At 34.6% G+C, this 72,089-nt stretch overlaps 2 protein-coding genes and 1 pseudogene across 6 annotated transcripts; all 3 read right to left on the bottom strand.

The window, feature by feature from the left end:
- Positions 1-43,939: 43,939 nt before the first annotated feature.
- On the bottom strand, positions 43,940-51,944 carry LOC105173324 (uncharacterized). The gene is made up of 3 exons (XM_011095024.1): positions 51,909-51,944; positions 44,412-44,609; positions 43,940-44,323 (listed from the first exon to the last, which is right to left on the bottom strand). The coding sequence occupies exons 1-3, from the start codon at positions 51,942-51,944 to the stop codon at positions 43,940-43,942; spliced, it is 618 nt and encodes a 205-aa protein (XP_011093326.1).
- Positions 51,945-59,525: 7,581 nt separating this feature from the next.
- Positions 59,526-61,402, bottom strand: LOC105173290 (uncharacterized; annotated as a pseudogene). The gene is made up of 3 exons (XR_848719.3): positions 60,621-61,402; positions 60,278-60,502; positions 59,526-60,166 (listed from the first exon to the last, which is right to left on the bottom strand). The product of XR_848719.3 is annotated as an uncharacterized LOC105173290 (transcript).
- Positions 61,403-63,862: 2,460 nt separating this feature from the next.
- LOC105173289 (dnaJ protein homolog) lies at positions 63,863-67,941 on the bottom strand. 4 transcript variants are annotated; one of them, XM_011094983.3, is made up of 8 exons: positions 67,782-67,941; positions 66,552-66,744; positions 66,240-66,414; positions 66,020-66,158; positions 65,288-65,421; positions 65,036-65,178; positions 64,451-64,649; positions 63,863-64,351 (listed from the first exon to the last, which is right to left on the bottom strand). In XM_011094983.3, exons 2-8 carry the CDS (start codon positions 66,699-66,701, stop codon positions 64,026-64,028), a joined length of 1,266 nt encoding a protein of 421 aa, XP_011093285.1. In that variant the 5' UTR covers positions 66,702-66,744; positions 67,782-67,941; the 3' UTR covers positions 63,863-64,025. The 4 variants fall into 4 exon arrangements, with proteins under 4 accessions (XP_011093285.1, XP_020553700.1, XP_011093286.1 ...); XM_020698041.2 differs by having other exon boundaries at positions 66,552-66,739; positions 67,782-67,930; XM_011094984.3 differs by lacking the exon at positions 67,782-67,941 and adding an exon at positions 67,617-67,764.
- Positions 67,942-72,089: the final 4,148 nt, after the last annotated feature.

Below are 72,089 nucleotides of genomic sequence, written 5' to 3'. Positions count from 1 at the left end.
ATATATGCTAATATATTTCACAAAGTAATTAAATTATGTTAAAAGATATATGTAAATATGTGTTATTATATAATGAATATAATAATATAGAAAAAATATGTTATATAACTTATAAATTTTTATTCAATTACGTTTCCACGTAATAAAAATATATCATATCCTTACTCAAAAATATTATATTAATTATATAAATTTGCATATTTTACAGTACATATATGTATTGATAATTTATCTTTAAAAAAATTAATGTATAGAACAACACAAGCAAAATTTATGTAAATTTTTACCAGTTCTGTAAAAAATAAAAAAATTATAAATTTATGGAGTTTATATAGATTCTATACTCAGTATAAAAATCATAAATTTTTTATAGTGTTTATTTTAAATAAAAATTTATAATAATTCATATTATAATTAGGAGAATGATTGTAATAGAGATATTTTAGTGTTGTAAATGATATGCACATTTTCATTATAAAAAAATGAGTTGTATATCATGAGGAGCTATTTTGTTATATTTTATAATTCACAGATGTAAATACATTTTATGCATAATTTGGGCCTGCAAAGTGTATTTAACCCTAAAAAATTGCAATCTACCTATCTGTGTTATGGACTACAGGCAAACAATCCCTTTAATAAAAATAAAATAGCAATTCATTCTCTTGGATTTTTGAAAATATAGCAATTTATCTCTCTATATTTTTAAAATTGAGCAATTTACTTCCTTAGACAGGGAGGTAAACTGCTTCATTTTTTCAAATACAAAACGATACATTTTTATTTATTTTTATAAGGGGATAGTTTGATCATTTTCGATATCACATAGAGATAAAATGCATTAAACCCCTCTTAACACTAAAAAGAAGACATTATTCCAATAACTATATGACGAAATAAACATCTATCATTCACTTGATGCCTTAAACCTTAATATAAAACTAGCTATATATGGAACACAATTCAATGCGTGTGCATAATTTATTTTTTATTATCTTTAGTGCAAAAAATAATTTGCCCTCATCTAAATAATGATTGTTTTTCCATTTCATCATCTAAATTTTTTAAATCAATTAAACTCGTGTAGGTGGTAATTTAATTACATCTGCCATATAAATTGGTAACTTGTAAAACTAGTATAATTAGAATGATAAATTAAAACAATATATATATATATATATATAAATTTAGATGTCTAATTACAAAAATAACACTGTAGTTCAGATGGCAAAATAATTTTATCCTTATTTTTATTTAATTTATATATAAGATAAAATAATAATAGATCATAATTCATATCAATGATGTCACTCCTTTTATAAATTGATGGTATGATTTAAATTTTTATAAAATATAAATCAAAAAGTAGTTATAATTGGACAGTTTTATAAAGAAAAACGAAAGTAAAGATAATTTTCATAAAATAAAATAAGGTTAGAAAATGTATATATATATGATACTTAAAACTATGGGTTGTATAGACGTGTCATTAATTATCATTAGTGATAATTTTATGTCCAATTTTCTTCCCTAGTAATTATATTCTGACAAGATCATTGTCGATTAATGTATATTTATTTTGAAGTAAGAACCTTGAATTATTATTAATTCAAATAAATATATTACAATCATTTTGAATATCAATATCTAACAAAAATCATTCACCAATCATACCCTGGTCAATAACATCAAATAAACCAAATTTAATCAACACCTTCTACTACGATAGATAATACCTACTATGCAGTGGAAGCAATACTTACTATGCATTAAAAACAACATTCCACGTATATGACAGAGTTCGAATTCATAACCTTTAATGTTATGGATCAACCTTACGAATTGAACAAGACTTCATCGACACTTTATGTATATTTTGAATTGTTGAACAAGACTTCATCGACACTTTATGTATATTTCAAATAACAATTTTATTGTTATGATTAGTCAGACAAAACTTGCTAAGTTAAAATGTATATTATTAATAAAAACTAAAATTTTTTATTAATTAGTTGTTGGTGACAATCCAATACCGTAAACAAAAGGAAGTAGCTCTCAAATTAAATGTGATTTAATTCTATAGAACAAATATTTTTTTGTTTTTTCATTCGTTCTTTCCCCCCTAAGCTGTCATTTCAATTAATATTTCTAAGATAATAATATATAAATCATGAAATTTACTTTTTCTTGTATGTAAAAGCATGGATTTTCCTCAAATGAAAATTAAAAAAAAAAAAAGAAAAAGACTAATTAGAACTAGAAAAAAATATATTTTTAATGCTCAACTCTAGGGTGATTTGTAAGATGAGAATCAAATTTTTGAATGGCTAATTTTAATTCCTTTATCACTATTTTCTTTTTTAACCAAAAACCACCCATGAAAGGTAGGGGAATTTTTTCTAAGTAGTGCAACTTCAGTTGTTGATCCGATAGATTTCGGACGGAAAAAGTTTGTGTTAAATTTTGACTATTTTGTTGGAAGAATATAGGGTAAATTATATTTAAATTTTTAAAATTTGATATAATTATAATAATCTTCTGATTACAAAAAAATTATAGATATTCTCATCAAATGAACAATAATTATGTAGCCTTTAGACAGTGAAGTAAACATTACTACTTTATACCCTTAGTGAAATGTTTTAGTAAATAATTGAAAAATACAAAAAAAATTGAAGATGGGTAAAATATAAATAATCTATAGGGTATATTAGTCAATAAAAATATTTTTAAAAAATTTATTAAATATATATGATTAAAATTATAATTTATGATCTAAGAGGCATTTTGGTTACCAGTTCACTACAAAAATTAGATGCAAACCTAACACAGGGTAACTGAATGGGCTCGTTGCTAGAGAATGTTAATCATCAGGTATTTTTAGTTTTTGAAACAACGAAAATATATTTATAGCTATGCCAAATTTCAGAGAAGGTGATTGTTATTTATCCAAAAAGTATGAAAACTTAGTGCAGTGCATTAGACTGTTGACTTTCTTTCAGTTGAAATTTATACTTTAAACTAGTAAGTATGTGCCATCCTATATTTATGTGCATAATTTTTAAAAATAAATAAAAATTATAAATTGTATTATTAGTTTTTATAGTTTAAAAAGTACCTAAAATATATATTAAGATAATAAATTAATATAAATATTTTGATTTATAAAACAAATTGACAAACAAAAGATAATAAATAATGTTGAAAAACAAAAAATGCATGAAAGAAAATAACCACTGAAAGGTAGTTGGCCAAAATGCAATATTTGTATTAAAATAAGGGTAAATTACAACGGGTCCTTTGAGATTTTTCATAATTATAATTACTCCTTATTGTTTGAAAAATTACAAGTACCACTAGAACTAATGGCCATACAATAAATACCTTCTACAATAAGCTATCATAAGATAGTATTTGTGAGATGACTATTAATTTTAAGAAAATATTTATAATTTTTTTGTTGGGTATTCGGTCGGGTTAGTGAACCTGTGACCCAATATGCATTCATATTTGAGATAGGTTTGAGTCTCCCAAATATATATTCGGATAAGGACTTTTATGTGATAAACCTATCTAGAATAAAGTTTGTAGTCTTTCAATTATGTATTGGGTTATGGACTCTTTTTAGGGAAAGGGTTATGTATAGTTATAAATAAGGTATATGGTCGTGATCAAGTTACAACACAGAAATACAAATAAGTTGATCACAATACTCTCTTCAAGCCTCTCTCTCTTTTTCTCTCTACGCTCTTCTTTGGAGGATCACCATAGGCCCCTTGGATTTGAGATGTGTAAATAAGTGGATTACACTAGTAGTAATCTACCAAGGCGAGTAAGGGTATGATCGTGGTTTGCACAAGTCTTGGAGCAAGATCCAACGTGGGAGAGATCATGAAGATGTTTGTGGGAGATCTTGGACGCATTCATCGGTTGATCTAACATCAACGAGGAAGATGATGTGTTCATGATCTAGTCAAGGTATAGGCTTGCACACGAGGCTGATCCGTAGCAGGGATTGACATGCTTCCACTATTAAAGGTTAATTCGATTCACAATTATGTGCCTTTATGACTAATATCTATGTGCATATAATCCTTATATTTTATGTGAAATTTATTTATGAGATAATTACATGAATTATCTATTGTTATTTTTAAACAGTGGTATCGGAGCCGTTGTAGCTTAGTCTCACTAGAATTGCCTGATTGATCACGGAACTTTTTATGCTAGAATTTTTTTGGCAAAATTCATTTTAAATATGAAAGCATGGAATTTTTCATTGATTTTTTTCACCATATGTAGATCTTACTATGTAGATCATGTGGTTAAAATTTGGTGAAAATCAGATGAGTGGTTTGTGAGTAATATCAAACCCTAATTTTTAATTTGCTTTCTTTGACCAAAAAATTGGACCTAATTCTGTGATTTTTATCAAAGTATTTTGTGCTATGTTGTAGAGCATGAAAAGAGGTTTGAAACGATACATGAATCATTGAAAATGAGTTTAAAATGAATGATATATGAATTTTTTACATGAAAACACACATTCGCTGGAATTTGACCGATGAAGTTGTCGGAAAAGGTCGCCGGAGCCAGCTATTGAGTCAGCACCAATCAAGCGCCGTTGAGTGCAGGTCCGCGCCAACATGCATGCTGACTGCGCACAGTCACGTGGGGCCAAGTTGACGCCCAGCCATGATCCAACTAAGGCTGTGCTGATCGAGGGTTGACTGTGTTGACCGCAAAAATATGTACTTTTATTAATTATTATATCAATTTATGCCATTTTGATTTCTATTGCAATATTTTGTGATTGCAATTTATGCCAATAAGATTATATTGTGATTGCAAAATTTGTGGTTGTAATTGCTAAACATGATTTATTTATTATTGCAATATTTGTAATTGCAATTTATGCCTTTATTTTTTATTGCAATATTTTGTTATTGTAATTTATGTCAAATGTGATTATTTTCATTGTCATATTTTTATGATTGTAATTTATGCTAGCATATTTTTTTATGTTACACAAATTTACTAATAAATGCTCTCATTACATTAAAGTATGTCCATTTTATTGCAATATTTTTGGTGGCAAATACTGCTCTCATTACTTTTATGCATGCATTGATAATTGCATAATCATATATGTTTATTACAATCTTTTTTGAGAATATGTGCAATATGTTTTTGTGATATGAATATATAGACATTGACATTTCAGTGCTCATGTACTATATGAGTATTTTATTATCATAGAGATAATTTGTGATAATAGTGGTAATTAAAGTGGTATTCTCATTATTTTGGATTGATGTAGTAGACTTTATATCAATGTAATTTACCTTTTTTTTAGAGAATGTATTTCTTACGCCAATTTTTCAGAGGTCATGTATTATTTTTTAGTGGGAATATGTTTCGCTCTTCACCATCATAGGATCAAATTATCTCAATATGATGCACCAAATGTTAGTGTAGCTCATGCAGGGCTAATTTTATTTTTATTTTATTCATATTGCGCATTGTATATATGTGTCATTTTTTTTATGGATATAGAGTTATTTTATTCATGGTCAGTTAATAATTTATTATGACTTTTACTCAGTGGGAGATGATTACTAGTCGAGCGTGAAATTTTCAATTTCATTGGGTATAAAGAAATAATAAACAATTTACTTGGATTTAGAATAAAACAAAACAGTACTAATTTTTGCACAAAATTAGAGATCTTAGATTGATTCACTATTTTATTTAAGTCAGTTAATGGGGTGGATGGATAATTGCTTAATATTGTCGCCACTTGGACGCTGACAATTGATGATGGATCAAGCAAAATTTGAGTTTTTCTTAGTTAAGTTGCAAACTAGGAAAATGTGTCTGAGACTTGTTAAGCTCTATTAATCGATATGAGCTCACTCATTCTTAAGTCGCTAATCAAGCTAACTCATGGATATCTATTTTTCAACTAAAGAAATAGCTAACTAGGTTGATTTTTATAGTTGAAACACAAAATTGATGCACATGTTGCCCATATTGAACTAACTAAAGTGTTGTTTGATTAAACAAAAAGTACTATGATAAGTGAAAACTTGATCCACAAAATGATAATCATCACTTTTGTTTAGATAAGTGACACTAACAAATGTCAAAGTGCTATGAAAAATTGATCACTTCGTTCGTAATTGAACTGGGAGGAAGTTCAAGTAACAACTCTCTTATTTGTTTTGCTAGAGTCTCCAAATCTCTCCCTAGATGGATGGTAGATGTACCAAGACCAAGCACATAATTGGAGATTGAGCAAAAAAAGGCATTATCAGTGTTTTGCACTAATAAAAATTGTGGCTTATGCTCAAGAGAAGGCATTAAGTGCCAGCCCATGCTCATTGAACAGTATGAGCTCTACTAATTAAGAGTCGTGTTAAAAGCAAGGGAGCCACTCTGAAGACTTGTGTAAAAGGCACTAGCAACCAATTATAGTCTAATTGAGTTGAAAGCACTTTTAACACAATTGTTATGTGTTTTTTGGTTTATCTAGCCTATATGCATTTTTTGACTTCTTGCATTTATATTTCTTTTTCCATTTTCATATGTGATGGCATATGGGGTTTGAGAATGACCTTATTAACTAGAACAAACCACCTGATTAACTCGTTAAAATCAACCTTTATGAGGAAGATAATGTTAGCTAGAGGAGGCCACCTGGTTCACTCGCTAAAGCTTAAGGAAGACTATGTTAGGTAGAGGAGACCACTTGTTCACTTCTTAAAATGTTATTCTCCCTTGAGATTGACCATGTTAGCTAGTGGTCACTTGGTTTACTCGCTAAAAGTCACTACAAAATTCTTTCTAGCAAAAAGAGTTTGCCAGAAAATAAAAAGGTTGTTCAAAACCTCTAAGCTTGTCCACTAATCCATGCGGACTAATGAGCATGAGGTATTGAATGATGCAATCATATTTCTCATGCTGTTGGTTAGTACAATCCCATTTCACTAGTTAAAAGGTGCTAATACTAGCAATTTTTTATAAGAGTAGAGAATTATAGGAAGTGAACATTATGGTTCTGCGTACTAACAAGAAGCAAGAGTATCATGTCTAATTATGTTAGACAAATACGGAGGAATATAGAACTGCAAATCAAATCATGATTCTAAACTTTTCGCACCTATCTGAGCTTGCAAAAGGAGAAGAATCTAACATTTCTAGACATGTCTAGAAATTATTTGGCGCAAGATGATTTTGCATTTCACTTGGGTAGATCCAACTTTTGAGTGTAGCCTACAATACGAAAAAGTGCCTCTACATAGTTTTCCAACCCTTATTAATATGATAGCAAGCATATGCCATGTACCTATGACAACTTATGGAGGAATTAGTCGCGCAATATAGATTTCTTAAGAGGAACCTTTTTGATATTTGAGGTGAATGGGAATCTTAACTGTGAGAATGAAGTTTCTAAAGGAAGGTGCTCCTTTCATGCAATGATCATATTTTATTCATCTCCAATTGCAAGAGATAATCTAAGCAACTCAAAAGTCAGTAGGAGGCTGACCAGAATAATGATTCTCAAATTTTATAAATAAGGAGAGAACATTAAAAGAAATATTTCCCATCATCTATGTGAGAGTAAATGGGTATCCTCCATACTTATTATGTGGATTTTGATGAGTCAAGTTTTGCGAATTGACTTCACTTAACGCTTAAAATGGACAATTGCTTAAAGAGAACTGATAACCCTAATGACTAAGAATGAAGCTAAGACAACAGGTTGATCTTCTATCTATGTACAAGATCATTGAAAATATGTGGTTTCGAAATGTTAAGCGAAAAGAAGATAGTTTATAAAGGTCAATTGCTGGCGAACTACTTACGCCCACTTGAGGGGTGTAGTTTTGAGACATTTTCCATGAAGGTGAGAAATTGTTTGAATTTGCCATAGCCACTATCGCCACTTTCATCTAGGTGTGCCTAGATAATGATGGTTGACATATCCAAATGAGAAGTGGACATGAGGATCAATGTGGGTCTTCTAGTTAATTCAAGTAGTGGGGCAAGCACAAGTTTGATGCTTGTAAGCTCCATTTATAACTTGAAATATTTTCCAAGTAGTATAAACCTCAATTCCATTAAGCTATCATTTTATAGGCTTAACGATAATCGAGATGATCAACGAATATGTCAAGATAGTGAGAGAATATAGCTCTCACTGCCATGTGGGCGAAAAAGTTTGATGGCTAGAAGTGATATGGAGATATCGCCAAATAGAGTGGTTGTCTCTCACATGGACATAAGGAGAAAGTATGATACATATATAGTGTTTAGGTATTGAGGTTGTATACGAGTCATACTATCCTTATTGATACTTCATAATCACATTGTTCTTAGTTAAATGAGATGCCTTGAAATTGAAACAAGAAAAAAATGCCAATGAGTACTAATTGATTAAGCATTGTAGAATATTTGATGCACATTGTGTGATGCGATTAAGTGATCAATAAGATATCTATGGATGTAATCTAGGATCAATTGAAAATCATTTGGTCATGATGCACGTGGTGATGCACATACGTGAGACGTTGTATGCTTTAGGCGCCAAATATTGTTGGAGGATCTAGTATACAGATACCCGATATTTTTGATGAGACATGCGCATAATTAAGTTGTTCTCCAACATGTTCTACAAGCAGTATGACCGCTTATTCCTTATACTTAGCCTTGGTATGTGTGAAGGCATGTATGTTAGTGGTAAAGGATCATGCAAAACTTGATTCTTGTTGCTTGTGCGAACATGCTTGGTATTGAATCATGAAATGTCACTAGGCCTTGATTGGCCCCGACACTGCGATAGCGAGTGGGATGAGACTTAAAAGATCATTTTACATAAATGAGTCATGCGATTCATTATCTTCACACTTGAGAAGTGGGGAAGGATAATAGATAATGAATAGTCGCCTTAGATAGAGGAGCTAAGGTGAGATGATATATTTGATAAATATGAAGTATATCCGCACTTCATAAAAGGCCTAATTTTGAGTTGAAAGTGCAAACTACTAGAAGGCATTAAGAGAGTGACTGTCCGGTAATGCGCAAGTTAGGTGCTTGGATAACACTTGTACGTAGGTTCATATGATGTTAAAAGTGTTGACATGCCCAAATTAAGTAGGAGCTCCATCATAATATGTCTTCATACTACATGTGCTTTGAAGACGACCTCTTATGGGAAGTTACTGAATAGTCCCAACTTCATCGCTGTGTGAGCCCATACTGTTTTTTATACCCTTTGGGACTGTGGACTATGTCATGAGGTGTAAGCTTGATGACGCTATTTTAGCATGATATCCAATGATCATGAGTGATTTGGTCTGTTGGAGCATGTCTAGGAAAGCTATCAAGACCAAGTTTATTGGTATGAGAGGCTGAGGAAGAACTAAGTGGGTAATGCACTTGCATTCAATTGTTCATAGCCAGGGCGACTGTTTTGGAATATGTCTGACCAATCATAAACATAGCTACATATTTGAGTGAGTTAAGCATGTTCTATTTATTGAGGGATCTAGAGATGCTTGATTAAGTGCAACCACATAGTTTAGGGTACACAGCTAGTTGGTGAGTTGTAGGGTTATGTTAGTTTTATGACGAGTTAATATAACTCTCCTCATTGTTCTTTATCGCTTGGTTGCAGGCCTCATTTCCTATATGAAGGGATGAAAGTGAGATTGAGAAGTTGAGATAATGAGTATCTTGGAGATTGAGTCAAATATGTATGAGTGGGAGATGTTGGATATTGGGTCGAGTTAGTAGACTCGCAACCCAATATGCATCCATATTTGAGATCAGTCTCTCAAATACATGTTCGGATAAGGACTTCTCTGGGATAAACCCTATCTAGGATAGAGTTTGTAGTCTTTCAATTATGTATTGGAATATGAAATCCTCTTAGGGAGAGGGTTATGTACACCTAATTGTGAACAAATTACAACACAGAAATACAAATAGTTGATCACAGTACTCTCTCCAACTCTCTCTCTCTCTCTCTCTCTCTCTCTATGTTTTTTCTTGAAGGATCACCATAGGCTCCTTGGATTTGAGGTGTGTAACTGAGTGGGTTACTCCAGTAGTGACCCACCAAGGCGAGTAAAGTATGATCGTATTTTGTACAATTCTTGGAGCAAGATGCAACATGGGGGAGGTTATGAAGATGTTCGTGGGAGATCTTGGAGGCATTCATCAGTTGATCTAAAATCAATGAAAAAGATGATGTGTTCGTGATTCAGTCAAGGCATAGGCTTGTAATGAGGTTGGTCGGTATTCGTGGATCAACATGCTTCCGCTACTAAAAGTTAATTCGATCCACAATTATGTGTCTATATGATTAATATCTGTATGCAAATAATTATTTAATTAAATGCTAGATTTATTTATGAGATAATTATATAAATTATTTATTGTTATTTTCCAACATTTTCAATAACAAATAAGCATTTATAATTATAATAAATTTTAAAAAAACTTCACCATAATTTGTCCTTGGAACACCGACACAAACATGGTTTTGAGTGGAATCCAACAAGAAGCTAGATGCTCCACATAAAGAATCATATTTTAACAAAGATTAGTGGAACTTTTTTCTATGAAAGTTCCTACGCCAATAGAAAAGGTGAAGTGACTGCAAACGCATGAATGTCGTGGTGTATTTTATTCACTTAATACTTTCATGCTCAAATATTCCAATTAAGACAAATTTTGATGATTTGCAATTTTTAAGATTATCATTTTGCTGTCCCTTTAAATAGTCACTTTGAATAATAATAAGTATTTTGTCGTTCCCACATGTAGTTGGGGGCCTCTTGGGAAGCTTCATTCACCACAAAAAGATTTTAAGAGGAATATGAAAGTGTTAAAATATTTTCTCTAGAAAAAAAAAAAAACAAAGAAAGAAGAAAGAAGAGGTATGTTTTTCTTTTTTAAAAAATGACAATCATATATATGTATGGTTTTTTAAAAGAAATCCTCGTTGTGGAGTTACCCAACTAAGGAGACTTAACTGCCATGATCAAAATACTTTTCAAAATTTATTGAATAAAAACAACAATAGTCGTTATACAATTGTAATTAATTAGTATGCGTCATAATATTTATTTTTAATTAAGCTGATCAACCATAATAAAAAAGTTATATTTCTTTTAGTGACATTATACCTTTTGTACTAAGCACGATTTTGTATAGGCAAAAAATGCAGGTTCCCCCATATCATATAGGGTATGCGAAAATCATTCTCCTATGCGGAAAAAAAAATAACAAATTATTTTCTTGTTATTTTCAATATAGAGCAAAAAATGCCTTATAGGGTGTTGTAATGCACACACCCTTCTTGCAGTTTTGTCTAATTTTTAAGAATAAAATATTGTTATATATATAACATATTTATATAAAAATATATTAATATCTACAAAATTACTTATAATTTAGGATAAATTATAGCTATCTCTCTTGAAATTTTGCAAAATTACAAACACCCTTTTATTGTTAGAAAAATTATAAGTACCCCATCGAATGAAAAAAAATTAGGGATAATTACATCTAACACTCTCTAACCTATGGTCTATTTACGTAAATTACTCTATCTTTTGAGAAATTACACATACACCCTCTAGAAATATTAACAACATTACACAAATTACCCTTATTTTTTGGCTGGCTACAATTGTTTGTGTAATTACACAAAAAATAACGGTGATTCATGTAAATAGATTATAGATTAGGTGGTCTAAATGTGATTATCCCAAGTAATTATGTAGTCCTAAATAGTGGATGGATATTACTACTTTATCCTTATAGAAATTTTATAAAAAATAAAAGATACATATTTAAAAACTATAAAAAAAATTGATGGTGGGTAAAATAAATAATCCATAAGAAACTATTAGTCCAAAAAATATTATAAAAAATATATAAAATTATAATTCAATAATCTAAAAGGGCATTTCAGTTAGTTTAATATAAAAATTAAATAAAAATCTAATGAATGCCAATGAGACGGGTTCATTATTACATAGATGTTACAATTAATGAAGTTTTGTAATTTTTCAAACAAACAATGAGATATTTAAATTCAAATCTCAAGGGTAGTTGTAATTACCCTTTTTAATTTAAGAAACAATTCATCCTAATCTCCACCAACCTGTCACCACCAATCCAACTCCGCCACCACCCTCCTGGCGCCTAGCTTTCCATATCTGCCGCGGCCCCTCCTCCCCCTCCCTGTAGTATTGTCATTACCCCCTCTACTTCCCTCCCACAGTTGACCTCCCCCTTCCCTCCCTTTCCTATCGACGCTGCCTCCCCCTTCCTTTCCATTCCCTTCCTGCTTGTTGGCGTCGCCTCCCTCTTTCTCCCCCGTCAATAACCCCTCACCTTCACCCTCTCGTCCCTTTCCCATCGCCTCCCCTTAGTAATTATTTATTCCGTCACATCACACTCTATATCAATGTAACATAAATAATAACGCTAATTATACTTAGACCCCCTCTAAAAATATTAAAGTATACTTTTTTCGAAGAAGTTTTGATATTACACTTACACCCCATTTTGAAAATTCTCCATTTACACTTGACCTTGTTGTATTAGGATTTTGGTAAAAAAATACGGATGTTAGCAAAAAAAAATTAATATAATTTTTTTTATTTTACCCCTCATTTAATATTTTCATGTATATTTTTGTCTTCAAAAGGGATAAATATAATATATATATATATATATGGTGAGGTTAACATCATTATACTTGTTTTCTTAAAAGTACAAATTATTAGATGAGAGCCCATAAAGCCCAAGAGGGCAAGAGACAGACAAGCATTCCCCAGAGAATAGAATAGTCAAAAGAAGTCCAACCGACTCAAGTCCGAGAGGGCCTGATCCAAGAAAGTCATACAAGCACATAAGGAAGCCTAGGGACTTGAATTCCCCCATCTAAAGTCAAAGGTCCTCTATATGGCTCTATGGGGGACCTAGGTGGCAGCCATGCAGGACCTTTAGAGATCCCCTCACAGAATTGGATAAGGACCAGTAGCCCCCTCAAGAACACGTAACGCCCCCAAAGAGAAGTATTATAAACCTTAAACATTTTGGACTCCAGATGAGAGAGGTCTCCTCAATTGCCTCCTTGAAAACCCGAGAAGGCACCTTTAGTACCAAACAGACTGTAACAGTCCTTCGAATCTGAAGGGGATCCTCCAGTTGTTCCTCAAGTCTGAGGGGGATTAGCCAATCACTAGGGACGCTGCACCAAATCTGAAGGGAATTCAATATTATCCAACAACTTTGAGGTCATACTCCCCAAATTCGGGACCTTATTCGTGACATGTCGACAAGATCAGAATGACACGATCAAGGCACATTTACATATGTTCATATGTTTTACTCTTTGAGTCTACCTACTACGGCTTTTACCTTTTTGCTACCATGTAGTTTAAAGGAGCACTGTAATTTTGATCTTAGAGCTTTGATTCCATATAAATCTCTCTATTGTACACAAAAATCTAGCAATAGCACTCTCTACTTCACTCATTTATACGTTTTTATCTTCTAGCACTTATACCACCACTTTTCACTTCGAGTGGGCTGAGCACCACATTTCTTGCTCGCATCATTTATTCCAGATGTGTGTTTTTAACATGCATCAATTGGTGTTGCCTCTAGTATCACATAACTAAAACGTGATATAATGAAATCTACGAACGCCAAAGCTAACACATCCTCAGATGACTCTGTTAGAAAGATGGTCCCTCTCACATTAGAGGACCTCCAACGGATGATTAATACCTCTGTTCAAGGCCCAATTTCAGCTGCCCCACCATTTTCATTTTAACGCTAATGTCTCTACTGATCTAATTTTTAATGCGTAGGGAATCGTGAGACAGGACATCTCCTCAGGGAGAAGATGAGAGCACCATACCCTACAAGAAAATGCCCCCAGGGACTGCACATTGATAAGCTTCAGTAGGAACTCTTAGACCTGCAAATGCATGTCTTAAGGTTCCCCTTGAAGGAGTATGAGGGTACCTCCTTCAGCGAAAAAATCCTGACAGACGAACTCCCCCTTAACTAGGATGAACCCAATCTAAAAGAGTACGAAGGAACCATGGATCCTCAGGAGCACCTATCAAGCCTCGAGAATGCTGCCCTTCTCCACCATTATTTCGTTGGGATCAAGTATTGTGTGTTCGTAACCACCTTCACACAATCGGCTCAATAGTGGTTCAACCAACTGCCCCAAGATCAATCCGATCGTTCGGAGAATTTCACTCTCTCTTTCTCCATCAATTGCCAGCAATAAACAATGTCAAAGACAATTATGAGTCTTTTTATCCTACAACAAAAACGAAGGAGAATCACTGAGGGAGTATCTTGGTTGTTTTAACTTAGAGGCCTTGAGGTCCCCATTCCAACATCTGATATACGGACTTGTGCTTTTTCCCAGGGATTACAAGATGAGGACTTGTTCAAGTCTTTAACTTAGAAGGCCCTTCCTTATTTTTAAAATCAACTAGCCTATGCTGAAAAATACATTAACTTGGATGAGACTAGGGAGTACAAGAATGAACCTCGATGCAAAATGCAAGGAACAGGAGGACGAGGTCCTACCCCACACAGGCACTTTCTCATAATAAAACCCTGCCCCAAGGAAATACCTTCTTAGCCTTTTTAGGAAATCAAAACGTGCCCGCAGCACCTTCTCAAAATAAAGCCATACCCATAGGTAGATACCTTCTTAGCCTTTTCAAAATAAAGCCCTACCCATAGGCATGCACCTTCTGATCCTTCTAAGAAAAAATTCTGTCTTCCACAAAGGCACACTAGTCTTCCACCGTAGAGCCATGCCTGCTCTCCTTCAGATAGACACTTAGATTTTTCTTCAAAGGACTTATAAGCTCTGATCTGTGCAGGCACCTACACTCTCCTCCGCAGAGGCACCTAAGCTCTGCTTCAAGCGAACACCTTATTCTTCCGTATGGAAGGTCTTGAAGTCCTGCCCTAAGTAGGCCCCCTCAAATAATCCCTCCTCCGAGGAAGCACAATAATCTTGCTTTGTGCAAGATTTATCCATAATATACATATTTTTATTATTAACATTCTCTTTTAAAAAGAAATAAATTCCTACAGCAGAGTAGGCAAAAACATTCGTTAAGACATCATCCATTGACGCACAAAAGCCTTCCTCCGCTGAGTCACCTTCACAAAAGCCCTGATCCATACAGGCACGAAGTTAGCTTTGCTTTTTCTAATCATACTTATGCTACTAACATTCATTGAAGAAATTTGGGAAAAAAAGATAGCTCCAAGCCAAGACTTCTACTCTATTAAGTGTTGAAATCTCCACTTATTAGAGTGGGGAGAACTGAATGATGTGCATAAAAATAGATTAGCCCAAAAGCCCCAAACTGCCCCAAAAGAAGAAAGAAACGTAGGTCTATGGTGCCCTTCAGGGGGCCCACTTTAGGAGAGGGCCCAGAAAGCCAGGAGGACAGACAAATGCCCCTAGATAATAGATTGGCTTTACAAAATCTTGTCGACCCAAGTTCGAGAAGCCCTGATCCAAAAAGGCCTAGGGACTTGAAGTCCCCTACCTAAAGTCAAAGGTCCTCCATATGGCGCCTACGAGGAACCTAGGTGGAAGCGATGCAGATCTTTAGAAGTCCCCATCATAGAATCGAATCTGGACCAACAGCCCTCTCAGGGACACGTGGGGCCTCTAGAGAGAAATACTATAAACCCTAAAAATTCTGGACTCCACATAAGAGAAGCTATAATGCATAGACATTCTAAAGAAATACCCAATTCAGTGTTGAACACAGACACGAATACGGCTCGGACACGTGTTGGACATAGAATTGGCATGTCTCAGAATTACAAAAAATGACACCACGTTGGACACGCCTACATTTTGGACACATTTTGAATTTTTTTTATAATTTCAAAAAGTATGTGTTATCTTTCAAAAAAAAAAAAAGAATTTTATGATTAATAAAGAAAAATGAATTAATTCACTACTATCAAACTAAAAGTATTAGAATGACATTATTAAACATTCGAGAGATGTTTATGATAATTTAACTAATGTATATTATTGAAAATTTTCATTGTGTTCTTTTTAAAATCGACTGATTATATATATTTTTTAAGCTATATTTAATTAAAAATATAGATGTAAGACATGCTTATTTTAGATTTTATCTTAATATTTAATATTGTATACATTAATTTTATGACAAATTGAGAATATAAATTATAAAAATATACTATATATAGTCGTGTTAGTGTCATATCCTAATTTTTTTACATTTTTTGTGTCATCGTATCAGTGTCTATATCCATGCAACATAGAGAAGAGATCTCCTCAACCGCCTCTCTGAAAATCTGAGAAGGTATCCTTATCGTCTAGCAGATACATAGCATACTCCAACAGTCCCCCAAATGTTGAGGGGATCCTCCAGTTGTCTCTCAAGTCTAAGGGGGATCTGCTGTTAGAATAGGTGACCAGAAAGCCAATTGGATTGGCGATTTTTGGAACCATTTAGCAATCCTTTCGAATGTGATAATCTTGATGAATATAGTAAGCATTAATCTGTTGCACCATGTTTTTATTTTGCTTACTATTTATATTGGACAGTGTTTTAACATCATAAAAAATATGTACAGATCAATTAAATGACCCATGTAGTTGAGCTACGCATTGGATGGCAGCTATGAAACCAATTTTTTAGGGTTTATCAGAAACATGTCAAGTCGAGGATCTCGAGACTGGGCATTGAGAGTCCTATAGAAACTTGCACTAAGTATTGCATTCATTAAATGAGTGTCGTGTTTCATCGGCGACAAACATGGGATGTCTATGCAATTTTTGTGGATTAGTTGACAAGGTTGTTAACTGATTGAACTGACGCGTGGAAATAGTCATATGCAAGCCTTAGAGGCTTGGTTTGTATAAGTTGAATTCCTGGCTCTGATAATACAGGATTAGTCTTTGGACTTGAGGAATCATGGCAGTCGCATACATATGATGGCCATATCTTAGATCTGGTGAGAAATGACTATGTTTTTTATGTGGTCATTATAAGACTTGTTCAGTGCAGCCGGAGTTTGTAGAATTCGTGCCCTATCAGTATATGATGGATATATCTCCCATGCGCTCTGACATGGTTTAGACTCTCTAAGTCTATGGCCATAGCGATTGGTCGAATAGAAAATAGTTTCCTTTGTCAATCAATAGAGTAAATGAATCTCAAGTATTCAGCATAGTTGCCTAATCTAGGATGCGAACCTGCCCAATTTCATACCTTAGAGTAAGGCCGGGAGATGGTCGACAGAAGGACCATACCTATATGGAACTCGAGAACCTAAATGTTCACGCCAACATTCACCTAGTCTCTAGTGCCATGGAGCGATGCTAGATGGCCACCCATGGTAACGGGCGTTTTTTATTAATGGTTAATTGAAAATAATGAATTAAATTAGATTTAAGTAATTATCTGCTTTGGACATAATGCCGAAATCTAGCTCAAGGTGAACTTAAAGAGTCATACAGAAATCACTATGGAATTGGTGAAAATAATTTGGAATTAATTTGAGAATAAACGAATTAATTTAATTGGTTTAAATGAATTCAAGCAGAATATATAAATGATTGGATTATTTATTTAGTATTCTATTTCATTGATGTCTCAAGAATTAATTAATTAAATTAATTAATTTTGGGCTTGACATCTTTAAATTAATTTTATTAATTTATTATGCTTGGCTTAATTAATTAATTTCATCAATTAATTAGTGTTTGGACTTAAATTTATTTAATTTAATTAAATACATCTCTGGACTTAATTGGGCTAAAATTAATTTAATTAATTATTGTCCAATTGACTTGGGTTGGGCTTGTTTTAATTTGATTAAATCAAGCCTGATGCATGCTTGAAGTCCAAGCCCATTTGAGGGATGTTGGATCAAGTTAAGAAGGAGTTGAAACTCCTGACCATGATGAATATTATAGAGTGGTTATTTCATCATTGGTGAAGGTTATATGTAATATACAAAACTACACACATATAAAACATAACCAACATGAGCGACGAATTTTTTTTGCTCCTTCTCTCTTTTAAAATATTCTCCTTTTATTCTATATTGAATTTGATTCAAGTTAGAACATAAAAGCAATCCAAAAGCACTAATAATAGTGTTTGTTTGGAGTTGTTTTTTCTTCTTTTCCTTTATTCTATTTAGCAATAGAAAAATATTTATATCTTTCATAGTTTGGTGTGGACAAATTACAGAGGTTCTAATTTGGATCCTAAAGTGAACGAAAAGAAAAACAATGCACGTTGCTGCTCATCTATAAAAACAAAAGGTAAAGTTATATGTTGCATTTCTATGTTTTTGTTTCATCCTTTAGCTACATGTCTAGCATGCTTATTTGTTTGTTATTATGCTTTTGACAAACACCAAACGCCTGAAAATTTCAAAGGGAACACCCCATTGTACCATTTTAATTATTTTTTATTTCACGCTTCCGCCCCGTGTTCCCGAGCCACACCGATTCTTTTATCTGCCAATCGTTGGGGACTATATACTAAATCTAAGGGGGATAGAACATTATCAACCAACTTTGAGGTCATGCTCCCCCACGTTCTTAGATCTTCTCAAACACATTCGTTTAGCTTATTTTTTATAATAATTGTTTTTAGTAGTAGTAATTGTTTTTAGTAGTAGTAGCCTACACTTACGGTCATCCAGATAATTGTAGATTAGTCATAGTTTTGATAATTATTTCATTTAAATTCTCTTGGGAATAATATTTTTATACTACTTGACACCTAGTGCACTTGCTAGTTACATATATGCATATTTTAGCAATCAAGTTTTTGGCACTGTTACCAGGGTTTTAATTTGAGATACTATCAGAACTCTCTAATCTTGGTTAATTTAAAATTTTCTTCTATTTTGTTTTTACCTTTACCTATTCTCTTTCTTTGGTTAACAACCTTATGACACAAAGCAGGGGTTGATAGTTGACACAATTTGATCTAGAAATTGAAAGAACTTTCCACCAACAGAAAAACACTAATGAAAGAGATGAAAATAGTGGAAACTCTGATACAGAAAAACAACTTACAATCATTTTGACACCTATTGAAAACATGGGAGCCGTTGAAAGGCCAATAATGGAGTATTCATTCCGTACAGCTGATGGGACAATCTCCTGCATTGTCAAGCCTACTACCCATGCCAACAACTTTGAGATTAAATTGGCCATCATTCAGATCATACGGTCAATAGTTCTTTAGTTTGCTTGACGAGGACCCTAATAAACATCTTGCTAATTCTCTTGAGATTTGTGATAATTTAAGTTTAATGGTGTTAGTGATGATGCTGTTAGATTTAGAATTTTTCCATTTTCATTATGTGATAGCACCAAGGATTGGTTCCAGTCTTTAGCTACTGGTAGTATCACTACATGGGCTGCATTAACTCAGAAATTCCTGGCTAAATACTTTCTCCCACTAAAACTGCTAAGATGTTATATGACATTACTTCCTTTATGCAGTTAGACAGGAATCATTGTATGATGCATGTGAACGTTTCAGAAACATGCTCAGAAGATGCCCTCATCATGAGGTGCCCGTGTGGCTACAAGTACAAACTATTAACAATGGTGCCACTTTGGTTAACCGTGCTACCATTGATGCAGCTGCAGATGGCACTATTATGAAGAAACTGGTGTTAGAAGCGTTCAACATCATTGATGAGATAGCAACAAATCTGTACTCAATCCGTACTCCAACACATACAATTCGGGATGGGGTAGTCATCCAAATTTTTTGTGGAGTAATAATCAACAGCAAGGACCACTAGGATACCAACAACCACACCAGCAAGTCCCGCAAGAGATGAAGAGCAATCTAGAAGACATGCTCTCCCAATTCATCACCATAGCAAACACCCAATTCCAAAATCAAGATGCACGAATTCGAGATTTAGAGGTGTAAGTGGGACAAATGATAAGCATAATCTCCGAAAGAAAAAAGCATCAACTCCCCAGAGACACAAAGAAAAACCCAAGGGAGCAAGTCAATGCAATCACCCTCAGAAATGGAAAGATCATTGAAGATGATCTACCAAAGGAGCAAGTGGAGGAAATACAAGTTCAAAAAGAAGAGGAACCTCAAGAGAAAACAAAAGAGAGTCCTCCTAAACTTAATTTAGATGTTGTTCCCCCATATATTCTATATCCTTGAAGAATTTGAAAGATAACTTAGATAAACAGTATAAAAAATTTCTTGAGTTATTCAAAAGGATTTATATTAACATTCCTCTAATTGATGCCCTATAATCACTTCTTAACTAGCGGATAGAAGTATTAAGCATCCTAGAGGAATAGTGGAGGATGTATTGGTCAAAGTAGGCAAATTTATCATGTTGATTTCATTATTCTAGAAATGGAAAAAGATAAGATTATTTCATTAATTCTAGAAAAACCTTTTCTTGCTACAAGAAGGGCATTGATTGATGTGCAAAAAGGTCTATTCACTCTTAGAGTTAATAATGAACGTATAATATTTAATAGGTTTAAAAACCCATGACATATTTACGCAACAATGAGCATAACATATTTCCAATTGATAGCCTTAATACCCCTACAACTGACGATGTGCATTTAGTCAAATGCGAGGATCCAAAAGAAAATTGCATCAAAAATTCTAATGGTAATAATTTGCAAGACGTGCAAGAAGTGTATGAGAAGGTTACAAATTTTGTAGACGCTGCACATGTATTGAAGTCAAAATCACACAATGTGTTGCTTTTGAATAGATCTACTTCCAATTAAAAAGTGAAACCACCAGTTGAAGTATTGTCCAATTGCAAAAGGGTAAGTGAGAATAAAGTGCGTCGCCCTATTAGGATTAAGAGAAGGAGGAACCAAGCACACGAGAATGCCGGATTTTACAAAGAATGCACCAACGCGTGGCATTAATCTCACATGGGAAGGAAAAAATTCAAAGATGGTGACAAGTGGCACCATGAAGACAAGGGCCCTATTAGAGTAACTTGGAAAAGGATTAAGCACTACCTCGAGGGAACACTACCATCTCTTGTGAAGCCTGGCCTCTTACTTTAACCCAATTCAAAATCCCATCATCAAGCTAATGACGTTAAACAAGTGTTCCATGGGATGCAACCCATGCTTTTTTTGTGTTTTTGCTTTTATTTTCTTTTTGAATTGTCGACTCTTAATAGTCCATGCCCACGGGTTATGCAGATAATCTAACTACTCCAGCTTTTTATTTTGTGCACCTTTGTTAACCCGTGGCCCAGGGGCTATCCTCAAAGCGGCTTCAATTCTTTTATGTAATTTTCTTTCTTGATATATATATATACATATATCACTCACCTCTCGTCTTCACTCTGGTGTCAGATGGATTCCACCGGGCCCTCTCCACCAATAAGTTTCATTCTTAGAGACATCAAAATAGTTTCAATCGCCATCCTCTCCTGCTTTCTAGGCGTCCGCCAACTCCATACACTCAGAGAAGTTTCCTACTCCTTCATTTTCATTATTGTCCCTAGGGTATAAGAGATTAAGGGCAATGTCATCCTTAAGTGTGTAAGGGATTCTATGCCTTCATAATGTGGTTTGATTTATTAATTCTTCGGATGCAAAGATGAGCTTCGTGATGCTACAGTTTAATTTTGACTCTCGTTAACATGATTGACAAATGCACTGTTAGGATTTCAAAACATAATGGACATAAATACGAAAGAATTCAAACTTGCTACACCTGTTTTGATTGACTTGATGATTGTTTTGAATGATAAATGCTTGTGAGTAACACACATAAGCCAAAATTCTGTGAGCTTTTGGGTCTATGAGCATATATATTATTACTCTGATATTTGTATTTGGATGTGTGTTTGTCATTTCTAGTTTGATTTTCTAAAACTTGCTCTATCATACATATTGAGACTGCATTACTGAGTTGGGTGTGGTGAAAGTGATTAGTGCATCAGAACTTAACCAAAAAATTTTGCTACCCTTAGTAACCCAATTGAGCTTGAGTCTAGTTTCGTTGTCATTATAGTCAAGATACAAGACTTTTATTATCATTTTTTTACTAGACCTTTGAACCAGGATTAGAATGACAGCTTGTGGATTGCTTTCCCCATCAATATACGGTTCAAATGAACAATCTCCACTCCCTCTGAAAAATAAGGAGTAAAAGAGAAAACAGTTTGTGAATAAAAAAAGAAAAAAAAATGAGAAAACTCCAGAAAAAGAAAAAGTTGGAGAAAAGTATGTGATACAAAAGAAAAGGAGAAAAAAAAGAGAGTTGAGAAAAGAAGAAAAAGAAGGAATGTGCAGTCAACAAAGTATACACTTGAACCAAGAGAATTCATAGAGTTCCAGACTATGCAAGTACCATTACCTAATTCCTTTAACCCAAAAGAACCCTTCATGGTTCTATAATTTTTTTTCTACTCCAACCCATATCTAAAGCCCATTACAACCCGAAAAAGCCTAATTTACAATTAAGTAATGGAGATGCGATATAAGAGCATGCATATGGTAAAATCTTATCATGACATAACTTGAGAGTTGTTGTTCACCCATAAACATTTCAAATGTATTGAGTGAATCTTAAGTGAGTGTCTTAACTCAATTTGCATTTTGAATCCGAAAAAAAAATCTTGATGCAATTGATTCATTGTGTGACTTGTGTGAATTTGTACTATAAAGTCTGTTCTTGTTTGTGCCTTGACATTAAGTTCATTTTGAATGTTAATGTAAATCAAAATAGTGTAGAATGAATTGGATTATCTTTGAAGGGGGATGATTGAATTTGTTACATACTTGAGGACAAGCATGGCTTAAGTGTGGGGGAGTTTGATTAGTGAAAATTATATGATATATTTTGCTATTAATATTCCTATATTCTTGTGATACGATGCTTGTTCTTGGGTTTATTTATGACATTTTTAGGTACTTTCATGGAAAAAAGCGTAAGTTGTAAGAAAATATCCAAGTTCAAGAAAAGTCCAAAAATGCAGCAAAAAATGCATGAAAAATAAACCCACGGGTTATCAGAAAGTGAACAGACAGAAGATCGAAGTAAGTTTAACCCGTGACCCACTAGTTATCAAGAGTCCGTCTAATAAAGAACCGAATCTAATTTTATTTGTGACCTACGAGTTATTATACATGGGCTATGCGGAAATTGAAGAGTCCCCAGCATAATTGTTGAGTCAAAATATTATGTGAGCAGCTTATTTCTTTGTAATTATGTTGAGAAGTTTGGTAGGAATAGAATTAGGAAAGAAAGAAGGAGAATTAGATTAAACTTAGACTCCTAAGAACTAACATAAATAGGAGGAAGAGAAGAAAGCTAGAGGTTTTTTTCGTGGGAGAAAATTCTGAAATCCACATCAAAGCACAAAGAGAAAACAAGGAGACAAGTTTACGAGTAGATCTAGCACCACTAGTGACAGTCATTCAAACCTGATGTACTACCCCATTAGTTTCTCTAAATCTTTTTTCTTTGTATTTTATCTGGTTAGTATGAACTAATTTAATATTTTCTAAGTCTTTTGCAAAACGTAATTGAGATAATATTTCAAGTATTTTATCAAAGGGAAAAAAATACAATTTTTTTCGATAATGATAAATTGCATTTATAAGTTTAGGAGTAGAATCATAAAATATGATCAAGTGGAGTTTGCCGAATTTGTTCGCAGCCAAGGTATTCACCACAGTTTAAACAGTGCTATCATACTAACATTAAAGGATAAGTCAACACTAATACTAGCCAAGGCATTTGGCGTGCGCTAAGTCTGTTGGAATCTATGTCGGTTGTGCTCTTGCCATAGATGATAAACTAGTGATACCAGTAGAGCGCAGTAAGCTACATTAATCACATGCCTTCCTCTCCATTTCGTCGAAGCCCAAGCAATATCTATCTCCCATCCGCAATTAGGCCATGCAAAACGCTAGTGTTGTCGAATGAAGTCAATACATTAGTGTGAAAACCGACAATCAAAAAATAAGTGATCATCTGTTTCAAGTTGTCTACCAATGCAGAGAACACACGTCCCATCGAGGTGACTAACCCATGGTTTGTCGAGAGTTGACAGCCTACCTAAGATAGCCAACCATAGAATGAAATAATTCCGTGGGATCTTGAAAGGACCCAAGAGTAATGAAGAGTATCCTTCTAGGGAACCCGATGGATGGAATAACTTATATACATCTGTAAATGTCCTGCCATCCAACTTCCAAATGATCTTTTCATTTCCCCCATGAATAGCTGCAAGTGAATGTAGAATCTCTAAGCAATCGAGATTAGTGATTAAGGGTCAACTCCATACCTCATTAGTGATAACCGCATTGAATTTGCCCACCAAGGAAATTCCCATAGATTGGGATCCATGTGAAAATTGATGGATGAGTATTCCTAGCGAATGCCAAGATCCTGCCATAATGAAAACGTTTCACCATTGCTGATATGATAATTGACATGTGGCTGTAAAATTGTGCATAGACAGTAGTTTACGCCAACCCTATAACCCCGTATGAGTATTAGTTATCCACACTGATTTGTCTCGGAGCTGATATTGATGTATCCAGCTCACCCAAATGGAAGAACTCCATTTTTGGATAACATCCCACAAGTGTTTCCTCATAAGAGCATAGTTAAGAGTAGTTATATCCCGAATTCCTTGGCCTCCTTCATTAAACGGCAAGCATACTTGCTTCTAAACCACCTTCCAGTAACTTTCTCCCAAAGAATCCTTCAATAGAAATGATCGTAGTTTCTTTTCAATCTCTCAAATAACGCCTTTAGGTAAATTAAATGCCAAAGCCCAATAGACATTTAAGGCCATGAGGATCGATTTCTTGATTCGCTCTATCAATCTTCAAAAATAATGGCTGACAGTCAAAACTTAGCTGCAAAGATATCAAAGGCAATCCGAGAAAGCGAACCAGCAAGTGGCCCTATTGGAATCCTATCAAGGTAAGGAGAAATTTATGATTCCCATAGGCCAATTTGGAGATAATGAGTTGACTCTTATCCGAATTAGCATGTAATCCGGGTAAAGATTCAAACTTCTGCAACTCTCTCTAAAATAAACGAATAGGTCCACGATGCAAAAATGCAGGAGGTCTTTAGCAAAGCATAGCGGAAATAATCCTATCTATGGCAGTGCCAATGAAATAATCTGCCTACCTTAAGCCCCGAGCCCCCCGAAAAAAATCAAACCACATCCATTCAAACATACCGAGAAAGCGGGCGTTGTAACACATTCCTCAATCCACCTAATAAAACTAATCGAGAATCCAAATAAGTATAATGTGGCAATAAAGAAATCCCACTCCACTGTATAATAGGTCTTACGATGATCCACTTTCAAGGCACAACTCAAAGAGAGATGTTGTGATTATATCCGGTGAGAGCTCTTCTGCTAATAAGATGTTATCTCCAATTGATCTCCCCGGAACAAATGCATTTTGAGAAGGACTAATCAATTCATCCATTATCATTCGAAGTCGCTGCACTATAATCTTCATAATGACCTTATAAAGGACACTACAACATGAGATTGGCCTAAAATCCGCCAAAGTGGATAGGGCTTGTACCTTCAGGATTAGAGCGAGCAATGTACTGTTGACTTGTTTTAGAAGACGGCCAGTAGTGAAGAATTCCATAACAGCTCGAATGACCTCATCTCCAATAATCAGCCACGCTGCTTTATAAAAGCATGCTGGATATTTATCCAGCCCCGATAATTTGTCCTCTTCTATATGAAAGAACGCCCATTTGATCTCCTTCTTTGTAACCAGTGCAATAAGCTGACGACCTTCATCCTCATTGACCAAATGGCGTGCCCCCAAATAGCATTCCCCCGAATAACCAATGGAGAATGGTCTAAGGTGCACAGTGTATGACTGGGATAATGCGTGTCCGGCCATTGTAACATCTATTTATCATTAACGAGCATTCGGTCTAATCTATTCCATATACTCATGTTATTATCACTATAATAGTGCCAGGTGATAGAATCGCATTTTGTACTTATTTCATATAATATTTTAGCCTATTTTGTGATCGAATACTCCTAATTAAATATTATTTTGCAGCATTAGGACAAAAGAATTGAAAAATGAAGAAAAGCACCAAAATGGAAATTCAAACAAGACTCAAACTCAAATTCTGGCAAGAGTTTGGAACTGCTTGGACTACCTCTGATGAAGGAAGAGTTTAACTAGGATTATAATTTTATCTCTATAAGTCTTTTAGTTCAACTAGGAATCTACTTCTAATCCTAGTAGAACTAGGTATCTAGCTATTATAAATAGGTGATGTAATTCACTTTAAGAGACAACTTTGGAACTCTTTTATTTTCTACGTTTTTATATTATTTTGCTTTTCATGCGTTCGTCCATGAGCATGTCTAGCTAAATCTCTCATTCCGGTTGAAGACTTGGTGAACGCTTAAATCCAACGGGTTGTGAGATCTAATTTATGCTTTCTACTTTTATTCATATTGGTATTTGTGTTGTTCTCTGTGCTTTTATTACAAATAATCTGATTTATTGTCAAGAATATTTGCCTAGCCAATTGAACTTTCAAATCCGTAATTGTTTGTTTAGTTCGATAACTAGTGGTAACACAACATAATTGATTATGTAGAAGTTTTCGATTATGTTGTGGGGAATGCACAATCTAATTTAAATAAATCCTCGTAGGAATTTATTGGTTAGAACTGGGCCTTTCTAGTTCTTAATACTGTCGGTAAATTAAATCTTGAGGACGTTCCCAAGGTTGTTTACTGATTAGGGATTTAGTCAACGGACGTTCCTTGACTATCCACAAGGTAAAGAAAGGTGAGGTCGTTAGGTCGTACCAATTGCCATAACCAATTTATCTATCATGAATAATTGTTATCTTTGCATCTATGATCAACCGTGGAATTAAGTGTGATCCTATCTTTAACTGGAATACTCTTCTCTTATATTTATCTTTTTTAATTTTATTAGCTTTTTAGTTTTATTCTTCTTCACAATCAAAACTCCCCCTAATTATTTTCGTTTTTGAAGGAATTAATTTAAAACCAATCTCTGTGGATTCGACCCTACTCACACATCTACAAAAGTGTTCGTAGGAATTATTTTTGGTGGATTCGACACCCACCACCAGGTAAATAATTCTCCCTGAATGGAAAGCGTAATAAGCCCCATATCAAGTATCCAGCTGTGCAAGTCCTCCAAAGCAGCACGAATATCACCCAAAGCGCCACACACCTCGCTCATGTCCAATACTGTGTTAAAGTCCCCAAGAACTAACCATGGCTCATCCACTATCATACTCGAAATGTGTCTCAACAAATGCCAAAGGTCTCATCTGTTCCCTAGATCATTAGCACCATAAACAATAGATACAAGCACTGTTATATGCTCATGACGAATAAGAATTCTACTATGAATAAACTGCAAATGAACATTTAAAACTTCAATGTCAATTTCAGCATCATCCCAAGCAAGCCAAATTCAGGTTCCCGGACCTGAGTAATCAGCAAACCATTTCCAACAAGACAGTAAATTCAATTAGACATAAGAAATATTATTAAAAGCAAATCGAATTTCAAGTAAAACAATAAAATGTAACCTGACTTCGGAGACCAAGTCCCTAATTGTCACCTGGTGGTCACGATGATTCAGTCCTTGCACATTCCAAACAACCACATTCATTATGTATTACCATTAATAGGGCTGCAATATTTAGGACCCCTAGTAGAACATTCTGCATTATCGCCGTTAATTGTGAGAATATCAAATGTGTTGTACAGAGCAATCTCTTTACCCTTATTCTCATTCACCTTATTATACGTAGGGAGAACTTCCTCAACGCTTTTGGTTACCACCTCGATATTGTCCGATCAAAAAAGATTTTTCGTGTAGCTCGCGTCACTTGGCTTCGTAACAGGCGCTTGGTCATGGCACGTAGATATCCATTGCAGGCTTCATACTAGCTACGCCATCGGGCACTTGGTTATTACATGCCCAAAGCTATTGCACTTAACACATTTGGAGGGAGCTACTCATATTCAACGTCAACACGGCATGGCGTCTCCCCTCCCTCCTCTTTTGGAACCATAATAACAAGGTGTTTTGGTAATTTGGATGATATGTCCAGCATAACACACATATGAGTAAAGTCCAGTCTTGTGCATGTCTTCGTTATCGCATCCGGATAAGATGTTCGTCCGACACCACTAGTCACCATACTAAAACCATCCTCGCTTCCCATCTTTGATAGGCTGGCCCTGAAATAGCCAAGACACTCTTTCGATCACTTCTTCCATGGAGGCCTCGATTTTGAATTGGAAGAAATAAAACCCGTTAGACTTCCTGGTCACTTCCTTGATCGCTAGCCAAACCAAATGTACATACGAGTTCAATTGATGAAAATAAGGTATTTGTCCAAGAAAGTAACCCACGACTGTTGTGGACCATCGTTGGGACCCCACACGCACCATATCAATAGTAGGTCGGATAATGATTTTACTGTTTTGAGTTATGGGGGGAATATATGACAAAGTTTTACGAGTCGAATTATGAAACGATGCAGCAAATTTATCTCTTGGAGTAAAATGAGAATCATGAGCCTGGAGTGGGACATTACAAATGAATAAACCCGTTGCAGGTGAGATAGTATGAGTATTAACCACGGCATCGTTTGGAGAGGAATCATGCGCCGCTGCAGGTGAGAGGGTTGTCAAACCCTAGGAGAAGTTTCCATACATGGTGCCAAAACCCTAGATACGGTTTTCATGTTGGGGGAAAGTTCCATACATTGCATCGAAACCCTAGAAGGGTTAACCAATACGAAGTCCAAGGCTGGCGGAGCTAGGATCACCTCCACCTGTTCTGGTGTTGGGATTCGAGGAATCCGTCACACCATACGTGGAGGAGGATGATATGGTATCAATGGGTGGGAGAAAAGCGATCGTAACCCCTCTGTAGATGGTCTAGACGATGGGAGCACATTAACATCTCCAAATTTGTTCATCCATTTTGCTTTGAGATTATTTAGAGCCTTCATGGAACTTAAATCTCCATCATCAATAACTCGATTTGCCAAAGAGAATAATTCAAGATAATTGAAATCACGTCTGATTCATGCCTCTAGATCCACATTAGTTGATTCCTATGACCATGTAGCCCCACCAATAGCCTCCACTTCGTCAAACAAATCCCTAGCCTTTCATAGCCGTTATCTGCCATTTGGGAAATAGGGTAAACATGGGAGATAGTGTGTATTTTAGGTGTAGTATGTGAAAGAGGGCAAAGAGAATTCTGAGAGTCCTGTAACTTATGTGGGCTGGCAATTTCGGTTCTACACAAATTGCTTTTCACGATTTAGTCGTTTAACAAATTTGGCACTTTTCATCTTTTTCTGGCCAATTTGGCCATTTTCATCTTTTCCTGGCCAATGTGGCTAGAAAATTGCATACGACCCACACATGATCTAATTAAATTGTAATTTTAGTCCTATAATTTAGGGGTTGTTGGTATTTTTCGTCATATAACTTGGAAGAGTTGGCATTTTACGGGACTAAAATTTCAAATAAATTGCAATTTCCAATCAAATTGGCTGGAAAAGGGACTAAAATTGTCAAAATTATAAAGTTACAGGAGTAAATTTTGAAAATCAACTTATACAGGACTAAAAATGCCAACCCCTAAGTTACAGGACTGAAATTGTAATTTTCATTTATCAATTTAATCTACAGCTTCATTTTCATATACCCATGTGTTATTGTGCTTGTTTTTATAATTTGAAAGTCTGATCAACTTTTAGATTTAATCAATTATGTTGATGAACTGGAATGAAATTCGACATAGCGAAAAAGGTAATTCATGATGTGAATTAAACGATATGTAAACATATATAGAGGTGATTCGTCTGGTTATATAGGTTTTTCACAGATCTTAATGCATTATTGTCATGAGTTTTAGACTGGAGGATTCCACTATTTTCGAGTTTGGTATAGCTCAAGAGAGTATATTGAATTAACTTGAAAAAAGCCTCAGTGTATGAAAACATTGCCTGCTAAATTACTTTGTAATTTCTGCATTCATTGGATCAATTAGGTAAATCAATAGCCTTAGCATCTTTCTCATTCTTGAATCTTCTCCAACACGTTTGTTTAGCTTATTTTCGTTCGTAATTATTTTCAGTAGTAGTAGTATACCACTTGTTTTACAATCATCCAGATAATCATAGATTAGTCATAATTTTGGTAATTATTTTATTTAAATCCTTTTGGGAATAATATTTATTATACTATTTGATAGCTAGTACATTTGCTAGTGACATATATGCATATTTTAGCAACCACCGGGAGAAAGACATGTTGACACAATAAGAAGGATGCATTCACACACGTCCATATGTTTTACACTTTGAATCTACCTATTATAACTTTTACTTTTTTCGCTACCATGTTAACCTAAAGGAGCATTGTAATTTCATATAGAGCTTTGGTTCCGTATCAATCTTTCTATTGTACATAAAAATCAAGCAATAACACTCTCTGTTTTACTCATTTATATATTAGTATTCTATAGCACTTATTTCACCACTTCCCACTCCAAGTGGGCCGAGCATCACATTTCTTGCTCACGTTATTTATTCCATACGTGAGTTTTTTAGCTCACATCAATGTGTAAAACTGAAAGATATGTAATTTATTTGCTAACACCATTATTTTTCATTCAAATCCTAACGAAAGGGAATCATGTATAAATAATAAATTTTCAGAGGGATATAAGTAAAAATTTAATCTTTTCTAGGAAAAAAACATAACTTAATATTTTTAAAAAGAAATTAAATATAATTAACCATAAATAATATTACTATTAATATAGTGAATTTAATTTTCCGTATTGATATTTTCATGCGTTGTACGATGTAACAATTTTGTCGATTTTGATATATATGTGTCCTCCTAGAGTAGTTGAGTAGTATTGACCAACGGAGAGCACCAGAAGGATATTTTCTCAATTTGGAACTATATAAATATACATGGGGACCAAAGTGGTAGCACTATTTGCAACCTTAAACACTGCACATGACATTTGATAACGATCAAGATCAAGTGGTTCAATAATAATATTTTAAAAAAATTGTACTTTTAGTCCCACATAATAAGGTATATCGCATTTTATCCCTTCAACTACCACCAACTCAACACGGAGTTGGACCGACAACAAGTGAGCTTTGACATAAGACTATCACATTCCTGCATATCAATAAATTTCAATCGTCAATAATTTTAATAACTAATAAGCTAAATTATAATTACTTTTTCTAAAATTTGATGATGATTATAAGTATTTTATTATTATTTAAAAAATTATAAATACCCCTTGATTTTAACGTTCGTCTCGCAACGAGCCCATTCTGTTAGGTTTTCATCCAATTTTTGTGATGATTTGATCAAAATGTCCTTTTGAATTATAAACTATAATTTTATATATATTTTATACTTTTTCTGAAATACTTTTATGAATAAACATTCCCTCTAAATTATTTATTTTATTCACTTTCAAATTATTTTATATTTTTTCAAATAAATTTTTTTTATTTTTACAAAAATTCAACAAAAGTTGAATAGTATTATCCGCTTCACCGTCTAGGGGCTACATAGTTATTTTTTATTTCACGGGGGTATTTGTACATTCTTAATTATGCCAAATCTTAGAAGATGTTCCTATAATTTACTCTAATTAATACATCAATGATTTTACATCAAGTATTTATGATTAATCAACAATTACTCTTCACTTATACAAATACACGACATACTTGTGTGACGGGAATACACCATATTTATAAAAAAAAAAAAAGACATAAATGCCCCTATATCAAAGAAAAACACTGCCTAGAGGACAAGGACCCGCATCCGTCATGTTCAGCCCAACCCGCTCCGATCGACCCGCTATATGAATTGTAGATCGCCTGACTCCTAGTTGGAGATTTCACCACGTGGCCCAAGCAAGTGAACATATTTGGTCATATAAATATATTTATTGCGCTCGGTTTACAATAAGATACATCTATTACAATCAGACAACATTCAATACCCTTTTTCGAATTGGATCTTCGACTAACTTAAATATCGGAGAATTTTAGATGGGGACCTCCCGAAAAATCTAACGATATTTCGTTTTCTCAAATTTCAAACTTCATTAAGGATGTTCTTGGAGAATCTCGACCTCCGATCCAAATTATTGTGGAATTCAAATTTATGGTGTGGAGTTTGAATTTCGTTAATTAAATTAGACATTATTGGAATGGATTTAAAGAAAGAAGATATTCGTCTTTGATCTGAATTTAAAATGATAAGCCAATCTATTTTTATCAATTAAAATTTGAAACCCAACACTCTTTAAATAAGGGTATAAATAATTTTAGTAATTGTTTTCTTTGTTAAAAGAACAAAGAGAGAGATAATGTTAGCTAGTGTCCAAAAAACCAATGAATTGTTGCTTGGACTGTAAATTATTATGATTTAAATATAACAAAAAATTGTGGAGAAATTCCTATTCATATTAATTTTTGGTAAAATCTAAATTAATTATATGAAAAATATAATATATTTATCGTATGATTAATACACAGTTGAAAAAAAATGATCAATCAATGACAAGTATATCACATTTATTATGTAAATTTATTCGATTCAACTAGACCTGATCTGAATACAAAAATTCCGTCATAAGAGTATTTTGATTTGAAAAGATCTTTTCGACCTTTAATAAGTGAGTAATAAGTCAATTGGGGGTAAACATAGATTTTCATTTAACCTTTTTGCTCATATCAGCAAACTAACTGGTTATTTGATGACTGAAGGGATTCATTTGATAAACAGAAACAAACAGCCAGGAATACTAAATGTAATTTTTTAAATTATTGAGAGTTTATGTGTAATTACACCAAACTTTGTCAGAGAAAAATGTAATTTTCCATAATTTATTTTACAATTTTCATACATCTTATAACATAAATAGTGGAGCGGAAGTCTCTCTTTCTATAGAAAACGACAAGATAATTTCATAATTTCAAGAAAACGAGGTTTCTCCTAACAACGTGGAGGGTAGGGTCAGACTAGGGTCGGACTAGGACGACCACTTATAGAAAGAACAGGCCCCTACGAAATTATACAATCATATATGTCCCGAAACTGATAGGTGTCTTACTTTTTAAGGTATCGCCTGTACCTACGTCGCGACCATTTTAACTATTACAAAAAAATCTAAAATATTTTATAAAATTTAAATATATTATATAATATTTTAAAAAAAAAAGAACTTATAAGCTTGCAAACACTTACCATATGTTCTGTAACGAGGACCACAACTCAAATTAAATGTGAGGGTCCCTTTACCTCCTTTCGAATCTTAGTACGTTTAAGAGAAAAAATACAAGCAACCCTCTTGTGATATCGTAAATGAGTAAATTACATTTTATGAAAAAATAAATAGCGATTTACCTCCTTGTATTTTTAAAAATACAACAATTCACTCACTATTATTTTTAAAATGAAACAATTTACCTCCCTGTTAAGGAGGTAAATTGCTTCATTTTAAAAAATATAGGGGGTTAAATTGCTTATATTTTTTTTGTAGGGGAATAATGTACTCATTTTCAATATTGTAGGAGGGTAAATTGCTATTCACCTTATGTTTAAGTGGTAGAATGTGGACATCTGAACTACTTAAGTTGGTTTCTCATTCACAAAAACAAGAACAAAAAAAGAATGAAAAAAATATCTGTGAAACTATCCCGCATCAAACCTGACCTCTGTTTTTTTCTTTTTTTTATAAGGGTTAATTTAAAAATGTGAAATTACGTTTTCCTCCAAAGAAGTTTCAACATCACACTTACACCACTGTGAAAAATTTTCAGTTTACACCTGACTCTCTTTCATTATGATTTGGATAGAAAATATTTACATTAGCAAAACAAAATATATAAATTTTTAATTTTGTCCCTCATTTGACATTCTCATGTATATTCTTTTACTTACAAACCAATAAATGTATATATATATATATATATAGATGGAGTGAGGTTCACATTATTATATTTTTTTTCTTTTAAGCACAACATTATTACATGAAAATATTAAATGAAAGACAAAGTCAAAAATTTATATCTTGTATTTTGATTTTTCATCCAAACCCTAGCGAAAAAGGGTCAGGTGTAAATAGTGAATTCTCGAAGGGGTGTAAGTGCAATTTTGGAACTTCTTTCAGTATAAAAAAATAATATTTAACATAACTAATTGATATGATTAATAATAAATAGCCATAGCAAAATAGTCATTGATCACGGCTACGCAACAGTTGTTAGCCATAGTTTTTACAAGGGTGGCTAAAAGCCATGACAAATATTTTTACCATTGTTCTTAATTATTCGTAGCAAATAAGCTTTACATGGTGGAAAAGCTAGTTTTGCATCAGTTTATGGTAAATAATAATTCTTTACCATAATTTTTACAATAGCTATTAATATTGTAGCTAACAGTAAGTTTTTTCTAGTGTTCGAGGGAAAGTGTAATTTCGCTTTCTCAAAGGAGATCTAAGTACAATAAACCATTTTTTCAATTAATATCTCGTTTAATTCTATACTAGATGAAACTATATATAAATCTAATTTTTTTTTAATTTGAATAAAAAAAGTTCAAGAAAAATACAATAAATAGGACACAAGTGATGTTGGCAAAATTGAGGTTATGTGTTTAGGGGAAAACCACATACACACACACATATATATATAATATGATAAATATTAAGATCATGTAATTTGTTTTTTCATATATACTCATCAAATGCACTTACAAACAACAAGGACTTATATATGCACATGTAACACAACAAAAAACAAGTAATACATTATATCAAAAAAAAGAAAAGAAAGAAACAAAGAAAGAAAGAAAAGAAAATTAAATTATCAGTTGTAAAATTTTAAAAATTGAATAAGTTAGATATCTTATAAATTTAAGGGCATTTTTAGTTTTAAAAAAAAATGATGCGACTGTGTCATAAACTGCTATTTTGAGTATGGATGAGTCTTTTTGTATAGTATAAATATAGATAAATAATATTCCATTTTTCTTTTAGATTCCAAGAAAATATTTCAAATTCTAATTCTTTATATAAAAAATATTAATATACTTTTTTAAAGTGGTATTTATATGATTATATCAGTACTTTAATAAATTGAACCATACATTAATATTCAGTCAATTCATTCGTGTAACTAGAACAATGAAACGAATTATAATAAACCCACATAAAATGAGATAAATTCTAGCACGTCTTGTGAGATTAGAGCCTGATCCAGGTCAAATACGCGATCTCCTACAAGGTGGTGGCCCGCGATCCGGTGTGTGTATCCCAGATGCTTAGTGGTTTTGAGAAGAGGAAAACACGTCAAGCTAGCCGGAAGGATCCCCGGCGATAACCCTCTGATACTTAAGTCAGTTCGGTTAGAGGCGGTAAATAGCAATTTCAAACAGTAAATAAGGTCATGAATAATAAAAATGTGTTGCCATGAATGTGGGTTGCATGGGTTATTTATATGACCATATGTCCAATATGCTTGGTCCATGTGGCATCATATTAAAGTCCAAATTATCACACACCATATTGTCAGGATCTTGGATTCTTGGGCTGGGTTACCAAACGGGTCGTTGAGTCTGGTTGGGCTAAGCGACCCAATCCAGAGCTAGGGACGCTAATCCTGCAGCCTAGATGCGATTTTAGCCAAGTGAAAGGATTATTTAGGTCTTTTCTGTAATGGGTGTGATACACCCTATCAGAGCTTATACCTCAAACTTGTTCATGAAACTTAAATCTTAATTATTAAGCTAAAATATCATCGATATTATGGAGAAGATTTAAACTTATTATAACGAATGTAGATTATGAAGGGAGATAAGTTGTTTAGTATAATTAAAAAGAAATTAAAAATTAAAATAAACTCTCTCTTTTTATATTATATTAAAAAATAAATTAATTAATATTAAATTTAATTGAATTAAAAAATAAATCCCCTGAAACTTGTTACTACAAATACGCATCAAACACAGAAAAGAACGAAACATTTTTTAGATGCCAATATCCAAAGATATACAAAGTTCTTTTTATAGATAATTTATGTCTATAGTAAATATAAATAAATTAAAACGGGTGTATTTTTATCTTTTTAGTCTTATATGTTTGGTTTCAGAAAAATTTCATGTTTCATTTGGATGGAAATATTTAATTAGCTTTGATATAATAATTTGGAGAAAATATATCAAATAATCATATGAAAAAAGAATTTAAAATCCATCACTAAAATATAATTCAATTTAACGTTAACGGACTTGAAATCCTTTCTAATATCTTCAGAGGTTGGATTAAACGAAGTACTTTTTTTTATCTAAGTCGGCCTCGATTATCTCCAAAAATGTCCTGATTAAGCTTACGTCAATACGCAAGACTAAACATGTGAGAACAATACTGAGAATGTCTTGACTATAGTTTTATGATGTTCAAGTCAGTAAAATTATGTAAGAAGGTGAACTCGTAAGAATAGATAGAATAACAAAAGTTATACCTAAAATGTGGAGGACTTATATTTATTGTATTGACGCTTTGCACAATTACTCATTATCCATTATTACTATTTTGATCGTAAGTCATTATAGGCCCCCATATACTTGGGTTCAAGTCAGTAGCATAGGGTAAAATTCAATCCTGCCGGAGTGTAGCTCCCCATCGGATAATGAGGCTTTCATAGTTTGAGCTAATAGAGCTGATATTCAGTAATCAGGAGTTCAGTTCTCCACCAGATAACAGGACACGACTGATCCCTAATCTTGATTCTCCTAATGGTCAGATATAGGTCGATACGATCACCCGAATACTTTAGATGCGGATCCAGAATCATTTAAAATACTACTCAATAAGTTTGGTTTCCACATTTAAAAAATTCAAATAAATTCAAAAAAATTATTATTAGAAATTAAAATCTTTAATTTCAAATTTATTATTCTAAATAAACTCTTAGCTAAAAAGATTCTCCACAAAGAAACCAATGAAGTAGCTAATGCTAGTGCAAACATCGAACGTAATGAATTATAAGTATATATTTTCTTAAACTTTTATCCTTTATCTGATGATGCATATCCCACATTAATAACAGATAAGAAGTCTATAAATTATGAGCGCTAGACCCCTCTCGTTTATGAGGTTGAGAAAGTTAAAATAAATAATACTCACGTCGTCCTCGAGCATCAGTCACATCGCACGTTACGTCAAACATAATATATTTCATTAAATTTTGCTAAAATTCCACTTAATATTTAATAATTTTAAATTAATTAGGGATAATTACACTCTCCTCCCTTAAAATTTGGTGTAAAGCATTTGTTGACCATCAGAAATAACCATTAATCACGGTCATGCAACAATTACTGGCCGTGGTATCTATGAGAGTGGTTAAAACATTTGCTATGACTAAAGTCATGGCAAATATTTTTATTATGAGCATGTTTTTCTTGGTGAAAAATTTATATTTTCGTATCGATTTTATTTAATTTTGATCAATAAAAATTATTTATTATAATTTTGAGTTTATAGCTATTAAAATTATAGTCAATAGTAATGTTTTTAATAGAGCCGTTCATGATTTATAGGGCAAGAGACAAATTATTTATCATAATTTTAAACATGTTTTTGGGTCCAGACAGAAAAAGAAAAAAGAAAAAAAAAAGAGTTTAATATTGCATTCACCCTTCTAAATTAATAAAATGTAATACTTACCCCTTTAATTAATTAGCTAGACAAAATTACCCTCATACTATATTTCGTATATATATATTATTTATATTGGCTTCTAGTGTATTTTAAGTAGTTTTTTAATACTAAATCAACATCAAAAATTATATTTTAATTACACTATAGACAAAGTAATTACGGTTAATTATATTTTGCAATTTGAATTATGATCATTTTTATACTTTTCACATCTAAACTTTTTTTGTGTCAATTTACCATCTCAATTTTATAAAATTTTTTACTTTGTCATTTATAATTAACTATTTCATCATCAAGTTTTTTATCGAAAAAATATTACATTCACTGCATATGTGATATTTAAAAATTATATGATGTGATACTTTTCATATATATATGCACAACATGTAACGTATTTTCGATATGAAAATCAACAAAAAAACGGTCATATATTGCAAAGTACAAATTTCGCAAAGTTGCGATAATAAATTGGCAAAAAAAAAAATCAAAATATAAAAACGGGCATAATTCAAATGACAAAATATAATTTATTCAAGCCATTAATAAGTTAACTAGTTCAAATTAAAATTAAAATAATAGAATTGTATAGTAGATATACAACAAATACCAAAGATAAAAACTATTTCTTTGGGTACTTCATTTTAAAAAGAAGTTAATAATTAAGCAACACCCTATTAATTTATATATATATATATTTAAAATAAACATTGACAAACATATATATAAATATAAATATAATAAAAATCTTAGCCACTTTTGAAAAAAATGGATACATTACATATAGAGATGTTACTTAAATTAAATAGTTAATAATATAATTTTAGAATAACACAATTAAGAACAACTTTTTATGTTAAATACTTTTTCATGTGTTTAATATTCTCAGTTATTATTTGACCTGTAGTTTTTAAAATGTCTTCTGCATCAGATAAGTATATCGTGTGAGGGTAATTTTGTCCAAGAATTTAGTCAGCTGGGGTAAATATTATATTTTTTTGTTTAAGGTGTGAATAATAGATTTTATATATTGGAAGGAAGTAAAGTGTATTTAATCCCAACATAAAAAATAAAAAAAACGTGGTTCATTTTGAAGGCAAATTCTGTTTCCAAAAACAAGAAAACGCTGAAAACCAGAAAAGTGCGACTTTGACACTCTGAAATGTACGAGTCATAATTATTAACCAGCATCCAAATTGACTGCTCCTATTGCACCCATGTGGTGTGTTTTCTACATCCTTTGTTATTTGAATGTCACCGACATGAACCGTAATGACGATGAAGAGTTTATTATTTTATATGAATATATTATGAGATAATAATTGTCGGCACTGAAATAATCGTCAAGTTTAACTTACTAATATGATAATGGGTCACGATGATCAAGTTGAACAAATATCTCAATGAGCATATTAAGTTTACTTCAAAATGTACGGTGGGTGGGATCAGGGTAATCCAACCCACGACCGAATTAAACAAATAAAAAAAGGTTGGTTCGGCCTAGGCCCACTTGGAACCAGATTAGTCCTGGCCGGTCTAGGAATCAATACCTAGGACCAGCCCGGCTCAATGACCCAGGACCACTTGATCCTGAATCGGATTTGGGCTGGACCTGTTCGGCTTTTTTTTTTAAAAAAATTGATGGCATATAATTTTTATTTTATTATTCTAAGTTGACTATTCTAATAGTGTTTCTATACTTTTGAAACTCTAAAAATATTTTTCCTATTGTTCTAATTCTAATTTTTCAGTACTTTAATTCATTAGTACTCTTTTTTTTTTCAAAATTTATTCCAAGTCCTCTTTGAATTTATTATTGATCTATACACTTAGGATGACCCAAGCTTTGAAGCAAGCCCAATAGGCCAAGTGACCTAGAAAGGAGGAGAGTGGGCTTAGGCCCACCTTGATTCTACCTAACTTCGCAAAAGAAACTCGGGTGATTCAACCTTCCTAAAGAACTCGCTAAGCAGGGATGGCCCAAGTAAACTGCAGGCCCAAGATAGAAAATGATGGCCCAAGAATACACATCGAACTTGGTCCAAACTTGAAGCCCAATTTAAATGATGATTCAAGAAAACTTATCCATGTGGCAACGTTTCCTCACGAGTGGCATTCAGCTTGTCCGAACAGAGAAGACAACTTCGGTCATAATAAGGAGCGGTTGATAGGTCTCCTCACGAACCTAGCACTCTTAAGACCAAGAGACCCCCACTAAAGCCTTACCAGTCAGCGGATAAGAGCAGCCTCAACCCTATCCTAACACCCTAACCAACTCCTTCGAGATTCGGGAGAAGGGATACACTCCTACCTGACAGGGACATCTTTCTATATATACAGGTTTTATTTCCCTCAAAAGGGGACAACTCTCTTGCTTTCAAAATTATCTTTGTGCACTCTGCAGCATAATATCGCACTACTGCAGTCATTCTTAATTTTATTCGTCATATTCGAATTTCTATCTGAGATATTTTATTCTTTTTGTTCATTTTATCTTAAATTCGTCACTAACTTGGGTTTCGAATTGCTAATATTTTTTTTTTCAGGTTTCCTCTTTAGGACCCTTACACATTTTGGCCCATGCTCTACACATCAATCCAAGATAATTGGCGTTATCTGTGGGAAATCATAGAGTTAAAGATGTGAGTAACAATGGAGACACCTAGCAATGTGCAAAGCAAGTCGAAGGCTGGGAAGGTTGTTGGCGGTACCCAGGCTCTACATGTTATACCAAAGTCTCCTTTGGCTCTAGCCTCTGGAGTGGCTCTCCTAGGTGCTTCCAAGCCCCTGGACTCATTGGCCGATCCCCTGTGTGGTAGTACTTCTTTGATACCACTTCGGGAAAACTGTTCCTAGCCCTCATAGGGACGATCCAGCAAATGATTGCTACTTCCATCTGATAACAACTTACGACGTTGCCCCCCCCCCCACCACATGGCGATCCCCTCTGATGTAGGCATACCGGAGGAAGGTAGTCAGGCAGAGTATTTGCAAAAAGGTCTTTAAGATGTCCAATACCAGGTTATGGGGGCACCCCTTAAGGAGCAACTGGGTATCCCTTTTACCGAAGGAGTGATGTCGAACGAATTACTCCTTAATTGCAGGACTCCAGATATAGCTGAATATGATGGTACCACCAATCCCCAAGAGCACCTCTCACGTTTTGAAAATGCAGAACTCTTACATCGATACACAGATGGGATCAAGTGTCAAGTTTCGTTCCTTCTTTTTGCACCAGTTTTCCAGTAGTAGGAAACATAGGAAGACTGAATTAAGCCTTTACTATACGTCAAAAGGAAGGTGAATCTTTGAAGGAGTAACTTCAAAAGTTCAATACTATCGTCGTTGAAGTCGTTTCAGCTATCTAAGAAGTCAAAGCCAGTGATTCTGGGCTCGTTATTGGAAATTTTTTCAAATCCTTAGCCAAAAGCCTGCCACCAAATTTGATACCCTTTTGGCTTGAGCAGCAAAATGTATTAATACGGAATATGCCCAAGCCTCCAAGAGAGAAGGACGTGAGGAGAAGTAAAAAAAAAACAACGAGGAGCGCCGATCTGAAAAACCACAATCGAACTTCAGGGACAAGAAGCCATCCTGACAAAAGATGAATGTTGTATACAACCCACTGATCGTCCCTCTAATTGTCCACACCACACTATGAAATAGATATAGTACTTTTTTTACTGCTAGATAGAACAAAGAACAAGAAGAAAAAGCAACTCCAAACAAACACTATGGTGCTTTTGGATTGTTTTATGTTCTAACTTGAATCAAATTCGACATAGAACAAAAAGGACAATATTTTGAGAGAGAAAAGATCAAAATTTCGTGGCTTATTGGTAGGTTATGTTGGATATGTTTGTAGTTTTGTATATTACAAATAATTGAATTCAAAATTTCATAACTAACAAGTTTGCCTCCAACGCAATCTATACACCCACATCCATATAACCCTCAACCATGATGAAACAACCACTCCATCATGTTCATCATGGTGAGGAGTTTCAACTTCTTAACTTGCTCCAACCTCCTTCAAATAGGCTTGGACTTTAAGTATGCATCGGGCGTAATTTAATCAAATTAAATCAAGCCTAACCAAAGTCCATTGGATAATAACTAATTAAATTAATTTTTGCCCAACTAAGTCCAAAGATCATTTAATTCAATTAAATTAATAACTAATTAATTCAATTTTTGCCCAATCTAAGCCCAAATACTAATTAATTGATCCAATTAATTAATTAAGCCAAATTTAATAAATTAATCTAATTAATATAAAGGTGGTAAGTCCAAAAATTAATTAATTTAATTAATTAATTCTTAAGCCATCCATCGAACGGATTATTAAATAAATGATCCGATCATTTATATATTCTCCTTGAATTAATTTAATCCAATTAAATTAATTCATTTCTTCTCGAATTAATGCTAAATTAATTACACCAAGTACTACCGCCGCCGGCAGAGCACCGCCCATCGGAGAAACAGAACCCCTTAGATGGCCAAACATAGCCGTCCGACTAGCAGTGCTCCCCAGCTTCGCCGTTCGCCCAAAAGTAGCTCCTAGCCCGCCAGACGACGGCCTTGGAAGCTGAACCGTCACCTCATTCAAACTCACCGTTGGTGGAGTAGCAGTCATCGGAAAAGGAACAGCCGACGATTCTTCATCCAAACGATCATCCCCCTCGTTCAAACTCGTCGCCGCCCCAACAGCGCCTGTCAGAATTCCTCACGTCGCTGGAGTAAGCCCAAAAATCACTTCCTTCGCACTGGTTTAGTTCTCGCCCATTTTTCCAATCACCGGCATAAGGAGGCACCGGCCAGCCATATGAAAACCACGGGAGAGAGGGTGGGCATTCATTGTGAACAGAAGTGGCTACTGTCGTTGATTTCCACCATGGCCAAACCTCGCCTCCCAATGCGATGTCAGCGCTGCCAACGCCACCATGGAAGCAGCGTCGCCTTCGTCCACCACCCTATTCGCAAGGCGCAGAAATTCATCAATATTGAAGTCATGAGGCAAAGGGTCTACTCCTCGTCCGCCTTATATGGAACTTGAAGAGGCGCCGTCAAACCCTAAAAATGGCGGTCGTTCCATATCTGCTGTTTCTGTGGCCAAGACTCGATCTTTCACATTCAGAATTGTTCTTGCCGCCTCCACAAAGCTTGGGCCATCCTCAGGCCCCGGAAAAATGCCGTCCACCATCTTTCACATTCAGAATTGTTCGCGAGAAAGCTGCGGTTCATGTTGACTCTCGCCTCTGCCGTCCTCCTCACGACGGCCACCATCATCCTCGACGTCCCCATCATCGCCCATGTCCCCGGCCGCCGTGTGCATGGATAGGGCATTAGTGTGTGTATTTTGTGGTGTGCTAGTGTGTATCAGAGAAGAGAGAGAATTTGGAGAGTCCATTTTTTCTTACGATCAGTTTCTTTAGTTTCAGACTTATTGGATATACGGATATCAAGATATCATACTCGGAACATAAGAATAATCATTCAAGTCGGTGTATCGTAGAATCTGGCCATGTGATTTTAAATCAGATCATCTGATATGATCTAATGGACATGGTCTTATATATATTTAAATTTGTCGTGAATCGGGTGCCCAAATTTTAAGATATCGTAATTGTTTATTAAACTTTTTGATCTCGTTGTATATATTATAAAATAATAATTAAAATTCTTCAACCATCACTATTATTATCATTATCATTATTTTTAGATTAACTCATAGGAATCACTAAATTTTGACATAAATTTATAAATAATAAAATAGATTGCATTATGCATAGTATGTATCTGATATAAATATAAAACACAAAAATAAATAAAAAATCATAAGTGAATTACTTGTCAGTTCAAAAAAGTATAACGTAATACAAATATATATTAAAATATAACATAAAGTTTATATATGTCATATTAAATAATAATTTTAATTATAAAAAATATTATAATTTACTAAGTTGTTGATTAAATTTATTTTTGTATAAAGATTAAATGTTTAAATAAAAGTACCATAATTTATTAGTCGAGCTCAAAATCGACCCGGCTCGCAAAATTCGCGAGCCGACTCGACTCATATGCCACCCCTACTACCAATACCGACGGTGCAGACTTTTGAACTGCTACCTCGTACGCGACCAACGTGTTTATCAACTCATGAAGATCTTTGTCAAGCCCATTCATGTTACAGTTCAGGATAAATGGGTTAAAGAAGGGAGGAAGAGACTGAAGGATCACATAAATGTACGTCTCTTTTTCAAGATCAATCTTGAGGTCCTTGAGCTTCTCCATAAGGGATAACATCTTAACCCTATGCTTCTGTACAGAAGATTCTTCAATCATCTTGGCACCCAAAAATGCTTTTGTCACGGTGTATATAATATGCCGGTTTGAAACCGCATAAACCTGGCTCATGAGAGCATTATCGATTTGACATCATCATACCTATCGTACTGTTTTTGGATGTCATTGGTCATTGACTCCAGTGCAATACTACGAACCTTTCAGTCTCGAACGTCAAACGTTCTTCGCATGTGGACCCTTCTAGCAAAGTTCGAGGAAGAGACCTATCCAAAACATAGGTCTGGTTCTCAAAGTCTAAGACAATCCTAAGATTTTGCATCCAATCATTGTAGTTTGTTTCATTAAATTTATTAGCCTCAAGAATAGCAGTGAGTGAATTCTTAGACATCTACATCAAACATAAATATAAATTTAGTAGATTATTGCAATATTAAATGTCAAGTATAAGATTTAGTCTTCAGTCATTAACCCGTCTCATTATTTCTTCAGAAAGCCCATAACTCTCAAGGGGGGTTTTCGAAGAACCATTTCCTAGTGGGCGTGGAGTCCACAAACGCAATTTTTCATGCCCCACTTTTACGATTCACATGGAAAAAGACTTTATGGGAGGTAACCTATATCATTACCATCTAATGAGATCCCCAAATTATTTTGCCTCACCCCTTCAAGTGATCTGGAGGACTCTAACTGAATCACATTACTCAGTGTTAGACCCGACCTATCAATCAAATGAATATCTCAACTATCGCCCCCCACGACTCATGAGACAATGAAATAGGAGTATATTCCATTCGATCACAACAATAGTGTAGCTTTCTTCCACTCCAAACGTACCATGACGTGAGACCACGAATGGGTGAAAGTAGCATCCACACCATATTATTGTGGATGAAGGCTTGGATTTAATCAAACCTTTTGAATTTTAATCCATTATGAGCCTAATTTAACTTGGACCATCCAAGTGACAGCTAACATTGTTATAACCGAGACCTCATCATTATAAGATTTTTGCATGCATGAATTTTAATCATTGAGTAAATATATATGCATTCCAAACACATCATACTTCAAATATTAAAACATACACCATATGCAAAATAAGCCTAGCATGCCCCTGCTGGATAATCACAAGCTCAATACAAAGTGACCCACTGAGCCCCAATGAGTCTATGGTCAATCTATGGTGTGGCCTAACTATAATGGGTTACTTCATTTTTTTGTTTTTCTTCCATCATGAGTTCCAACTTCACCTCCTTGGAAGCTTACATTTATTTAAAATAAATAAAACCTCACATTCCTAACTATATTCATTACAACTAAAATTGAAAACCCTAATCAAAAGTTGGGGGGAGTACAAAAGGAGGGAAAAAACAAGCCTTATTATTCCAAGGTTAAAAACGAAAGAAGGAAATAAAACAAAGAGACACACAAGCCTCACCCAACATAAAGTAAACATTGCATTCGGCTAATGGGTTTTGTGATCATCCACATTGTTTATCCAATAAACAACAATTAACACATTTATATCAAACATAAACATGCTAAATAAATAAATAGAATCCATGTAATTAACAATAGATATCCAATATCAAATACCAAAAATATAATTAAATACAGAAAATAACATACTAATAATGGAACTAAAAAATGGATATCAATCATACATTCAATGTACAATTTTTTGGTTTGTTTAGAAACTATTTTCAAATTAATTTACGGCAGAGTTTAATTTTGGAAAAAATCTAATTTCATTGAAATTAAAATTAGCCAAAATTAATAATTTCAAAAGAATTACAGAAATTAGAAAAATCTAATTTTATGAGAAAAATGGCACAAAACGGCCAAGTTCGTTAAAACAGCAGACGGTTGTCTGCTGCCGACCGCGTGCACACGTGCAGGCGTCCCTACCTACTACCTAGTGACCAGCCGGCAGGGCAATAACGATCGTTTTTTCAAAAAAAAAAAAAAAGAATTTGAAATTTCTGCAATTAAAAACTGAAATAAGATCATGTATTTACTGAAAATTCAATTTCAAAAAATGCATAGATATCCATAATTTAAAAGCAAAATTAAAACATATTTTCCAAACATATACCCATACTTCAAAGTCACAAAACATGTTTCAGAAAACAAATTAAACACGTTGTTCATGCTCAACACATAATAACATGTTAATCCTAAAGCCACAACACCGAACCGGCCTTTGATACCACTGAAAAAATCGGTATGGCCCGGGAGCATGGCGGAAGCGTGAAATAAAAAAAAATAATTCAAAGGGGTGTTCCCTTTGAAATTCCCGCGCATTTGATGTTTGTCAAAAACATAATAATAAATATATAAGCATGCTAGACATGTATTGCTAAAGGATGAAACAAAAACATAGAAATACAGCTTGAAACTTTACCTTTTGCTTATATAGATGAGCAGCAACGTGCATTGTTTTCCTTTTCGTTCCTCTTTCGTTCACTTATGGATTCAAATTAGAACCCCTCTAATTTGTCCATACCATACTATGGAATAGATATAGTTCTTTTTCTATTGCGAGAAAGAACAAAAAACAAGAAGAAAAAACAACTCCAAACAAACACTATTGATTAGTGCTTTTGGATTGTTTTATATTCTAACTTGAATCAAATTTAATATAGAACAAAAAAGAAAATATTTTGAGAGAGAAAAAGGGAGCAAAATTTCGTGGCTTATTGGTAGGTTATGTTGGATATGTGTGTAGTTTTGTATATTACATACAATTGAATTTAAAATTCAATAACTATTAAGTTTGCCGCCCAAGGCAACCTATACATCCACATCGATATAACCTTCAACCATGATGAAATAACTACTCCATCATGTTCATCATGGTGAAGAGTTTCAACTCCTTCTTAACTTGCTCCAACCTCCCTCAAATCGGCTTGGACTTCAAGTATGCACCGGGTTTGATATAATCAAATTAAATTAAGCCCAATCAAAGTTCACTGGACAATAATGAATTAAATTAATTTTAGCCCAACTAAGGCCAAAGATTCATTAATCTAATTAAATAAATGTAAGCTCAAACACTAATTAATTGATCCAATCAATTAATTAAGCCAAACATAATAAATTAATGCAATTAATATAAAGGTGTTATGCCCAAAAATTAATTAATTCTTGAGTCATCCATCAAATGGATTATTCAATAAATGATACAATCATTTATATATTCTCTTTGAATTAATTTAATCCAATTAAATTAATTCATTTTTTCTCGAATTAATTTCATATTAAGTCCACTAATTCCATAGTTATTTGTGTATGACTCTTTAGGTTCATCCTCAACTAAACTTGGGCAATATGTCCAATAAAAATAATTAATTAAATTTATTTTAATTAATTATTTCTAATTAACTATTAATCGGAAACGTCGATCACAATGGATGGTCGTCTAGCAACGATCCATGAAACTAGAGACTAAGTGAATGTTGGCGTGAATATTTAGACTCTCGAGTTCCATACGGGTCCGGTCCTTCCATCAACCATCTTCCAGCCTTAGTCTAGGCCATAGAATTGGACGTTAGTTTCTATCCTGGACCAGGCAACTATGTTGAATACTTGAGATGCGTTTACTCTATTGATTGACAAAGGAAATCATTTTCTATTCGACCAATCGCCATGGCCATAGACTTAGAGAGTCTAAACCATCTCAGAGCGCATAGGAGATATATCCATCATATACTGATAGGGGGGAGTTCTATCTTGAAATCCACCATCCTCACTATATACTCCGACTACACTGGATAATGCTTATAACGACCACATCGAAAATACAGTCATCTCTTGCTAGAACCAAGATATAGCCATCATTTGCATGTGACGGCCATGATTCCTCAAGTCCAATGACTAATCCTATATTATCGGAGCCAGGAACTCAAGTCATACCGACCAAGCCTCCAAGTGTTCCATATGATGATTCTCGTGAGTCAGTTCAATCAATTAACAACCTTGTCAATTAATCCACTAAAATTACAAAGACATCCCCTGTCTGTCGCTGAAGAAACACGACACTCATCCAATGAATGCAAAATTTAGTACAAAAGCCTCTTTAGGACTTTTGATGCCTAGCCTCGAGGTCCTTGATTTTGAATATTTCAGACCAACCCTCAGAAGTTAGTTTCATAGCTGTCATCCAATAATCAGCCCGACTACATGGGTCATTCAATTGGTCTGTAAACATTTGTTGGGACGTTAAAAACGTAAATAATAAGCACAACAAACATATGGTGTGACAAATAAATGCTTACCACATTCGTCAAAATAATATCACGTTCATAAAGATTGCTAAATGGCCCCAAAACTGCCAATCCAATTGGCTTTCTGGTCACCTATTCTAATACAAGCTCCACCTCCAGCCACCTGTATAAGAGGATAGGCCAGAATCTATCCTTTCAGATGTGGTCTCAGAGATATCATCACCTGGAACCTCCCCTATGAACATCACTAGCTCATCCGAGGAAGAAATTATAGTACAAGAAAGTGATGAAGAAATATGACAAAAACAAAAAAATCAAGAAAGAAGAAGAAGGGGCCAAGGAGATTTTATTCACAAACCTGGGAATGTTTCTCTCATCAAAAGCTTGAGAAAGTGAGGGTTGACAGTGTGGCTAGAATAAAGGAAGAAAAGGGGAGGTTAAGCCCACCCCAAACCTAGGTTAAGCGGTTACCAAAGACGAGGGTGCACGGGAAGCTTAAAGGTCCACGCCTCCTCCCCCCCAATAATGTAGCTGCAATGATGGCTCGCCTAAGCCATCAATTCAAAATTGATAAGAGAACAAAGTATAGAGCGCGCAAAGACCGAGGGGGAAAATTAGGCAAGAAGAAATGAAGAGAGATCCAGACGAAAGAGGTCATTTGCAACCTAAGATGAAGGAGCTCCCTTGAGTGGTTGTGAAAATTCTCCTACTCTAAGAAAGAGACTTGGGACATACTCTTCGTTAGAGTACGGGAGACTGTGTGATGTATACGCCTAGGATGGTCCATGCTTTTAAGCAAGGCCAACAGCCCGGGTGACCCAAAATTGAGGAGTGTGGGCTTAGGCCCACCTTAATTCTACCTAACCTCGCAAGAAGGGCTCGGATGATTTAACCTTCCTAAAGAACCCGCTAAGCCTTGATGGCCCAAGATAGAAAAAGGTGGCCCATGAATACACATCGAACTTGGTCGAAACTTGAAGCCCAATTTAAATGATTATTCAAGAAAACTTACCTAAGTGGCAACACTTCCTCACACGTGGCATCCAGCTTATCCTGACAGAGAAGACAGCTTGGGTCACAGGCTCCTAGCGGAAAGGGTTCCCAGGCCAACAAGTCTCCTCACGAACCCAGGACTCTTACCAAGAGACCCCTACTAAACCATTCAGGGAATAAGAGCAGCCTCAACCCTATCCTAACAGCCTATCCAACTCCTTCAAGATTTCAGGAGAAGGTATACACCGCTACCCGACAAGGACAACCTTCTATAAACATAGCTTTTATTCCCCTTGAAAGGGAACGACTCTCTTGCTTTCAAAATTGTCTTTGTGCACTCTGTAGCATAATATCGTGTGTTCTTGGGGTCATTCTTAATTTTATTCATCATACTGGAATTTCTATTTGAGATTTTTTATTCTTCTTGTTCATTTGATCGTAAATTCGTCACTAAATTGGGTGTTGGTGTACTAATATTTTTTTGTAGGTTTCCTCTTCAAGACCCTTACATTTTGGCCTAAGCTCTATAGATCAATCTTCGACACACATCAATTATCATTAAGTTTATTATTGTAAGTTTGTTAGTTAAATTATTATCCTTAACTATTATTTTCTATATATATCGTGTGATTTAATTTATTATTTATTTATTTCATAATAAAATTATAAATTTCAATAATTATTTATAAGACTATCATTAACAAAAATAATAAAACAAGCACATCCGAGCTTGATGTGGGCCTGGTCCGGGCCTCAATTGGGCCGGGTTCGGGCTTCAACTAAGTTGGTCCATGGGCTGGGGCTAGGTTTAGAAATGGACCCAATTGGGGCCACTTAAAGGCCCAGACCACCCCAAAGATCGGCCATGAATAATAGTGGGTTGGTCCTTGGTCAGTTTTTTCGGACTGGTCCGTGTCACACTATGCACCTTGAGGTTCACTTGATTGAGACTATCGAACAACCACAAAATTTATCTTAATCGAGTTTTTTTTCTAGAAATATATATATATGGGATAACTACATTTACACCCTTTAACCTCTAGTATGTTTACACAAATCACCCCTATCTTTTAGATAATTACATGCACCAACTAAAAAATCACTATCACTTACACAAAACCACCCCTTACTTTTTTAAAAATTTACACACACCCCTATTTTTTTATTTTTTTGCTGTTAGGGGTAGTTTCTTAATTATGCAAAAGAGAAGAGTGGTTTGTGTAAATAAACCATAGGTCAGGAAGTGTAAATGTAATTATCCCTTTATATATGGGAAATATGTGTATGTTATTTGCTTTACTTTTAGGGTTCATTGCAATTAGATTCTCTTTAAAATTGTAAAATTACACTTTCTCCAAACATATTTTGAAATTACATTGACCCCCTCCAAAAAAAATTTGTTTACATGTGATCCCCTTCTATTAGGTTTTGAACAATATTTTGAAAAAGGACCAAAGATTGAACCATTTAAGTTACAGGGTTATTGAATCATTGGTCTAACCAATTGAATTGTAATAAAAAAAGAAAAGAAAAGATTGATCTAGACCCTATTATGTATATGTGTGTATGTGTATATAGACGAAATATATCAATATATTATATATCAATTAATTAAGTTAAAAAAATATAATAAGTGAATTTAAATAATTACACAATCCAATTTAACATAGCAAGTGCATAATTTTAACCAAAATGTAGACTGAATAGATAAACAATTAAACAAAAGTGTTAAAAGTACTATAATTTGATAAAATCATGATCAAATTAATTTCAATCATTTTCATTAAAAAATTTCACTATAATAAGTACTTTTTCTTTATCTAGCATGTTCGAGAATTTGTATTCTTTATTAAAGTATAAGGCTGTGTTTACTGGATGGGACAGGATATCCCTACCTGGGATTGATTTGGGACAACCTAGTGGATTTATCCCAAATGGGACAGGCTACACATACGTTTACTAGGGCATACAGAATCCACATTTTATCCGCCGAAATGTGTTTACAGTCACAGATTAAGTGGGATTATTTAATTGTGGAATTACTTTCTTGTACCCTTGAATTTGAAATTCCACCTTGCCTAACATGTGCCCTAGTTCGCCTTTCCCCTGGTTTACCCATTTCTGTTTTTTTTCGATCGACACATAGAGGCGAAGCTGGAGCATCTGCAGGTTTGGAAGAATGGCACGACGTTGACAATAATTTTCTTGGTAAGTTTCCACAACACCTTCTCGTTCTCTACAACCATTTATTAACATGGTTTACCCCTTTTTCAAGTTCTAGGGTTAATCAATCGTAGTCCCTCTGCGATGCACCAAGCCGATTCTGTGGCATTGGAACAATTTCCGAACAACTGTGAGTCAGCTTATCACTGTTTCTTACTCAGTCATGCTACAATTTGTTGATATATACATTCTAATTTGTGCCACAAATTATTTTACCCATTTGTGTTTTATGCGCGGTATTATACCTTACATTCTGCCTCTGCCTTCACCTTGTTATACATCGTTATGCACTGTCAGCATATACTATAACTTGACACCCATGTTATTTGTAATTGTGTCTATTACACAACCCTTTGTGCTTTCGATCGTATTGTACTACACCATACTATCTGGTAGAATGGGTATTTTACACTATCCAATGGCAAATTCCTACTCTGAATACATTTTAGTTTTCCCCTGATTCCATTTACATTCATATGGTTCAGAGTAATATAGAGTAGAAACCACTGAAGGCCATCTAATATCGGACATTTGATCCTCGTAATATTGCATCGCTGCACTTAATCTATAGGGAATACTACATGGAGAACAATCAGTTCACACACAATTTCAATAGTACCAATTCTGGGGGTAGATCGACTAGTAGGCAGCGTTTCTCTGGGTCATCCGAGGTTGTACTGTGGTTTTACAGTTGTGATAAAGATGTCGTTCTACGAACTTCATGGACTAGTCTTAATCTAGGTTGAAGATTTCGAGGTTGCCCTAGTAGTGAGGTTCGTTTTAAAAATTTAATGATCTCCAAATAATATTAGGTCAATTGTTGTCAATGAGCCTCAGCATCAACGTATGATTTTTACTTTCGTTGTGCTTGTATAATTAAGGATAGGTACATACATCACATATCATTGTTTTAATATTCAAGGCCGTTATTGTGGCACATTCGAATGGGTTGCCCCCCCCCCCCATGTGTTGTAGGTCCAAAGAGATTATACCTAGATTGCTTAACAGAATCTCAGAATATGAAAGTCGCATGAAACGTTTCAATGAACGTCTCGAAGCTGAGGAGACGCATCGACATACTTTGCAGAAGTATTGTATCGTCTTACTAGTTGTTTGGCTATTGACCCTTTGGATTGCTCTCAAGGGTTAACTTTGTTGGAGCAGTCGTTGTTAGTATATTTTGTTTATTGCTCAAATATTTGATCCCTGTCGTAGTTTATGTACTTGTCCTTTTCATGTGCGCTACAATTGATAACTCAGTCGTGTACAATTTTAATTGTGTATGAATCATATTGCCTCGTTTATGCTTAAATGTATATCAACTTCTTTCACCTATTTGTCACCAATGTTATGTTGTGCTTTGCGTACATTGAACGTTTCAAACAAGTCTAATATTCCTGCCATTTGATTATCAACCGTTAGGGCAACAACCAATGCATTACATCTTCTTTGCACTCGGTACATTACTACATTAACCAGTACTCTTCTTAACAGTTTCTATGGAGTGATTTTTTGGGTCGAATATAAGTTGTCTCTTATAATTCTATGCTACAATTTACAATGCACCTTCCATTTTAGTTTATTGGTTTCCATTCTATGCTACAGTTTATAGTACACCACTTCATATATAAGAATATCATTAAGGCTGTAGTATTTTCATTCAGGAAGACCCATCCTCATCCCCCAAAAAAACTGTTGTGACTCATTTATTAATTGAACTATCCAACCCACAACTACTTCATTAATGTTAACAAAACACTCAACATTAATGAAGTAGCTGTCAGCGGTAATAAATTGGTTGAAGGTACACAAAATGGCGACAGCATCCCACTCTTTCCATTTTCAGCCTATGCATTTACCACCTACAAACGTCCAATCCCAACCAACTGCCACAAATTGGAATTAATTAATCCCACCTACCGGATTTAGTAGAATAGAGACCTGAATTAATGTCTATGCAGCAGCTTTTATTCATCATTACAAGTGAACAGTTCTGGCCATTGATTCGCCAACGTATCCAATCACATTTACTTCCATTCCCCTATAAATGTCAGCGCATTGGCAATATTTGCATTTTCAAAAACACTGCCATCTTTTGTAGTCCACCCAATACTACTTTTTCTAAAAATAGCAAATGATATGGCCTGATGGGTATTACTACCAAATACATATGTTCCACTTTTCAAAATGGACGAAAGATATAGAAAAAAATATTTATTCTGAAATTACATGATAACGCCAAAAAGGGCCATTTTTACCCAGATCGTGAAAACAACTTTGTGATTTCTGATTCATTAGATGAAGTGGTTAAGTGTCATGGTGGTAAAATTGATTTGGGCTGGGGAAAATGCATGGTGAAATTCCTTCGGGAACGGCATGATGTTTTCGGTAAGCTAGTTAGCCGACAGGATGTCGTGTGGAATAGGCGTCTCAGATTTGTCACGGCGCTAGATGGAACCTGGAAGGAGTTTGGAAGGTGATTTCTCAATTTAAAGCAATCGATCTACATATTGTAATATTATTGTAGTGTCTAAAACTCTGACAACGTGTTCCCATATTTTTTGGGTTGTATGAATATGTTATTCTAGGAATCTCGTATGGGAAAATTCTATGTGAAAGCGTACGAGGACATGTGGGAGGAGCTCTATCAGTTGTTCACGCAACCAGTTGATTCAGATTTAGGAACTGTGGGGGATGCTGAGGCCGAACTGAAACAAGGTAAGTCGAAGAAAGTGTCTGATGCTCCTACTTTGGTTAAAACAACTAAAACATTGGGAGATGTTCAAAGGGATCCTTGCCCATATGCTTACGTATTAGACAGCTCGACATTAACCTCATCATTGTGGAACTTCATTAACGACTTCTACGGGAGTGAGGACAATGCCGACTCATTACAGGCACTACCTGGCGTGCCAAGCGCCGAAAAGAAGTCAAAACTGCCCAAATGTGACAGCCCTCCTGCTGCAAAGTCCGAAGGACAAGTGAGCTTTTCTGCATCAAATTGAATGCTGTTGAAAAAGATTGAGTGAGAGAAGTTGAAGGTTGAGGTTAAGGTTGGTGAGTAAGGACGTGAGGTTTAGGTTGCTAAGTATACGCTTGGGAGTATCTATATATATGTATATATATATATATGTGTGTGTGTGTGTGTATAATTATACTGTTTGCGGATTTTTTTGGGGAATGTTGTTGTCTGTTGCAACATCTTTTCCTGCTGCCGTACTTTATTTAGCTTTTCTTTTTAGGATGTGTGTATCTTTAATTAGTCTGTATTACAAACCTAGTGATATGGGTCACAGAAGGGGAAGAATGTTTGTTAGTGTCACGTGTTGGTTGTTTTTTTTTCATGTGTTTGCATTGGAACTGTACGTACTGTAATGACTGCCAGTGGGGGACCATCTGCATGTTTTGAACAGTGTTTTTGTCATGTTGTACAACTTATGAATTTATTAAAATATTAATGTAATGCATGTTTTCTGTATTTTTGTTACATTGACTGTATTTATTTCTAATGTGCAACTTATATTAGTGTATTTTGATCAATATTCATTTATTAATGTATTAATTATGTTCTATTGTATACATTTTATTACAGTAAAATATGTCTCCTAAAATCAATTTAGGTGTAATAATTTTTTAATTTACTAGAGCAAATTCTTAATTACAAGCGTTATGCATATCTTCAAATTAATGTATGTATGTAGTTATATTTAATTGAATATAAGTTTATGCATTTAATAGAAACATAAAGCAGCAATAATTAACCGAACTGCAAATGTAAAAGAGGCCATCATTCCCGCTGTTTTCCAACGCAACCTTTCGTATTTTGCAGCGTCCAATCATGACAACAGGGTCATAATACTGGGATGCAGAAAGCCACACTTGCGTGCCTTTTTAAACACCTCAAGCCTGCCATTCTCATTCATAAGTTAACTTTCTTCTGCTTCCCAAACCCTAGTCCCCATTCTTCTTCCTTACTATACCAGTCTCTACTGCCGTCCAATCACCCTCCGAATACAATGTTGAGCCGTAAAGTTCCCATAGGCCAGAGTCAGTATTTCTATACGCCAAGTTGGATGAAGAAGATCGATGATGCCCTTGTCAACTACCTTTACTACCACGCCTTGCTGGGGTGAAACCAGTTTGACCCACTCCGCCTAGACCATAAGTCGTTGAAGAAAGCTGCAGATGCAGTGAACAGGTACACCGGCCGGTCCTGGCCATATAATTTCTTTAGAAATAAACTAAGTTTGCTTCGTTAGTGCTACGAGACCTTCGAAAAGGTGTTGGAAGATCTGTCCTTCACATGGAATGAGGAAACCAACAGAACGGCCGGCGGGAGAGAAGACTGGAAGAAAGTAATACGGGTATGACTTCTTATTTTGGCTTTACAAAAGTTTGGTTTGTTAAAAAACTAACATATTTTTCTTAAAAAATTCGATGTTTTCGCGTGAAAACATCTACATTGTAGGAGAACCCATTTGCTAAGGCGTATTACTATTTCGACGAGTCGAAGTGGGAGCAAATGTATTTGATGGAGCTGTGCTTTCTCCATTCTGTGGATCAAGTATGGATATTGACAAAGGCAACAACGATGGATTTGACGTCATCTTTCTAGGAGTGAAAGCAGATGAAGAGCCTGAGGTGGTGAATCTGGTGACAAGTGAAGACGAAAGCTGAAGTGTGTGTGCTGTTGTCGGTAAGGAAAAAAATGATTCTGGTGCCCATGGATGTTTTGGAAAAAGAACTGTGTGTAGTGGTCGAGGAAGGCTGTTAATTTTCTTTTTTTATTTTTTTAATGAATGCTTTTGGTGGCCCTTCTGGGTGAATGGAAAAAGAAAAATTGTGAAGGGTGTTGATGATATTTAAATCTTTTTGTTTATGCATATTAGTTTTTGCAAGTTTTTTTCTTTTGTTTATATTCCTAAGTTGTTTTTACAAGTATTTTACATTATCAAGAAGAGAAAAAATATAATTACAAACTTAAAAGAATTTTAATAACCACGCTCATTTTAACCGATATATATTTTAATATAGTTTCGGATAAAATACGAAGTATATAATGCAAACAATACATTGATTAATTCTTTATTTTTTATAGTGTTATGTGTTTTTGTTAAATGTATTTATTGATTTAACTTAGTAATGTATTAAATTACATTCTTTTCCAACTTATGAATCGTAATGAATTTGAGATCGTAAAATTTGTTATTAACAAATTATAATTTATTATTTGATAAACAGATATAAAATTATCAAGTTTGCATATATAAATATATATGTATATATATAATCGAACACAATATAAAATAATAATAAAAAAGAAAATAAATTCGATTATATAATAAAATTGTATTCTCATCCCACAAATTAGGCATGTGTAGGCCATCAAAATTTTAGAAGCTGTTAATATGCAATATAATTGAGTCACAAGGTCATCATATATTGTTAGTTTTGTGTAGGATTTGGGATGCTACTAAATAAAATGAATTATTCATACAATCTAATGATGACGTGATGAAAATTATAGTAAATCAATATGTTTCACTATATTTTACAAAATTAATAATTTATAATAGATTATGTGTCATGTCATTTTTATATATTTTTCTTCCATATTGGTAAAAGAGAACCAATATAAAAAAAATCCTAATTTAAATGAACCATATGAGGTGGATATGATTTATTCTGACAACTTTTATTGTAAAATCCGACACCAAAATTACCAAAATTGTGAAATATCAAAAAATTATAAAACACTTTTGTATCCTATATAAAGAGATTAATGATAAAAACGATCATAGGATCAAAAATATATTTATCTCTCATAATATCGGGATGAAAACTATAAAAAGCTTAATTCCGAGAACAAAAATTTCCCCTCCATTTTTACATTTTCTCCAAATTCAGAAAAGTTTCGTTTGAATTTACACCATAATATTGTAACAATTATCCGTAATATTGTAATAATTAAGAAGCAGAAATCCCAACTTTATAAAATATATTGTCCATGTTTTGAAATAGATATTAAAGATGTTGTTTAATATTAAGGAAAATTTATGTAAATCTTTGAAGGGGGATAAATTAATCCATTTTGTTTTCAATTGATGAAAGTTGATAGTCTTTGAAAGGTGATGTAATTTTTAGTTTTTTTATTTTGTCTATTTAGGTATCCTATGTATTTATTTTTTTAGCATACAAAAAAAACTTTATAATATTTTACGATATTATTTTATCAGCAATACAAATTTGCTCATGTCAGTAATAAAAAAATAATTTTTAGTGTGAAATATTACACATTATAATTAAAATTGTAGGTTATTCTTGCAGATGAATTGTGTAATATTAAAATAAAAAAGAACCAAGCATGCAAAGAAAGCAATAACAAAGTAATAATAAAGTTAATGAATACATAACTGACCAGTATGAAAAGCAGCACTTCGCACAGCTTGTTCAGTACACAACATTACACCAAAAAAAATTCCTGATACCAAATCATGGTTAGGTGGGTGCAATATTTGTGCATAGCGGTCCGGTGATATTTAGCAAATACTATTAATAATTTCAGGTAAGGGATCAAGTCGGGACGATTGCTCATTAAATCTTACTGGCAAGCATTAGCTGCACCATCTTCACCCGAGAATTCTTTGTCAAACCCAGAAAAAGCTTTATTTTGTTTGGGTTCTTAACCAACCTATTTGCAACCATCAAGCGTTCATTTTCATCAAATGCTTCCAAATCTCTAACTTGCTACAGGATCAACACGCGATGTTCAGAGTCTCCAAATTCATTCTCAAGCACCCTAGTCAATGTTCCCAAGCGTGTGTTCGCTGACTCACAAAAGGTAGATACTATTTCAACCAACTTTGGGATGCCTCCACGGGTATCGCTTATCTTGCGTTTCCTTGAAGTGCACTAGATGAGTTCCAGTGGGATCGACGTTCGCATTGAACGAGGACGTCGGCTCCTCCTTCAACCCAACAAAATCTATGTCTGGATTCCATTCAGCGTTGGGCACATAACAATCTTGCGTGTCGGCCATTTCCTCATTTCTAATGGCATTTGCATCCTTATAAGGGTCCGCACTACGCTCCCCTGTCGCACGGTCCTTCCCAAAGATTTCTCTCCATGCGCTTAAAATAGGCCATGTCTTATAACGCATCCTCTTTGCATTAGGATCCATCTGAAACAGTACAGATAGTAAGCTAATAACAATTTAAAGAAAAAGAGCCATTTCAGTTGAAGGTAGTAAACGCATGGCAGTTTTTATTTCATACCTTCACGTAATCATCTCAAGCATTATCGTCTTCCACCGTTACTATATTTCGGCTCTCATCCCAACCCAATCCCGACTTCATCAGCATAGTGGTCAGCATCATGTAGTGCTTCTTCCAGACATGTAATTTAGAAGTAATATGTGGTTCGGCTTTAATATCAGATTGTGGAAAATTCTTGGCCATATGCGTCTCTAATTGTGCAAGATAACCATTCCTAAAGCCATGTCACATTTCCAACCAGTTACAACCAAATTTTTAAGGCCTGCTATAAGACATTCCACTTCCAGAACCGTCCACGTTTAACGACTAGAAGCTCTATCTTTGTTCCCTCCCCACCGACGCGGCCTACTGCTACCCTCATCAGATCCGAGCTCCATCTTTCAAGGGACGATCGATCGGCTTACCTGGGTGAAACCTGCACCAAAAAATATATGTGTTGGTTAAATAGGTAAATACAAATGTCTGATTGACCAGGACACAACCTGTACCAACGATGTAAATATTGTGCACAGCATGACGTCAAACAAAAAAACATTGTAATTGTACAAAGGGGATCATAGTAATGTCGTCTGCAACAATAGCACTTCAACATAGCAGCAATTGAAATGAGTGATTGTAAAACATATGGAAAATTCAAGAATCACACAAAGTCTTCACACAAAACACATAAGAGGCTAACATAACAATGATTACAATTAACCGTCGAAATAATACATCTCACGCGCATCATTAGACTTATGACCCTAAGCAACGAGGTCAAGATATAGGTTGTTGAGTCGCATGTGACATCACAGGCGAGTCATCCACTCATTGTACATGGATGTGGCCATTGTATCTCTCCAAGTGGACCATGAGGGATATTCCACACACAGTCAACCTCATCATCCGTCCCAGCATCTCCATGACTCGGTAACTCATTTTCTAGCGGATCATCAGGTATTTCAGTCCTCAAAAAATTGTGCAACACACAACAAGCCAAGATTATCCGATTTTGCACCTTAATGGGGTAGAACGATTGACTCCTTAAAATACCCCACCGCATTTTAAGTAGACCAAATGTATGCTCAATACGTTACACGCAGAAGAGTGTTTGAGGTTGAAAAACTCCTAATGGTTCTGCAGCACGCTGGTACTAGTGTCCCATTCTCTTAGATGGTAGCGAACACCTCTGTACGGAGTCAAGAAGCCTTCGGCATTTGCATAGTCATCGTCACATAAGTAGTAATTGCCTATGCAAGGTATAACCGAATGTTACGCAATAATTTTATTATTTGCAATAATGAACTCACATATTAAGCAGTATGCACAGTTTAGGAAACATGTATGGAGCAAAGTCATACCTTTAGGAACTCTTAGACCACCTGGTCTGTTGAAGGCATCACGTAAAACACGGCTATCAATTGCGTTCCCCTCCCAGTCGGTAAGGACGTATATGAATTGATGTTGGGATTGCACACCCCAAGTACGTTCACGGCCACTTGACCTTTGCGTGTTTGGTACCGTCCCTTTTCATGTTTGGGTACTCGTATATCAATGAACGTGCCATCTAAAGCCTTTAGACATCACTATAGTATGGATTACAATTAGAAATGTATAGGTAAATATAATCAGAACATCTAAATACCAATAAGCATATTACAATGTATTCTTAATCGAGAAACAAACAAATAATAGTACTAGTACCTTAAACCATCTCAAACGGGGGTCCACGCATTCCTCTGTAATCGGAGTCGGCCGAGCTAGCAGGACATTGTACAATTTAATTATTGACTTTAGCACACGGTGAAAATGTTTGCTAGTTGTGTGGCCAGAACGTAGAAAATTATGCTTCACCACACAATTCTTTTTATTGTGGGCTACCACAAAGGAAAATCACAACTTGCTCCGGTACAGTAAGATGTTTGGTTTGCAAAATGCCTCCAGAGTACTCAAGTAGATAGCTCAGCCGTCCGAAGGCGTTACGGTCCATACGTATCTTACGTAGGCAAGACTCATCGGAAATAGAAACTAGCCTATGCAGGTGAAGAACCTGGTCCGATATCCTAGTATTGATTAAGTATCTCGGACGCAGAGACCGATCATGAGTAGGGTTTTCGGATGTGAGGTGTTTTATAACATAAGTAAATATAGTCAAAGTGACTGCAATCTCGTCCATGACTTGTTGTAAAACAATTAAAGCTAATGTAACTCTTTGAATTCCTCATCCTAATACTTCCCACAAATTTTCTAGCTGACACAATTTGCAAACAACAAAACATTGTTCTATTGTCAACAAAAAGTGAAATGAAGGGAAAATTATTTTGCAAATTTCCTGTAACATTTGCATACAATTTAGTGTGTGAATGGGATATACAGTATATAACAGCCAAGATTTCACAACGTTAGACTGTATATAGCACAAGATTGGTAAAATTGCACCAAACGAGCGAAGAAAGGAACAAAGGGTTTTAGCATAACTCACCTGCAGATCTCGAGGGATTCCCAAGCTAACCACAAACAGCCTAACTGAATGCGAAGCAGGCTGGCGGCAACAATGTTAATGGCACCTCCGGCGAGGATTCTTGGCCAAAAAAAATTTTAAAAATTTACCTTAAAAGTAAATTTGAACAACGTAATCGTACAGGGTAAAATACAAAGCTATACAGGAACAATGTCACCGAGACCCAAGTCAGCGGCCACGATGAACTCACCTTTAGGACGACAAGGAGGCTTGTTATGTCGAAGCCCTTCCGTTTCTGCCTTTATTTGCACCAATGGAGAAGACAATATTTTAAATGAAGTCGAACAACAAATTTAATTTGATAGGTGTAGAAGGATAAATCCATCATTTCGCATAGCTATTTGAGGGTATTAAAGGCAAAGCACCTGAGCATAAATGATGGGATACCTGGTCGGGATTCCTATCCCTGCCCATTTGGCCGGATTCATGTACCACGTTTCATCCAGCATTATAGCAGGCTTGCACTTTAATTACCGGGTCTCACATTTCGCAGATAAACAACCTAATGTGTGGGATTGAGTTGGATATCCTGCTTAATCTCATGTAGTAAAAACGGCCTAAGTGGATTAGTGTGGAAATTATGTAAATAATGAAATAATTTATAAACAATTCCACTAAAAATTGCTTGACTCAAAATGATAATTAGAGAGTATATATATATATATATATATATACTGAAAAGAAGAAATTTTTCTAAGTGTGGAAGGTTACAATTTGTCAAAATCTATCCCTTTTTTTCTTGGGTGGATATCAATTTACCCTCATATAATATTATAAATAAATTACTCCTTATAAAAAACATATCAATTAGAGAATTGTTTAATTTTAAAAATATAGAAAGGTAAATTATTGTATTTCAACAAAAATAGGAAGGTAAATTGCTAATTTTTTTATAAAATAATAATTTACTTATTTACAATTTCACAAAATTTGCTTACTTTTTTTTCCTATTTTTTTGTTTTTTTTTGTCATCACCGTCGGCACTTTACTTCTCATGACTCCTCCCACTTTCTTTTTCTATGTCTCACCATTGTATCACCCATCATTCAAATCTACATTTTCAAAGTAGATGGCACAGCCACCACCGCGTTCAGCCACCGAAACCACTATCTCCGCCGTGGTCGCCGTTGACTTTTCATTTTTCAGCATCATAGGATTTGAAAAGAGGGAAAAGGAAAACATTATAGATTGTACCTTTTTGCTTCATATTTGAGAACTTGCGCCTTTACTAGAGTTTGCAGCAAATCCAGATCGCAAAATGAGTGAAGATAGAAAATTCTATTCTATTCTTTCCCCCCTCCTTTTGTTTTTTTAAGGGCAAACCCAATTTTGATCAGGTTTTCGACTGATTGATTTTGGCTGGTTCACACCGATTCTTATGACAACAATTTTACCCCTATGAACCGGCCGGTTCCCAGCGACCGATTTTGAAAATTTTATTTGGATGAAAAATATTACCATTAACAAAATAGTCTACGTAAATTGTTCATTTTTTTAACCTTATTCAACATTCATTATATTTTTGTATTTTAAATAATAAATATAATATACATATATCAAGTGAAGTTAATACATTATATCTTTTTCTTTATAAATACGAAATTATTATCATGAAATATTAAATAAAGAGTAAAATATGAAGTTCTTTTACTAGCGTCATTTTTGGTTCAAATCTTAACAAGAGAAATTTATGTATAAACAATGAATTTTTAAAAGAGGTGAAAATGCAATTTTATGACTTCTTTAAAGGAAAGTATAATTCGCATTTTCTCAAGGATCAAAGTGTAATAAACCCTCTTTTTTAACAGAATATCATTTTTCTTATATTATTTTCCTAATTTAATGAATGAATTCGGCAAGAAACAGTGAACCCGAACTATTATTCACATGCTATGTTAAAAATATTAAATTTACTATTACCTTAAACCTCTTATCATAACAACACCTTTAAAATTTATTTCTATCTAACAAAAAAACTCTCCTATAGTCAAAACTCACCTTACTTATTGCAGAGAAAATAACTAGACATTCACACATATGAAGATATTTTGTAACTTAGCACATGACGTGAAACGAAAATTGCTACCATTTTAAAGTTTTTCTTTTGTTTTTGTATTTTTTGGGTACCATTTTAAAGTTACAAGATGAAGGGACCAAAACGAAAATCTCCCGACCAATACAACCAAAAGTGAGGAGGTTAATTTGTGAAACAAAAAGTATATTTCTCCCAACAGCTTGTAATGCATTCGATAAAGTCTAATTTGATATATCTATCTACTATGTCTCTATTTACATATCTACTTATGCAGTAGTATGTAACTGTCTGTTCTTCTGATATATTATCCATTCCATAAGCAATAAGTTGAAGAAACAAGCCAAGAGAAAACCACCATAAGAGACCTCTCCAAGATAAGTACTAGCTCCCTTCAGCCACCAATATCAGGTCCATAAATAAAATCAACTAAATCAAAGTCTTACGTATCGTACTCCCATAAGCAAGCCGACCTCGTGAAGAAAGCTATTTATTTCACAAAAGCCGGGATGATAGTATATTTAGCAAACATGATGCAGAAATGATTCTCTATACCCTACTGCTGGTTACATGCTACTTGATGCACGGGTGGGTCATCGTCGTCTTCATCGTATGCCTCGCGTTGTCTTTGTTGCTCCTTCTGCCTCATCTCTTCTTCCATGTTGACATCAAGCAAAGTGGTTTCCTCGCATTTAGCCAGTAATTTATCGGGCAAACGCTTATCTGACTTCACCGGTAGCACTGTTGTCAGAATTCTCAACTTCTCGGGAGAAAGGAACCCAGAATCAGGGAACTCGACATTGAAATGGATATATAGCTGCCCTTTCATGAATGGTCTCTGGTAGTGTGGCATTCCTTCATCGTTTATCGCCTTGTAACAATCTGCAAGGAGATCATTGTTTCAAAGAAACCATCGTCTCGTCCCATGAAAGCCAAAAAGTAGCATGTAAAAGGGAGAGTTAAAGAGTTTTGGAGCAATACCTGGCTTAAAGACTTCGCCAGGGTTTGATTTGATTACTAGTTTCCTCCCGTCGAGATGAGTAAGGATGAACTGAAAACCACAAAGTGCTTCTCGTAAACTAAGATTGTGTTCGACATAAAGATCATCACTCTTCCTTTTGAACTTGGGGTGTTCTCTCTGTTGCAGCACGAAGACAATGTCTCCAGTGATAGTATCAGGCTGCAAAAGCATGAGCCCAGAGAGGTCAATCGATAATGCGGAAGAGTTGAGGTAATAAAAGGTCGCGGAGGTGCTTAGATATAAATAATACGCGAAAATAGATGGTGTATTTTGAAACAATAGAACCGTCAAGTCTAGAATCCGTTCATTCTAAAATGAAGAGTATTCTTGGACTAGATTCTTATTTCAAAATCATCATTGTATGCAAAGTTGCATTGTATATGTCCAACCAGATTCAATCAAGAATCAGCGCGCATATACCCAAATACATTCAAATCCGGTTGAACTGAATGATTTGTTGTCCGAGCTACGGCTGCTTGCTGGCACTTCAAAAGACGATAAAAAAGAAAGGAAGAAAGCTTGCATCACAGAATAATTCAACTTACAGCTTCATCAGCCTGCCCTGAGAACACAATCTTTTGATTTTGCTGCATCCCTTTCTCAACGTGAACTTCTAATACTTTATTTTCCTGTGCAACCTTCTTACCTTTGCACTGGGAGCATCGATCTCTTTCACTAATGAGTTCTCCTGTATCATGGAAGATAGATTCAAGTTTTTACCAAGTCTTTCAAGGATTTCACCTTTTTGCTGGATGGAGACTAGAAAGCACAAAACAGTGATACATTTCAACAAATACCTGATCCTCGGCAATCAGAGCAGATATGTTGTATTCGTTGGACCATTCCAGGTCCTATTGGCCGACTGGTCGTCCTTGTTCCAGTACCCTGGCAACCATGACATCTCGCAGAGGTCCCACTCTTTGAACCTTTCCTGATAGGTTAAAATGCATATAAAAATCTCTTATCAGAAAGTCATTGGCAGAAACTGCACAAAAGTAAAAAATAAAGTTTGATAAAATTGGCAAAAAGGCAGATGCATTCAAAAGATTCCATATCCAAATCAGAGTCAATTAATAGTGTTCCAAGTTATTCTCTTGAAATTCATCAAAAAGTTAAAAAAGTTTTGAGATAGTTAATAAATCTAAACATTTCAAGAATTTAGCTAAGACAGACTAGCATTAGATGCAACATCATCTTGCTTTTGACGCTCTCAATTTGCCCCTCATTAGTGGGTTCCGCTGCTTCCGCAAGTCCTTAGGAAATAAGTCAATGGTCACAGAACAGAACATATGTGTGATTTGTATACCGAAGCAATACAACTGACGTCATAAGAGAAGAGTTATGAAGAAAGCCTAGGAAGCTGGACAACACAATTGACAGTTTTACATGATTCAACCTTTTTTAAGTCCATTACAAGATGCACAAAGAGAATTAAATCATAACAGACGAACATTATAAACTGAGCCGAATTAATGTGTTATTCTACTGGAGACTGAACCAGAGGTAGATTTCGCCATAGAAAAATATACCCTTTACACTTGTTGCACAATGCATTCCGGGAAATAGAGAGTTTTCTGGTTGTACCATTGTACAAGTCCTCTAGAGAAACCCTTAATGGATGCACTACGTCTTCACCCTGTCTCTTTCTGCTCCTAGAACTTCTGCCACCTATAGAATCAATTCCAATATTGGATTTGGAACAAGTAAACCCCCAAGAAAAGAAGTAAAAGAATAGACCAGTTATCTCACCGCCGAAACCTCCACCAAATCCACCACCGAAAAAAGATTCAAATATGTTGAATGGATCATATGAGTGACTGCCTCCTCCCATTCCTTCCTTGACGGCATCTTCACCATATTCATCATAAATCTCTCTCTTTTCAGGATCACTTAAAATTTCATATGCATGAGCCAACTCCTTGAACTGATTCAGAGTCAAATGACAAAGTTGAGGTAAGTTAAAATAGAGTTAGTAGAAATTACTTATTTCTCAATGCTAACAGAGAGAGACAATTCATATTGCACATCTATTGAACAGTGAAATGAAAGAAAAAGACTTACCTTTTCAGGATCTCCCCCTTTGTCAGGATGATTCTTTATGGCAGCCTTTTTATAGGCCTTCTTGAGTTCATCTTGACTCGCACTTATGGGAACACCAAGAATTTCATAAAACTTGAGGTCATTGCTTTTCTTTGGAGCACGTCCAAACATGATGATTTGTTTTCAGTTCTATAGAACTAAAATCGCACCTGAACTGAAAACTCAAAATATTTCAAACTAATCACAGCAGTTGATCAATTATGTTAGTGCTAAACTTTTAGAGTTGAATTCAGCATCAGTTACTTATTTGGACATATAAACAATTAATCTATACAGGCAGCATGACACAGAGCTATGCGATACCAATAGTAAAGATTGCTGAAAGAAGCATCCAAGAATTAATTAACAAACTCCAAAAAAGTACTTAGGCACAACATTCACAGGTAAGACACAAAACTGAAGCAAACAATTTATATCAGACGAAAGTTATTTTCATAACACCAAACGACCCCCAAAATTTACAAAACAAAAATCTTTAACATACCAGTCTTCAAAAACCAATCTTTACATCGTGTACACCAGCAAGGAGACATTCAAATAAACTTCACAGCATAAGGGCTCACATGGTATCTTGATGCGCAAAGCAAGTTTTACTAAAAACATGCCAGTGAAAAAAACACAAAAGATTAACACCAATTGGTGGGGAAGTGGGATGAAAATTCTTTTCAAAATAAAATTAACAGAACAATCTATCTTCCTGGCCAGGTGAATATGCTTACTGCGTGATTAGATATCACATACCAGCAGATTCATGGATGAAAGCATATAAACCAGTAAATCACCATTGTTACGTTCACAGATGAAAAAAGAACAGAAAGAACAGCACTTCTAACTCAATCAATAAAGAGTCTTTGCAGCTCAAAGTAGAAATCCATAATTCTTTAATACAAAGTACGAAACTAATCTGCTTGATCAAACAAAAAAACTCATACCTCAAAAACAGCCAGAAGAAAACCAAAAAAAGTAAATAAATAAAACAGACAAGAAAATTTTCAGATCTTTTAGCTCATATCGTTTCCATATTACCAGAACAATAATCCCTACAGCAATTCTTGAAAGAAAAACCGACAAACACGCGCAAAAACCCCAATTCTTGAAACCCTTCCAAAGATATTCACTCATCCAGCAAAAGATATAGAAAATAAGCAGAGAATCAGCTCTTATAAAAAGAATGAAATTATCAAAATTCACCTTGAATTAGGTTTTAGATGAGAGAATTGAGAGAGACTTTCACGTAAATCTCAACTCCAATAAGATCTTGGGGCAGTGACGGTTTAATGGAGGAATCCTGCTTTTAATGGTTTCTGGAGGTTTGTGTGCTCTGTCGGTGACACAAGAACGATGACGGCGTGATATGATCGGTTATCATGAGGGGACAAAGCGCCCTTGATTGTCTTGTGGGTTTTGAATGGTCACCTACTTGTGAGGGAGTCATTAGTGTGAATAAAAAATAGTTGTTTAAATTGTTGGGAGTTTGGGAAGGTAGGGCTGAGATCACGGGAAAATCCGAACCGTCAATTGGAGTGAATCTACGGTGTGTATTGAGTTCCAGACCTTTTGACGTTGTATTTCTTGACTGTAGTCACTTTTGATGGCGGGTAGTCTGATGGGTCGGGGCCAATTGGAGCTAACCCGACCCAGTTAGGTTCAGATGGGTTGGACCCTGTCCAATCTTATCCAATTTCGGCTTATTGGGCTTTTATCAAGTCCAATTTGCAGTCCACTTCAGTATGCTAGACTATATTATTTATAATTTATACTAATATTATAAAAAAAACAAAAATACTCCATACTTACAACCGGTTATTAATGACACAGCTGTACTATTTTTCTGCAAAGTTAAAAATGTTCTTCAATCGATAACATAACAACTTATTCAACTTTAAAATTTTATATTAACTGAAAAATTAGTTTATTTTCTTTCGTTCTTTTTTTCTTTTGATGTGATGTAATTGTACTGATGTTTATATCTTAGTCTTATTTATAGTAATATATTTTAAAGATAAAAAAATATTAATTATATGTATCTAGCTAGTAATATAAAAAAAAATACTTTTTGCTCACAAATAACGATTTCTAACACCACTATATATATTTAAAAAAAAATAGCTGGAGATACCGAATTTTCAAATACCAATTATGTCCTAAAATATTCATAGTAATAAATTTAGTCCAAATGGTTCAAGGCGTTTTTTAATTGCTAATTTACTATTATATTTATTCCCCACTTTTGTTCATTTTTATCACTTACTTCACTTTAAATAATGTATTAGCTTTTTTTTTTTTAACTTTTAGAACTTATATTTTCTGATGCATGCCGTAAAGAAGGTTTAGTACTTTTTGAAAACAAAAACCAGTATAGCTGTCAATAAAACTTAATTTTTAGGAATTCTTATTGATGAAACAGGCATTGAGTTACAGGACCATATCGTGGAGAAAATCCGTAATTTTCCAGACGTACTCAAGACAAGAAGCATTTGCAGAGCTTCTTGAGAGTTGTTAATTTTGCAGGTATCTTCATTAAGGATCTTGCAAGATACAGGAAGGATTTTCGACCACTCTTGAAAGAAACAGAAAGTTCAAAATGGAAATGAGAAAAAATCCACACAAAAATGGGAGCTAAAACATGTCTGCAGTAACTTGCCAAAGCTTGCTATACAATAAGACGGGAATGAATTGGTAGTCTACACAGACGCCAATGACTACAGATGGACAACAGTGCTCATGAGTAAGACAACTACAGGGGAATAACCTTCTAAATACACAGGAGGGTTATTCTCAGAGCAACAAGCCAAAGTTTGGCATATTAACGAGAAAGAATTATTTGCGGTTTGGAAGGCTTTTAAGAAATGGCCTTTATTTTTACTTGCTAAAGAATTTACTTTAAAAGTTGATAATACTAATGTCAAGGCTTTCTTAAGAAATAAATTAGAATCGAAAATAGAGAAAGCTCGTATTATCATATGGCAAGCTAAATGTCAATATTATTATTATAATATTATTGTTATAAAATCTCATGAAAATATTCTTGCAAATTTCCTGACGAGAGATGGAGGCAGTTGAAGCAAACTCCATTATGCTGAAACTCAGGCACCTTCGGGAAAACCTCGAGGAGCTTGACAGAAGTTCGAACAGTTAGCGGTTAATGCCCAAGTTGCCGGACAAATCCAAAAAGCTGATCTAGACACAGTCCAGGTCGCAATAAGAAGTTCCTTATTAGCATCCACCTCGCTATGGAATGACTTACGAGAACCAATTCGAAAGGTGTCACCTTCGGAGATGACTCACGAGTTGAGGGAGCATAACCCTAAAATTGCCCTTAGAGTACAGGGCTCTAGATCTGTAGCATCGGATTCAAGTATTGATTGCACGAGGCCATCACCAGACTCTGGTGAAACAGCAATAATTGAGTCACAGGAAGTGCAAACTCTTGTAGATTCAAGTCAACCTAGTACGTCTGGCGTAAAAGAGGGAGAGATTAGCCTTAGACCGATGACAGACACTTCTAAGGTTAATGCTAACGAGTTAATATCTTCTTCTGCCTGGCAGGACTATCAGCGTATGTGGGAAAAATTGATTTCTCGTAAACGAGTGAACCCGGGCAAAACCATTATCAAGACATCCGAAAAATATAACAGGGTCTGGATGTCAGAAGGGTCGAAACCAGAAGATGTTCGAGAATGGTAAGATTTTGGAGCTCTTGCTTCAATTCATACTATGTCATCAAGTTTTTCGAAAATCTCAAAACTTCAGGAGTGGATTAGTGAGGCGGTCTTTGATTCATGGCAAAACAACCCCCACCTAAAAAGAGGCGATGTTCTGGAGATAAAATTCATATCAGTTGCTCCAGAAGCAGCAGGACAAGGGTCTCATCCAGCATTTCATTTCATGAAGTTGTAGAGGCCAGACATGATGGCTTTTAATAAAATCAAAGTTGCCTCAAGAGAATCTCCCCTTGTATCAGCCATCAATGAAGATAGTATCTCTACCAGAAGAACTTGGGAATTATGGATCTGTCTCACTGAGATGGATATAGTTAAGTATCCATTCAAAATTTTCTCCAACAAAGTGAATGGATCATCCTGTTAAATTCCATGACAGGAAAAAGCACTAAGTTCGTAGAGAGCTTATTTGAGAAGAAAATGATGTTAATCTGGGAGAATAAGCTGCCGGCAACTGAAGCTACAAGGATGAAGACATGCAACATGTTGCATGTTGGGCAATGGCATAACCATTTATGCCCTTGCTGTGAAAAGCAAGAGAAGCCCATGTTCGGGACAAAAATTCGGGTCACACAAAATAAACCTGATCCAAACCAGCACAAGGGAAAAAGAAAAGTTTTTACAAAAAGAAGTAAAAATTAAAAAAATATAAGAAAGCAAGGATAAGACTGTCGGCAGAAAACGACAAAGGCCAACAGTGAGCAAAGCAAGAAATCTAGTTGGAAATCACATGACCGACAGGCCATCATGACCAACAGCTGGAAATGACGAGGTAATGACGAACGCAGTGATGCCATTTGAAAGAGACGAGATGATGATGACTGTAAGGACGTCATCAAAAACCAAGTTCGGAGTCCGAATTTAAAGTCCACGGACGCCTATAAATAAAGAGGCTATGAAGCAGAAGAAGATATTAGAAACTTCTCCTACTCTTCAAAGCATTAGAGTTTTGAGTCTTTTAATCTTTTGTGGTGTTTTATTTCTTCAGTTTATGGGGGTTTTCCCAACAAGTCAGCCCTCTATTATATGAGAGGCTAAACAGTTGTCTCCTCCAATAGAAAAATAATATCTATATATATTTTCTATATTTCTTCAATAAAAGTAAGACTTCTATCCAAATTATTGTCCAAAATTCTATTAAGTCCCTATATTGGAGTCCCTTTTACGCCCTAAGGTAGAAAACGAAATAGGATTGTGCTATTTTGTTACTGAAGGAGCCAAGTGCCTGCAAACCATCTGTTGCGGTAGTGTGGTTGGAGGAAGTCCATAAAACCGAGGGCTTGAAATACCCGAAAACAAAGCGGTCAAAGCAAGGTACAAAGTTCTGGGGTCTTAATTTATTTCGGAAGCATGTTGGGCCATTTTTAGAGCATTAAAATGGACTATTAGGCTTTATTACTAAAGAAGGACAAAATGATCATAAAATTGGCTGAAGGACCGAATCTAAGCAAAATGGAAAGATACAAGACTAAACCTAATATTGTCAAAGTTAAAAGACCAAAACGATTTTAGGACATAAATAGAGGACTATTCGAATCTTTTTCCCTTATTTATAACTTGTACCAATATTATAAAAAAAAAAAAAAACACACACTCCATACTTACAAATGGCTATCAATGACACTGCTGCATTATTTTTCTATGAAGTTCAAATTTTATATTAACTGAAAAATTAATTTATTTTCTTTCTTTCTTTCTTTTGATGTGATGTAATGTACTGATATTTATATTTTAGTCTTATTTACAATAATATATTTTAAAGGTAAAAAAATATTAA

The sequence above is a fragment of the Sesamum indicum genome, linkage group LG11, assembly GCF_026168435.1.
Source record: "Sesamum indicum cultivar Baizhima isolate 11 linkage group LG11, ASM2616843v1, whole genome shotgun sequence".
Taxonomy (NCBI): Eukaryota; Viridiplantae; Streptophyta; class Magnoliopsida; order Lamiales; family Pedaliaceae; genus Sesamum; species Sesamum indicum.
This window is presented reverse-complemented; position numbering and strand designations above follow the sequence as displayed.

What these genes read in the sequence shown, in the direction of transcription:
- LOC105173324 (XM_011095024.1), bottom strand. Translation starts at nt 51,944, where the DNA reads ATGTATAACAAGGTGAAGGCAGAGGCAGAATGTAAG. An exon ending in AGGCAGAGGCAGAATGTAAG is followed by an intron (nt 44,610 to 51,908) that starts GTATAATACCGC and finishes TGTTTGATGTAG; the next exon opens with ATGTCTAAGAATTCACTCAC. An exon ending in TCGAGACTGAAAGGTTCGTA is followed by an intron (nt 44,324 to 44,411) that starts GTATTGCACTGG and finishes CTCATGAGCCAG; the next exon opens with GTTTATGCGGTTTCAAACCG.
- LOC105173289 (XM_011094983.3), bottom strand. Translation starts at nt 66,701, where the DNA reads ATGTTTGGACGTGCTCCAAAGAAAAGCAATGACCTCAAGTTTTATGAA. An exon ending in AAGGGGGAGATCCTGAAAAG is followed by an intron (nt 66,415 to 66,551) that starts GTAAGTCTTTTT and finishes ACTCTGAATCAG; the next exon opens with TTCAAGGAGTTGGCTCATGC. An exon ending in ATTTGGTGGAGGTTTCGGCG is followed by an intron (nt 66,159 to 66,239) that starts GTGAGATAACTG and finishes TTGATTCTATAG; the next exon opens with GTGGCAGAAGTTCTAGGAGC.